General features: G+C 44.2%; 1 protein-coding gene across 3 annotated transcripts; it reads left to right on the plus strand.

Annotated features, from left to right (window-relative positions):
- Positions 1 to 16,721: 16,721 nt before the first annotated feature.
- Positions 16,722 to 25,007, plus strand: TBXT (T-box transcription factor T). Of its 3 annotated transcripts, none has more exons than XM_059941854.1 (8): positions 16,722 to 16,927; positions 17,410 to 17,674; positions 18,431 to 18,565; positions 19,405 to 19,466; positions 19,583 to 19,644; positions 21,457 to 21,633; positions 22,706 to 22,835; positions 24,734 to 25,007. In XM_059941854.1, the coding sequence occupies exons 1-8, from the start codon at positions 16,722 to 16,724 to the stop codon at positions 25,005 to 25,007; spliced, it is 1,311 nt and encodes a 436-aa protein (XP_059797837.1). The 3 variants fall into 3 exon arrangements, with proteins under 3 accessions (XP_059797837.1, XP_059797838.1, XP_059797839.1); XM_059941855.1 differs by having other exon boundaries at positions 21,460 to 21,633; XM_059941856.1 differs by lacking the exon at positions 21,457 to 21,633.
- Positions 25,008 to 72,089: the final 47,082 nt, after the last annotated feature.

Genomic DNA, 72,089 nt, shown 5'->3' on the forward strand with positions numbered 1-72,089 from the left:
TGTGGTCTGATTTTCCTACCACTTTTCTCCATGGACTTGCACGGCCCAGCAAATCTGCCCCTTGGTAGGCGATCACAGACGAGATGAACCCTGACGTGAATGGTATTTCTTAGCAATAAGGTACTATCTTCTAAAATATCAAATAGCATATAATGAAAATTTGAAATATGAATAAATAAATACACATTTTAGTGATCGTTGTTAGTCCAACTTTACCAAATTCTGTTTTAAAAATTATTTCTCACATTTTGAATGTAATGAAAACAATAACCACAGAAATCATGTTTGCTTCCGAAAGCTGGGTCCTGTGTTCCCCAGGGCACACAGGCAGCGTGGGGTGCGGCCCCCAGGGAGGTGGCCAGAGGGCTCCCGTCCGGCTGGTCACCAGCCCAAAGCACGGCCTCCCCTCAGCTTCCTGGCCTTCCCACAGCCCAGCCAGTGGGAAAAAAGATTCCAATCAGAAAACAAGAAGACACCAAGCGGCCCTGGGTGGCACGTGAGTAGTCTAGAAAAACACCAGAAATGAGAAATATTTGAAAAAAACAAAAAACAGAACCAAAAAACCCTGCTGTTTTTGAGAAGAATTTGGCAGTGAGAGGGGAAGGGAATTGAGAGATTCTGGTTTGATGTGGCTCCTCCTTTATGTTATTTTATTTTTATTTTTAATTTTGGCTGTGCCACTCGGCATGCAGGATCTTAGTTCCCCCCCAGCGATCAAGCCCGGGCCCACAGCAGTGAAAGCTTGGAGTCCTAACCACTGGACCGCCAGGGACGTCCCTGTGTGGCTCCTCCTTTCGATCTCAACCCAAGTATCACTTCCTCCAGGAACCCTTCTGGGATGCCATAGGGCAGCAGGGCACACACACTGCCCTCCACGGCCCGCACCCTTCCCATCTGGTGTTTTCCTCCTCTCATCACCGTGGAGTGAGGGATGCTGGCTTGTCCATCTACTCCCCTCCTTTCTCCCTCCCCCACCCCACCCCATGTTGGCAACCCAGCGAGGCGGCAAGGGCTGTCTTGGTCCCTGCAGGGTCTCCTGCTTCTGGAACAGTAACTGGCCCACAGAGGAAATCAATTAATTTTTCCTAACTGAATGAGTAAATGAGCTCCTTCTGGCTCAGTTTTCCACCTATAAAATCTGTGTAATGCCCACACCCCCACTTCTCGCTCGGAGGCAGGATGGCGCCGCAGGCCGGCAGGACACGCCTGGTTCAGCTCCTGCCTGACCCTTTCTACCCATGTGACCTTAGTGAGGCCCGGCCTTGGTGTCCTGGTTTCGTGCGGTGGGTACAAGGATACCTACTCCAGGGTTGCTGTGAGGATGAACTCAGCAATGTAGTTAAGGTGCTTACATAACGTCCGGCTCACGGTACAAGCTCTTTGACTGTCCAGTACTTTGTATAAGATGGGTTGCATCCATTCAGGTGGTGGTGGTGGTGTTTCTAGTGTACGATGGAGCACGTCCTCCATGCCAGGTACAACCTTCCCCAACAGCCTCATAAATAACCGGAAGGGGAGGCTTGGGCTGCCCGCTGGGGCCCCGTGGGTGAGCCAGCCTCCGACTAGAAGAAGCCCAATTGCAGCCTGGTCGCTGACGGTGGCCGATTACATCTGTGAGTTCAGATCGACGTTAGTCCAGTTTGACGTGGCAGGCATGGGAAAGCCTTCAAGACAAGACCCTGGGATTCAGTCTCTTACTACTTTGCTCTCTGGTCAACTCCGCTTGTCTTTTGGGGGTCCTTATCAGACGGAGTGAAATGAACAGAGTTCATGTTTTTGTTTTTTTTTTAATAAATTTATTTATTTATTATTTTTGACTGTGTTGGGTCTTCGTCTCTGTGCGAGGGCTTTCTCTAGTTGCGGCGAGTGGGGGCCACTCTTCATCGCGGTGCGCGGGCCTCTCACTATCGCGGCCTCTCTTGTTGCGGAGCACAGGCTCCAGACGCGCAGGCTCAGTAATTGTGGCTCACGGGCCCAGTCGCTCCGCGGCATGTGGGATCCTCCCAAACCAGGGCTCGAACCCGTGTCCCCCGCACCAGCAGGCAGACTCTCAACCACTGCACCACCAGGGAAGCCCAGAGTTCATGTTTTAATTAAGGCACCTTGCACTGTAAAGAGCCCCCATCAGTCAGAGGCCGAGGCCTTGCAGAGAGGTCGGGAAAGCCAGGATTCTGGGGGCGCCTGAGAAAGCCGGCCCGCTGCTGGTGAGGAGTCGGAAGTTCCCCTCCAGTGCAGACCGAGCCTGCCTCTGCCCTCCGAAAATGTCACAGATGCCTGGCTTCTGGGCACGCAGGTGCAGACCCATCCCTGAAGACGGGACAGGGTCATCTGATACCAATTGTCCTCTAGGCTCTGTCTGCTGGGGAAGCCTTCAAATTCTGTCCATTTATAGGGGTTTTACAGATATTAACTTCAAGTCAACACATAAACAGCAGATTTGGATTCATCAGTCATTAGTTTCTTTGGATGTTCATGCAAGTTGCGGTAGAGATGATTTTTTTTCCTACACACACAGACACACAGACACACAGACACATACACACCCTTATTAGTAACCATTTGTTTTTATTTCTCTGATAATTGATTTTGGTGAAGATTGATTAATTTGTCTTGCTAGAAACAGATGTTCTTTTATTTATTTAGCCAGTACCTGTGGTTCTCAAATCATCTTCCCAAGCAGGATTGTTGAGTATGAAATGCTAATCCAAATTTTACATGCTTTTTCCCCAAGATTTTGGAGAACATTTCCATAATTTCCCCAGTGGTCAAAATTTCCAATTTGAGATATGAGAGCCTTGTGAATTTACATGATCAGGAAAGAAAGTAGGACTATTGGTAAGGGTGGATAGATACACAATGAGAAAATTTACAGGTAAAACAGTCTTGAGAGAACCACTGAATTGGTGAATCTATTGTCAGACTTAGAGTAGACCAGGGTGCTTAACATAAAACTCAGAAACTTTGGGGGTGTAAACCCCTTAAAATATGTTGTATATGATTATGTACATATGATTTTCTTGGAGACAGGATTCATAGTGTGTGTGTGTTTTAAATTAAGTTTCTAAGGAGGTCTGTGATCCAAAAAAAGTTAAATGTCATGAAGTTTTATCCAACGAAGTGGATAAAACCTTTTATTTGCAGAAAAAATTATACATTGGTATAGTAACCATTGTTAATATTGGTATTGCCACCATTTAAAGAGTTTATGTATAGAAAAAATGATGTAAATACAATTTCTCTTCCAGTTTTATTGAGAAATAATTGACATGTTTCACTGTATAGGTTTAAGGTGTACAGAATGCTGGTTTGATTTACATATATTGTGAAATGTTTACCACAATAGGTTTAGTTAACATTCATCATCTGATATAATTACAATAAAAAGAAAAGAAAAAAATTCTCTTGTTACGAGAACTCTTATGATTTACTCTCTTAACAATTTTCCTAAGTATCACTACAACTTTCTTATATACCACACACAGCAGTGTTAGCTATAGTCATCATGTTATACATTACATTCCTAGTACTTATTTATCTTATAACTGGGAGTTTGTAACTTTTGATCAATTTCTTCTAATTCTCCCTTTCCCGAAGTCTTGCCTCTGATTCCACATATAAGTGAGATCACACAGTATCTGTCTCTCTGTCGGACTTACTTCACTTAGCATCATGCCTTCGAGGTGCATCCATGTTAAGATTTTTTTCTACATTTTTTTCTAGGAGTTTCATGGTTTCAGATCTTACATGTAAGTCTTTAATCCATTTCAATTTGATTTTTGTGAGTGATGTAAGAGAGATATCAAGTTTTATTCTTTAAATGTGAATATCCAATTTTTCCCAGCACCATTTATTGAAGAGACTGTTTTTCCATTGAGTATTCTTGGCTTCGTTGTCAAATATTAGTTGTCCGTATATGCTTGGGTTTATTTCTGGATTCTTGGTTCTGTTCCATTGGTCTATTTATCTGTTTTTAATGTCAGTACCATACTGTTTTCATCACTATAGCTTTACAGTATAGCTTGAAACCAGCAAGTTTTATGCCTCCTTCTTTGTTCTTCTTTCTCAGAATTTCTTTGGCTATTTTGGGTCTTTTGTGTTTCCATATAAATTTTAGGAGTTTTTTTTCTACTTCTGCAAAAAATGCCATTGGAATCTTGATAGGGATTATGTTGAATCTATAGATGACCTTTGGTAATATTAACACTTTAACAATATTAATTCTTTCAGTCCATGAACATGGGATACCTTTGCATTTATTTGTGTCTTCTAAGTTTTCTTTCATTAACGTCTTATAGTTTGCAGAGTAGATATCTTTCATCTTCTTGGTTAAATTTATTCCTAAGTACTTAATTGTTTTTGATGTTATTGTAAATGGGATTGATTTCTTTTTCACAAGATTCATTGTTAGTAAATACAATCTTTAAGAGAAGGCTCTGTCTCTTTCCTTTAAGATTAACCTCCCAGAACACACGAGGGGTGAGCCTGCTTCTCTGGGGATGACCACAGTACCCAGGACCACAGTACCCTTGACCCTGGAACAAGCAATTCAGATACACCATGTTGTGGTTGGCTCCTGTCTTTTCTCTGCCCAGAGACTTAGAGGATGTAGTTCCCCAGGAGATCAAAGAACAAGTTAGAGAGGGATTAAAAGCAGGAGATGACAGAGGATGGGAGACTGTGGTTGAAGCAGGACACTGAGCTTAAGATTTGAGTCTGCGCAGCTCTGGTCAATGCCTGAAGGCAAGAGTGTGAGCTCCTGCCCTTGGCGGAGTGGGGGTGAAGGTCACTGAGATTTCAGGGATGCTGAATTAGATGGGTCAGCAGCCTGAAGAGATGGAAAACCCAGGATAATGGCAGGACGAAAGTGAAGGGACATGAATTTTTTCCCAATTCCTTGGTGAATAAGAGCAAATAGCCAAGAATTACAGTAGGGGTGGCCCATCTCCAAGGCACTTTGCCTTCAGAGTTTATACATGTAGTTTTTTCCCTTTTTTGATTCTAGGAGGCTAAGACAGCAAGTCAATATTGGACTAAGTATGCGGATTGAGAATGAGACTGTAGTATCCTACCTAGATGAAAAGGATGAAGAAATGTTGAAACTCCCAAAGAAATAATTAAATGGCAGATTTCTTTTTCTTTAATTCAAAGTTATGAAAAGCAATGATGGCACCATCAAGTAAATAATAATATATTTATTATAAATGTGACATTTTCATGGAGAAACCCAGAACTATGAATAAGAACAAGTAGAAATAAGAATCAGCAGAATTAGATTCACAAAAAAATCAAGATAATGGAAGTTATCAGATGTGGGAAGTATAATAAGTATGATTGATAAAGTTAAATAAATTTTTTAAAATTTATTTATTTTATTTATTTATTTATTTTTAGCTGTGTTGGGTCTTTGTTTCTGTGCGAGGGCTTTCTCTAGTTGCGGCGAGCGGGGGCCACTCTTCATCGCGGTGCGCGGGCTTCTCACTATCGCGGCCCCTCTTGTTGCGGAGCACAGGCTCCAGACGCGCAGGCTCACTAGTTGTGGCTCATGGGCCTAGTTGCTCCGCGGCATGTGGGATCTTCCCAGACCAGGGCTCGAACCCGTGTCCCCTGCATCGGCAGGCAGATTCTCAACCACTGCGCCACCAGGGAAGCCCTAAATAAATTTTACAAACAAATTTTAAATTATGAGTAAAGAGTAGGAGACTATGAAAATGAATCAGTTTGTTTGAAAAAGGAAGAAATAGAATTTTTAAAGTGGAAAAAATAATAAATAAAATTATTTAACAAGTGGGTTAAATAGTAGATTAGACAAATATATGAAGGTAGAATTAGTGAATTATGTACATCAACAGAAATTATCCAAAATACAGCACAGAGAAACAAAGTGGTGGTAGAACATAGAGAGGTTAAGGGACATACAGGCCAGAGTAAGAAAGTCTAACATACGTTTCATCACAGTTCCGGTGGAAGTAATCAAGAGGATGGGGAAGAAGCAATATCTGAAGAAAAAATTCTAAAATTCCAGAATTGACAAAAGACACCAATCCTCAGATTTAAGGATTCCAAAGAACCACAAGAGCAATAGGTAAAAAAACAACAACAACAAAACACCAAATGTAAAGTGAAGTTCTTTAAAGAAGCCAGAGAGAAAGGACAGATCGCTCACAAAGAAATGACAATTAGAAATACAAACGACATCTCAATAGCAACAGTGGACAAATTATTTTAGTAAGAAGAAATAGAAAAATCCAAATAGTCCTACAATTATTAAATAAATTGAATCCATAATTTTTTTAAAAAAATTATTTATTTATTTATTATTTTTGGCTGTGTTGGGTCTTCGTTTCTGTGCGAGGGCTTTCTCTATTTGCGGCAAGCGGGGACCACTCTTCATCGCGGTGCGTGGGCCTCTCACTGTCGCGGCCTCTCTTGTTGCGGAGCACAGGCTCCAGACGCGCAGGCTCAATAGTTGTGGCTCATGGGTCCAGTTGCTCCGCGGCATGTGGGATCTTCCCAGACCAGGGCTCGAACCCGTGTCCCCTGCATTGGCAGGCAGATTCTCAACCACTGCGCCACCAGGGAAGCCCTGAATACGTAATTTGAAAACCCTCCCACAAAGAAAATAAGAAAATTCTAGGCCCATATGGTTTCACTAGTGAATTTCATCCAAATATTTAGAGGAAAAATAATGTCATCTTTTATAAGTAAACTCTCCAGAAAATGGAAAAAGAGGGCGCATCCTCCATTTCTTTTTGTGATACCTGCATAACCTAGAAGGAAAAAAACAGGCTAATCTCACTCAAGAATGTAGTTGCAAAAATTTTAAACAAAATATTACCAAATTGAGCCCAGTAATATATTGTTTATTTCAGTAATTTCTACTCATGATGAAAATGATAGCAAATTATAAATAAGAGGGAAATTCCTTAATCTGTTAGTATATTTTTTAAAAAATTGTAAATAAATAATGTACTTAATGGTGAAATGTTGAAACTGTTCCTTTTGAATTTGGGAACGATAGAAAGATGCCTATTTATTCCTATTTCTCTTCAAGCTTGGACTGGAAGTTTGACCAGTATAATAAGAAAGAAAAAAAAAGCCATAAAATTCATAAAAGATATAAAACTGTATTTTTTAATAGAAAAATACCAACAGAGAAAAGCAAGAAAGTAATTATTATAATTTTCCAGAAAATGTTTAACTTTAAAGGGTAGGTTGAGGCTTGTGATTGGGAAGCGAACCCTCTGGGGTGCTGGGAATGGGCTCTTTCTTGATCTGAGTGGGGATTACTAAGTGTTTGTGTTATATGAGATTCTGTAATGAGATAAAAGTGTTTACATAAATATTATTTAAAATGTGTGATTTTATAAAATAATTTTAAAATATTCCATTTACAATAGCAGTAAAAATTAATTATCTAAGGTTAAATTTGGGGGAAAAAATGTGTAAACCCTTTATGAAAAAAATTATAAAACATTACTGAGAGACATTTAAAAAGACCTAAATAAAAGGAGTGTCATGCTCATGGAGAGAAATACTGTATATTTCAAAGATGTCAGTTCTCCCCAATCTGATCTTTAGATTTAATGTGATTTCAATAATTTTTCATGGAATTTGACAAGCTAATTCTTACGTTTATGTAGAAGAGCAGCCAGTTGTAACAGACAAGACACACTGGAAACTGAAAATAGTAAGGGCTGGGGCTTATCCTACATGTCAGGCCCTAACTTAAAGCCATAGAACAATTAAAATAGTGCTTCATTGGCACTAGCATAGATAAAACCATCCATCAATGAATTAGAATAGGGAGCCCAGAATCCGAGGGCCCAGAATCAGATGCAGAACAGAAACTAAGGCAGACTTATTGCCGATCTTTAGTGAAACAATGGATGATTTAATAGGCGGTGCTTAGGCAATTGATTTTCCACATTGAAAGGGGATCTCTCTCATCTTATGCACAGAAGTCAGTTCTGAGTAGTTTAAAGTTCTCAATGTAAAAAGGCAGAGCTATACAACTTTGCAAATATGAGAGACTATCTTGGGAGTTGGAATGGCTCTCTCAAACAAAGGCACAAAAACCATAGAGTGGAAAGGAAAAGTGTGATACCTTTGACCATATTAAAATTGAGAATTCCTGTTGGCAAAAGGATATCATCAAGGACATGAAAGACTAGCCATTAAGGGAGAGAATGTTTTACTATTTATAAAATCGACAAATGATTAGTATTAGCATTACAAAAAAACCTCCCGTAATTGAATTTTAAAAAAAGATTCAATGGACAAATTCCATATGATATCACTTATATGCTATCTAAAATATGACACAAATGAACTTATTTACAAAACAGAAACAGACTCACAGACAAAGAAAACAAACTTATGGTTACCAAAGCGGAAAGGGGGTGGGGGAGGGATAAATTAGGAGTTTGGGATTAGCAGGTACAAACTACTATATATAAAATAGATAAACAACAAGGACCTACTCTATAGCACAGGGAACTATCTTCAATGTCCTATAATAAACCTTAATGGAAAAGAATATGAAAAAGTTATATATATGTATAACTGAATCACTTTGCTGTATACCAGAAACTAACTCAACATTGTAAATCACCTATAATTCAATTAAAAGAAAAGAAAAAGATTCAATAGGATGCTCAAAAATCCTTAGTAATCTGGGAAATGCCATTTGAAACCACGACATTCTTTTTTATACCCTTCAGATTGGAAAAATTGTAAAATTTGACAATATCAAGTGTTGGCCAGGATGCAAAGAAAGAAGGACCTTACTCGCTGCAGGTGGCGCATAAAACTGGTGCAACATCTTCTGGAAAACAATTCAGCAAATTCTATAAATACCGAAGGTGGACCTTACCCAGAAATTCCCTTTCTAGGCTAACAGCTCATCTATGGGAACTCTTACTCACGGGCATCACAAGGTGTATAAATTTATAGCCTGTATTCAAACCTCAGCAGATAACACTGTACAAGTTCCCACAACGTTCCAGGTTTTTCTTTCAGTGCCTTTATTTATTTATTTATTTGGCTGCGCGTCATGTGGGATCTTAGTTCCCTGACCAGGGATCGAACCCCGGCCCCCTGCATTCGAGACATGAAGTCTTAACCACTGGACCGCCGGGGAAGTCCCTCTCTCAGTGCCTTTCACCTCACCAATTCCTCTAGCACCCAAAGGAAGTAGCTACAATAGTAGAATGGTCTTTTTTTAAAAGCCAGCCTCTGAGGTTAATGATGATCTTTGAAAGTTATACAAGTGGATAAAAAATGAATCAGGCAAAGACCAAGAACACAATTTGAGTCTTCCTACTTACTTCTGTTCTGGAATTACTGTAGTCCACTAGTATAACTTGGAGTGACAGCTCCACATGAACTCTGTGACCCTGGGGAGACTTCTTTACCTCTCTGATCTGCATTTTATTTTATTATGAAAATTTTTAAAAGAAGGAGGATAATAATCCTGACTTACATAGGGTGCTTTGGAAGCACAATTAGGATGATGTATTCAGCCTTAAGCACTATTTGGCCTTTGCTTTTCTCTCTGATCAGCATCTCCGACTGGATTGCGAGTTGTTTGAGGATGAGATTTTTTCCTCCTCCAGTTCCTACTATATTGTCATCCTTCGTATTACGAAACTTTTTTTTCAGATTTTTCAAAGTATTTAAGCCAACCAGTTCCCCTCGCCAAACAACACACACACACACATCCACACACACACGCCACATTCCATTTATAAATAGTTTTTTGAATGTGGTGGGTAGGAGAGAGATAAACCCATTTGTTTCCGCTTTCCATATATTTAACCTAGTTTGGTGGAAACAAGATGAGTTTAAAGTAAGACAAATCAGACATCCAGCTGCTCTCCATTTTTCCCTCTCTCTGGAGCCTTAGTTTCCTGAATATAAAAGAGGAGCTCTCACCACCTTGCAAAGCTGATGTCTGGCTGATAACATATGCAGGACTCCTCGCATATAATAGACCGCGGTGAATGTTACTTCCTCCTGCCTGTGTTCTCGGGCTGGGACACGCTGGACCCGGGAAGCTGTGTGAGTTGAGGCTGTAGAACGTGCGAATCCTAATTTCCAAATGGGTTTTCCTCCTCAGTGGCTTCTTTTCAGCTGGCAAAGTCCCCGTGGTGGGAACCATTGACTGGGGCTCTTTTCTCACAGACATGCCAAGCCCTCCCCTTTGTCCCGTTTTTTACTATCAGTCTGGTGCTTGATATGGAGGGAGGATGCATTTTAGCCCCTCCTTCTTGCCTTCCCAGCGCCCGGCTCTCCCTCGGGGCGCTCCCCATGTCACCCTCCAGCTCTCTGTTCTCACCCCAGCTGCAGCCGCCGGCCCTCCAAATGCTCTTGCAGATTTCTGCTCCGGGCTCCATCTGTCTTCCCCTCTTTCCCCCTCTCCCAGATAGGCCTTCCCCAAATAGCCTTACAATATCTCTCATTCTCCCTTGTTTTCGTCTTTGTCTGTGGTATACATGGGAATTTCTACAAGAAGTCTCTAAAAGTGCCCCCACAGTTTCTAGGATACAGTGCAGACCTTTCTAGAGTTCTTCCTATCTAGTCCATGAAGATCCCAGAATCCCACCGTCTCAAAAGCCTGCCCAGTGCCCCACCCCCATACCTGCCTGCTGACCTCTGCCCTCCGGCAGCGTCCTCTTCCCAAACCACGCGGGCACCTAGCACACCGGCCTCACCGTAAGCTTTCCCGCCAGACTTGGCCCTCCTGTCTTAACGTCCCCTTTGTTCTTTTTTTTTTTTTTTAAAGAAATCTCCATTTTAATTTTTATAAATTTATTTATTTATTTTTGGCTGTGTTGGGTCTTCGTTTCTGTGCGAGGGCTTTCTCTAGTTGTGGCAAGCGGGGGCCACTCTTCATCGCGGTGCGCGGGCCTCTCACTATCGCGGCCTCTCTTGTTGCGGAGCACAGGCTCCAGACGCGCAGGCTCAGTAGTTGTGGCTCACGGGCCTAGTTGCTCCGTGGCATGTGGGATCCTCCCAGACCAGGGCTCGAACCCGTGTCCCCTGCATTGGCAGGCGGATTCTCAACCACTGCGCCACCAGGGAAGCCCCCCTTTGTTCTTATTAAATAGGTGATTGGGTCTGTGGAGTCTCCACTGTCAGTAAAAGTCCAGTCTTAAGTCGTCCTCAGCTTTGCTCCGGAATCAAGGCACTAAAACCCCACTGCATGCAGCCGCCCTCAGGTCTCTGCCTGCGCTCCAATTCAACATCTGGCCACACTGCATACTGTTTTTTCCATAGAAAGAGCAGTCTCCCTCCCACTCCTGGGCCTGGAACCCTGCCCTCTCCCTACTGCTTCCTCTAGGAAGGGTCAGGCTCCTGAATCTCTGGGCTCAGAGCCTGCTGTACCAACCCCTCTCACAGCAGCAATCACAACCTGGCCTCATTTGGGACGTAATGTCGGCCTTTCCTGCTGAATAGTTACACTGGGAACCTCAGAGCTGGTCCAGCATAAGCAGTGTATACCAGTCACTCCCAAATCCGTTTGTTTCCAGCGTTCTTTCCTATAAGAGAATTGGTTTGGGACTTCAGATTTAATTCAGTGCCAAAGTAGGATTTTCTAAACTAAGGTATAGAGAAAGGAGACATGCCATTTCATAAGGTCACCGATTAAATGATTGGGTAGAGCTCCCGGGCGTGATTTCTTGAGTAACTTTATACCCGCAATGATGCTCCCACTGCTTCACCCTCATCGCTTCCCTTGGAAGAGCTAATTTCTTTTCATTCTTGGGTCTCATTTTGTACACAGCTCCACAGGGGACCCTTGCTTTACTGTCTTCAGGACGATGGGCGATTCAAGTCAATGAGTAGTGACTCAAGAAAGGCCGCTCTGGATTCTGTGGCTCTTGCATTTTCGTGAATGTTAAGGGCTAATGTTTCGCCCACATCATTGTTAAAATGCTCCCTAGCAGGTCTCCAGGGGGATCTTGAGCTCCTGCTTCTCCTTAAATGCACATATGCTGGCGGCATCCCAATTTTGCCAATGCAGGCGCTCAACAGCAGGAGTCAAGTGCTGGTTCGAGTGAGTAAGACAGACCCTGCACCTCGCCTGCCTCACAGTGTGGTTGTGAGGGGTCCTTGGAGCAGCCGGCAGGCTGGGGACACCGCCCCAAGGGAGGAGGTGTAGGTGGGGAAAGAAAATAGCAGGGAGCCAAGTGTTATGGGTGAGGGGCAATGGGGTTACTCCTAAAACTCAGAGGAGAAGCAGCCTCTGGAAATAATAAATGGCAGGAACCAAAAGATGAATTCAGAAAACTGGTCGGTCTTTTCAGTGAGACACAAAACCATGGCTTCTAAGAAACAGAGCCTCAAGGAGCGAGGAGATTGTGATGCAAGGCAGGGGCGAGGGACTGTCAGAAAACCAAGGCGACAGCAGAAAAAGAAACTCTTCACTGGAGGCAGTAAAAACCAAAAGTGACAGAGAAAAGCAAACTGACAGAGTGGTGTGGGAAAAGCATTTCACAAGCCACTTAATACATGCAGAAAAGGCTAAGGGATGAAACAGTGGAGAAGCTGAGAACAGGCAAGAAATCTGATTTGGAAGCACAGATAAGGTGGAAACAGAAGGACCGAAATTGTTACCACAACACAGGCCAGAGCTGAAGAGATGGTTGAAAGGGCTCTCCCGGCCTTCCTGGAAAAACCGGGAAAAAGACATTCCACCCTGAAGACAAACTATGAACTACGAGGCCTGAGAAACTCAAGAACCCAGGAGAACAAGCTACCCGCCACAGAAGGGACCACAATCCAGCCACCTACAGATTTCTCCTCTGCTGCCTGGGATTCCAGGACGGAGGCAACTGCGTTGGAGTCTTACGGGGAAAAGTCACAGTCCCAGGCGTTCAGCCTCACCAGACTTGTTTGTTTGTTTTTAGTGTGTGAACGCCCATCAGGAAACCGTACACTGCCATCTGTGACAAAGCTTTGTGGCTGAGAACGTATAGCCAGGATGGAATTGGTCTTGAAGCACTTCCTTGGGCTAATAATCCAACTCCACACCTGCCAAGGCCACACCCTCCCCTGCACTTCCGGAGAGAGGTCTGGAAGCTCAAAATGATAGCCCGACTGCCCTCTTCCTGGGGCTGCAGTGATGGGTCAGCCAGGTCCAGGGCTGAGACACGACTGAGAAAGACTTTGAGAAACAAGTCTTTGCTCTCCTCCACAAACCAGAGATGCCCCAGACAACCCAATGGCCTTTGAAGACTTTCAATGCTAAGGAGTCTAAAGAATTATATTGTGCAACTTTAAAAACCATAACAAAATTCATTGGGTTTCTTTCAGTGGCATAGACAGAAAAACCACGAGTGACAGAAAAGATTTGCTATCAAGCGCCCTTTATATTTGTCTTAAATTTAGGATGCAAATGCTTTTGTTAAGTCTGCTTAACCAGTGTGGAAGAAGGGCTCACCAGAAGAACAGAATGGAAAAAAAAAAGTTGAGGAAAACACACCCACATATGCAGTGATTAACGCTTGAGGTTTGCATTTTCATACGTGCGCGCACACACACACGAGCACACGCACATGATGTACATAAAGATATGTACATCCATCATGTGTATAGTATAGTCTACAGTGAGCACAAATTATAGAATCAAAAATCAATTTATTTTTTAAGGAAGAAGAAAAAATAAAAGAAGGAAACTGGAGGGCATGGCGGGGGTCCCACAACGCTGTCCCTGCCCTGATTGCCCTTGAGCCTGTTATGGCACCATTGATACCCGCTCCCACAAGACAAATGGTTTTGTTGCTTGAGAGGGAGGTGGGTCTGGGGAAAACCGCGTCTCTGGGATATGAGCGGTGTGTGTGTGTATGTGCTTTTTTGTAAAGTGTTTCCTAAGTTATTGGTGGACCCTAAGGCCCAGCCGTAAGGCCTTCACTTATTTTTCTGGGCCGGCTGGCTAGACTTCCCAACGGGAGAAAGATCTTGGGAAAGAAACATCTGGGGAGCCCTGGCCCCTCCTCCCCCCAAGGAAGCACCTTGTTATTAACTGGGAATTCTTTATAGCTGGGCGGGAGGAAGTTTCTGGCTGTAAACTGTCATGCACGGTAGCCTTCATTGAAAGGGCCCGGAGAGTGGAGACGCTTATCCTGAGAACCAAGGAACAAAGATCCAGAAAATCAGGCACAGAGAAGAAAGGAAAAATACGAGGCGGTGACAGTCGGGAGACCTCCGCAGCTACGGCGCAGCCCCTAAGGCCCGGCGTCTCGCCCAGCTGCGCGCTGAGCTTTCCACGCGCCGCTCTGGAAGCCTGGACCTTCCTTCTGGAGGGAAGAAATGTCGCTGCTCACGTTTGAGAGCTAACATTCTTTTCTGCCGGGGCTTCCTTCTTATTTGTCCGTGCCCCCTCCCGCTTGTGAAGCCGAATTGAAATCGGAACCACAGTTACTGGAGCGACCTGGTAAACCCGCGGGTCCTCATCCGCGCTTCCAGCCTTTGGGAAAGTCGACCCCGAAGCATCAGCGCCAAGAGAGCTCCCGCCTTAGGTGTCAAGGAGTGTCCTAAACTTGGCTCCCGGCCGGGGGTTTTAGAGATCCCCCACTGCCTGGTACCCACGCTTCTTCCCCCTCCACCTCACACCCACCCCCCTTTATTCTAAGTGCGCAGGCTCGGGAGGTCTCAACCGCACAGATGACCTTTAGACATTTTTAATTTCTCCGGAAAGCCCCCCAAAGCCTATGGCCCGAAGGGCCGGGTGGAAGGCGACTCAGCAGGGTCTGGGTCCCGGGAGCAAATGAGGTCCTTTTGGTGCCTCTTTCCAGAAGGAAACTCTCCCCCTCGGGTCAGCTCCCTGGGCATTTCCTTGCATCCTAGACAACAAAAGAAACTGAGAAATGCGACAGTGACGGGGTGCGCCGGGCCTCGCGACTCCGCAGGCCCCATCTGGAGGGGGGCGGAAAGGCAGCCAGCCGGCGAGCGCGCTCACCCCTCCCCAGGGGGCTGCAGGCGCGCGGTCCCTCCCGCGGTCCCCCGGCGTCCTCGACCCCGGAGCGAGCCCGGCCCCGCGCGGGGCAGGGCACGGTGAGCGCGGGGCGCAGATTCCACGACCTCCCCGCAGAGCCAGACCCCTGGCGAAGGCGCAGGGTTGTTCGCAATGGGTGCCCCGCCGATGGCGTGGCTTTTCCCAGAGGGCGTGAGGTGGGGTGAGCGCCGAGCAGACGCGGGGCACCGAGGCTGGGACCACGCGCCCTCTTTAGCGAGCGATTCCGAGGCGCGCAGACCGCGTCCCGACGCCGAGCATCTGCTGCCGTCCCCCTTCCTGGGGTCCCGTTTTAGGAGGAATGTTATTGTCTGAAGAGGTCCTATTGAACTATTTCCTGCTCATTGTCACCTTTCCTTCGCTCTCCTCGCGGAGGTTCTCCCCGAAAGGTAATAAACCACTCGAGCCCCGCACGGCCGGGCGCTGCGGCCGGCCGGGTGGGGAGACGCACCTGGAACCCGGCTCGCCGGGAAAGCCCGGCCCGCCCCCTCCCACTCCCACCTTCCGCGAAAGCAGAGACCAAACCCCACAGAAGTGGAGCCAGCTCTCGGGTTACACTCAGTGCACGCACAGACCTCGTCCTCAAAGTCCTGCTTGGATAAGGGGGGAGCGAGAAAACATCCCCAGAGGGGTCGTTGGTTGATTTCGGCCTATCTCGCTCTCGGGGCGCTGGATGGGCCCGCGGGCAGACGCTCCGAGCGTGGGCCCTCCCTTTCCAGACACGCGAGGGTTGCGGAGAACAGGGGACGCCGGGTGGGCTGATCCATGGTCGCGGGTGTTAGCGGAGTCACCTGAAGCGCCGCGGGCCGAGGGACGTGTCGGGACGGGACCGGGCTCGGCGGCGGGCTGGGCCTTCGGAGGAGCGGAGACCAGCCCGACCCGGGCTAGGCACAGGGCGCGCCCTTAAGCGGGGCTGTGCGCGATGGTCGCTGGCGCGGGACGGACGCCGGCTCGGGCGCAGGTGAGAGCCGCGGTGCCACTCCAGGCTGGCACACCTGCGGGGTCCCGGGTGCGCTTCGAGAGAGAGAGGAGGGCCCCGCGCGCGAGAGCTGGGGAGCTTCGCGGGCAGCTGGGCAACTCCTCGGCGAGGTGCGTGCCGGGGCGAGCTCGGGAGCCCTGCCCGTCCATCCCCACCCCGTCCGTCCCCCATCCCCTCCCGGCCTTCGGGGCCAGCCCGGCCGCTTTGATGGAGGTGCAAACATTTGGAGGAGGGCGGAGGTGTAGGCGCTGGGCCGGGGCTCGCGGGGCCTGGCTCCGGATTTACAGAAAGCAGGCGCGGGAGCCCATTGTTGGCCCCCCGCCTCCGCGGCGCGCCCGGCTCCGTCTGATATGGCCGCTCGCGGCCAATGGGCAGCGGCCCTGGCACTTCAAAGGGCGCGCGGCCCAATCCGCCGCGCCCCCCTCGGCGGCTCTCGAGGCTCTATTTATGCCGAGGGGCGATTTTCTCTCCCCGGAGACCTCCTCCAGTAGCTCCTTGCGGGAGTTCAAGTGGAATAACCTTCCCCCCACCCCTTTCCCCCGCCCCTCCCCCCCGGATCTCTATCCTCGCCCTCCTCCCAGGTCTGTGCTGGCACCCGGGCGCCGTCGCAGGTCTGGGCCCGAGCGGCCCCTCTTCCTGGCAGAGCGGCCGCCTACTGGGGCGAAGGTGGCTCTCGGGTAGCAAGTCGGGGCTTCGGGGGGCGGTGGGGAGGGGGCGGGCGGGAGGATGAGCTCCCCCGGCGCCGAGGGCGCGGGGAAGAGCCTGCAGTACCGCGTGGACCACCTGCTGAGCGCCGTGGAGAGCGAGTTGCAGGCGGGCAGCGAGAAGGGCGACCCCACGGAACGCGAGCTGCGCGTGGGCCTGGAGGAGAGCGAGCTGTGGCTGCGCTTCAAGGAGCTCACCAACGAGATGATCGTGACCAAGAACGGCAGGTAGGCGCGCGCCAAGCCGGCGTGTGCCACGCGCTCGGGCGGGCCGGGCAGCCGGGCTGGAGAGTTCCTTACCTTCCAACACTTTCTCCCGGTCTTCTTGCTCGTTTCCGCTCAGACTGGGGAACAGACCCTTGTGGCCCCTAATTGTCCCTCTGGGACTTCTTCGCGTTATCCTCACTCTTCTGGGCAGGAGGGACTCCCGGGGGACTCCCCCGAGCCGCGCCTCGCCCACGCTCACCCCGCGGGCTGGACCCGGCTGCTGCAACCCTCTGCCAGGTCCTCTCCCGCCCCGCCTCTGGAGGCCGGGGGGTAGTGAGGAGGGCGCCTGTGGATCTAGGAGAGTCCGGGGAAGGGGGGAGCTCGGGCGTCCCCTTTGTAAGGTCCCAAGGGGGCTCCTCTTTGCTCCAAATGCAGATGCCCCTGCCTTCTTCGTTCTAACGGGTCAGAGCCGGGGTCCTCCAGCTGCGCTCCTTCCTTTCCAGGAGGATGTTCCCGGTGCTGAAGGTGAACGTGTCTGGCCTGGACCCCAACGCCATGTACTCCTTCCTGCTGGACTTTGTGGCGGCCGACAACCACCGCTGGAAGTACGTGAACGGGGAGTGGGTGCCAGGGGGCAAGCCTGAGCCGCAGGCGCCCAGCTGCGTCTACATCCATCCCGACTCGCCCAACTTCGGGGCGCACTGGATGAAGGCGCCGGTCTCCTTCAGCAAAGTCAAGCTCACCAACAAGCTCAACGGAGGGGGCCAGGTAGGTGTGAGGGGGTGCGGGGACGGGGTGGCGGACGACGCGAGGAGGGGCCCCGAGACTCTGCACCTTGTCCCCGGGGAGCCTTGGAAGGGCGCTGCGTGCACGGAGGTGACATCTGCCTTCCTCAGTTCAGCCTGCAGTGTTGTTTATAGTAAACTGACGACGGTAACACCAAGGCCTGGAGAGCGGGGAGAGGGCGCAAAGCCTCCCCTTTGAGCACTCAGGCGGATCTCAAGTTTTGGGGAACTTTTGCGTCCTAGCCCTCAACTTTCCTAAGGGTAGAGAAAATATCAGTCTTGGTAGTCAACGGTCGCTTTAGAGCTGAATATGTCCACATATTTACTGCGTGGAGTCTGAACAAACTTGTAAATCTGTCCTTTTCTACAGAACGTCTTTACCTGGGGATTGATACTGGGAGACCCGGTGTTCCCGTAAGCTGCGATCTCGCTCAGGCATTTAAAGCTGTCTGCAGCTGCCCTGGAAGCCTTAGAACTTTACCAGGTCAAAGCATTTCGTGATGGGCATTCATTGCCTTTAATGGTGTGCAGCATCCCACGTTCCTTTTTCCAAACTAGTCGTGAGAGCAGCACCTAATGGGAAACCTACCAACCTGAACAGTAAAGACATTTTCCTGTGGGCTGCAGGATTTTCTGCATCTTGGATGTATTTTTCTCCTCCTCAGCAGGACATATGGATGTTTTGTTGTCTTAACGGTAGGACTTTGATGATCACCGTTCCCGTGTTTATGTGTCTCAGATCATGTTGAACTCCTTACATAAGTATGAGCCTCGAATCCACATCGTGAGAGTTGGGGGTCCGCAGCGTATGATCACCAGCCACTGCTTCCCGGAGACCCAGTTCATAGCGGTGACCGCTTATCAGAATGAAGAGGTGAGGGGGGCGCGGGCAGCCATCGGTCTGGATGATTCTGGATGCGGGAGATTCCCCGCGAATGCCAAGAGCCTGTGTGATTATTGTACTTTTAGGCTGATAATTAATGCCTTTTCAAGTAATTTACCGTAACTATAAAATTGGGACAGCGGGAGAAAAGTTTTAAAATAAGTACTCATTCAAGCACTTTCCCCTTTAGTTTTCCACAAAAGCATCCAAAACTCGAAGCATCCACTAAAGGCTCAAAATGAAAAGGTGAATAAAACATTTAGGTTAAAGGACTGTAAGAATTTAAGAACGGGACTTCAGAGAAAGGGGGGCCTCTCCTTACTCTGCGAATCTTCCTAAAAGGGTTGGGGGCATCCCTCCAAATCTGTGGTGTGAAGAGTCAACTAGATACAGAATACAGTTTAGTGCCTGTAAATCCATATCTAAGTCTGACCCCAAAGTACAGGCGGTTTGTGATTAGCTGGTCAAGTTGTCAGTGTTGACTGCCAACTAGAACTAGCAGTCACTATTCCTAAGCAGACCCGGGTTATGTTTTGAGCCCTGTTTGTTTGGTTGATGCACACAGAATATTGTCAGCAGTAGGTTAAACTCATTGTGAATTCCACTCGGAAAATCAGCACTTAGAAGCTTTTCATAATTGTGCTCTTCTTTATAAAATATGACGATTACTCGGCTACTTCAGATCCAAATAGAAAAATGTACCTGGAAATAGATCTGATTATATTTGAATATTTAAAGGGGAGTGCTGGTGGTTCCTGATTTCTTGGTGCCAAATTAAATCCTGTGGCGAATGAGCAACATACTAGTAAACGCAACTTCTTGTTTTTCAGATCACAGCTCTTAAAATTAAATACAATCCATTTGCAAAAGCTTTCCTTGATGCAAAGGAAAGGTGAGAGAATTCTAACTATACCCTTTGAGCAAAGAAGTGTGCAGAAAGATGAACTATTGCTGCAAATACTATGTTCTGAATGTCCTCCTTGACAATTCGCTGCACTTCTTTGGCAGAAGCGATCACAAGGACATGATGGAAGAACCTGGAGACAGCCAGCAATCTGGGCACTCCCCATGTACGGTTTGTTGCGCTCTGGCCAGATGCGCCTTGTTTCGGGGGCTAGCCTGCTGGGAGCTGGAAGCTGGGGATGGAGCAGACAGGGCTTCTGGGTGCACGTGGGGAGCATGGTGCCCTTTGCTGTGCAGGGCACCTGGCCCTCAGCCCCTGCTCCATCTGGGGCTTGCGGATGCCCCCCCAGCCCACAGGGCTCCTGACAGAGAAGCCTGGGGAGAATTTACTGGGGTTCTTTTGCTGTGCTTCAAGGCAGCTCCAACCATGGCCTGGATGGATGGCTGACACCTTGATGGGTGTTTACACCCTGCTGTGTTGGGCAAGAGGAGAGCCCGGCTCTTATATCCACTTTGAGATGGTTTCTCTTTTTGTTAATGACTGAAAACTGAAGGGCCATGTTTGGAACGATGCTTATGATCACGTGTGGTTTTCCCCTTAGCCTGCTTCGGTTCTGGGAAGGGCCCATCAGCTCATGCTGGAAACAGTGGAGCGTAGGATGGGAAAGTCTGCTTTAAGTCTAGCTTCCTTTAGGAGTTCCATGAGCCAGCGAAGTGATGCAGGTCTGCAACAGAGTCTGTTAGGAGGAAGGGCTGTGTCTAGCCCTCCTCTCCACGCAGGGAGGGGACCCTGAGAGAGGAAAGTTAGTGTTGGCTGCTCACTTCAGGGGTCTGGAGGGACCGGCAGAGCCGCCTCCTCAAACTGTGTGTATTTCTTTCTTTTTCTATTTCTTTTTCTTTCTTCCTCCCTCCCTCCCTGTCTCCCTCCCTCCCTCCCTCCCTTCCTTCCTTCCTTCCTTCCTCCCTTTCTTCCTTCTTCCTTCCCTCCTTCTTGTCATCTTATGGACTAATTTAACAAACAGCTCTCCTAAGTGGCTCATGGGCTGCCACGTCATAGAGCAGAATATGAACAACTGCTCTGGCAAGTGATGGAGCCCAAACTTTGCGGCCACATCTGGACCTTCCCCTCATTTGGATGTTGTCTGAAGAATTGTTTGTAGTTTGGGAATTGGAGCCAGAGTGGTTGTCCTCTAGTGGTTGTTTTTCTGATTTTTTTTAAAAGTTAAAAAGGAAACGGAGAAGAAAGTGGAGTTTTAAAGGAGGGCAGGGCAATGTTGGAACAATTTTCTGATTGATGTGTAAGGCGGGGAGAGTGAGGGCCTAAAGCAGAAGAAAGGTGAGCAGAACATGGGTGCCCCTCCAGCCAGGCCAGGAGCCCCTCCGTGTGACAGTGTGGGGTGGGAGGAGGGGCACGGAGGGGCACGGAGGGGCTCCGCTGCAGGGTTCGCCCCGTGTGTCCTGAATGCGCCTGGCTCTGAATCTGAATTCTGTCTCTTTTTACATTATATTCAAGCTCAGCAGTTAGGCCCTGAAAGCTAACCTGCCTGGGGGAACGGAACATCCCGTAAGAGGCCGGGAGGATTCCGGGGGCGTTGAGGAGGCCTCAGGGCTGGCTGAGGTCGGGGGTCAGTCTCCCAGGGTTTCGGCTGTTCTGTGGGTTTCGAAACCTCGGCCAGCCTGTGGCACCTGAAGACTCCCCTGGGTCCTCGGTGTTCACGAATCCTGAGCAAAAGATCCACCACTTCCTGGCCTCTGCCCTCCTGCCTTTTAGTAGTTTTTGTTTGCTTGTGTGTTTTGGGGTTTTCTGGGGGCCATGCCGCTCAGCTTGTGGGATCTTAGTTCCCTGACCAGGGTGAACCCGGGTCCTCGGCAGTGAGGGTGCGGAGCCCTAACCGCTGGACCTCTGGGGGCTTCCCCCCCTGCCCTTTACATAATGGAAGTGATGCAAAAGTCAGGTACTCAGCCTTCTTCTCTCACAGCAGGGGGGTGGTTGATTCCTGGAACCAGCACCCTGTGTCCACCTGCCACCCCTCACCCTCAGTTTGGAGGCCCCCTCTCTCTTCCCTCCACGCACGGCTGTGAAAGGTACCCGGCCCTGAGGAACCACCGCCCAGCCCCCTACCCCAGCCCTTACGCGCATCGGAACAATTCTCCAAGTAAGTCCTGAGCGGAAGTAGGCCCGGGCTTTGCGGGTGGCCGGAAGACCTCTGGAAGGGGCAAGGCAGTCTGCAGGGCTCCTGAGAGCAGGCCCTTTATCGGCTCAAGAGGGACCTTCTTTTCATGTCCACGTTACTGCTGGCTCGACCACAGAGATGTCCAGTCCAGGGCGCCTTTAGGGCTGAATGTGACCGTTATTGCTCGAGCATCCTTACTCCAGGACTAGGGGCCCATGTCTAGGCGCCCAGGTTTGGATATTTTATGAACCCTTCGAAAGTGATGATGTCGGGCCAGCTAGGCACTCGAGCTACTAGCTTGACTGACGCACGTGTGTTTCTCCAAGTGTGGTACCCGGGTCAGCAGCCCCAGTATCATCTGAAAAGCCCCCAGACTTACAGAATCAGAAGCTCTAGGGGTGGGCCCAGCCCTTGGTGGTTTAACAAGCCCCCAGGCGACCCTGGTGCAGGCTTGAGTCTTGTGATCAGCGGGCCAGACCATGAAGATCCCTGGACCTAATTCTCTCTAACACCATGGTTGCCCAGACTTCATTTTGTCTGGCTCCAAAAGGAGGGAAAAAGCTAATGAACACCATAAAACAATGAAGCAATTAAAGCTGATTTGAAATGAAAGGAGCTTATTTGGGAAGGAAATAGTTGTCCAACCAGAGGCTAGAAGATCATATTTTAGATTTTGCCTGGTTTCTAAAGCCTGGTTTTTAATTCTTAAGAAATAATCCTTTGGGGAAAAGGCAGGTTAAAATTACATTGATTTTATTTTTAAAGATAATTAATCCTCGATCATGTGATTGTAGGATTCCATTTCTACAGGGCAGCTATTGATCTAATGATAAAGAAAAAGCCTGGGTACTGGAATATATTCAAATATATACATTTGACAATAAGTATTAGCCTTTGATGACCAATTTAGCAGGCTAGTGGACTGTTTTCTCTACTTAATATCGCACACATTTTGTTTTCAGTGTTGGGTAGCTCCAGCTATTGGTAGTATTTCAATGCATTTTGTCACTCTTGGAAGATCCCATCAGTAATGACACTTTCTTACGTCCCGTAGCCTATTCTGACAATTCATCTGCATGTTTGTCCATGCTCCCATCCCACGACAATTGGTCCAGCCTTGGAATGCCTGCCCACACCAGCATGCTCCCCATGAGTCCGAATACTGGTCCTCCTACGGGCTCTAGGTAATGTATGTCTGGGGAATGATACAAACTGTCCTGGGAACTCTGAGTGCCTATGACTTCATGCCATCTCACTCACTGGCCTCTATTCTGCCCTTCACTTATGGGTGTTGGGTTTTTGTTTATAACTTGACCATTTAGCCAGGTGTGTCCGGGGACCCCAGGTTACATGACTGCTGTGAGTTCCTGCTTCAGCCTGTTCTCTGGGAAGACCAGTTGCTCCCTCAGGCTGGATGGGAGCTGGGCTGTAATGGAAGGGAACCAGGGACCCTATCCTGGCTTGGCTATTTACTAGTTCTTGTGATGGACAAGTCTCTTGAGCCTTGTTTCTTCAAGAAAAGGGCACTAAATAACCCCAGCCTCAGCCTGTCTTTATAGGGTTATTGGGGTCAGTAGGTGAATTTTGCAGAAATGTTTCCAGAACCTTTTTTGACAGGCAGATTTAAATTAAGGAAATAACTTTGTTGGATTTCTGTGGATATAGAATCAATGTTCTTAACATATATGCTGGGTAACTTGTAAAGAATGATGACTATTTTCTTAACTTGAAAATTATATAGAGGGAGATTGGCTTAAAGAAATCAAGCCGGTCGGTAAATGTATTGCATTTCTTCATAGGATTATTATAATAGAGAACTAAAATAACAAAGCTAGAGGTCAGTCCACATTTTCTAATGAGGAAATGGGCTCAAAGATATTAAATGATTGGACAAGTTGGCTTACAGCAGACTGAGTCTGTAGACAAGGCATCTTGACCCCAAAAGCAACGCAGTTTCTGTGTACAAAATATCGCTATTTGCCTAAGATCTTAATTCTTTATTTTTAGGAAACAATTCCTTTAAAATAAGAATCTAATTGTCTACTGTTAAAAATAAAGCAAGCAATACATAATCAGCAAGCTTTTCCAGGGCTCTGAAGACACCTAGAAAACTGCTGTAAATTGGATGATCTGTAGGTTACAAAGGGGCCCCCCCCCGAGGATGTTAGAGGATGTCAGTGCATCTTGGAACCTTGTTTCTTTGCATCTGTAAAATGGGGATGGTAACCTACCTCACTTAACTCAGGCCTGTTTGCACGTTCAAGTGCATCTGAAGTGCAGGGCATGGCTTGGTAAACTGTATAGCCCACGACAGCGTACGGTCTCATTATTCATTTATAAAAGGATTCTACTATAAGAGAGAGACATTTTCCTGAAACAAAATTGTAGCCTAGTGTAATGCTATTCAAGCCTGTGTTCCCAGACTGGGGGGTTTAATACCCATTTCCAATTCCTTCTTTCAGAGATGGGGAAACAGAGCCTCAGAGGTGGTCGCAGAACAAGGCTAACGTGATAAAGCTAATTAATTGGGGTTTGCTTCCGGGTCTCACTGCTGGTGCACTTCTTTCTGCCGTGGGTCAGGCTAACTAACGCGTGCTGAGATGTGGTGCCCATCCGGCAGCCCCTGGATGCTCACCCCCCACCACTCGGTGTTTGAGAAGCCTGTCGTCTCCCTCGAAGGAATCACTGCGGCGGGGGGGGGGGGGGGACATGCTAGTTAACAGACGCTTAAGTACATCCTCTGAAACATCTGATTCAGTATATCTGAGAATTTTGGATTCTGAACATGAGCGCAAAGCTGGAGTATTTTGCTCTGCCAGGAGTTATGTCTACGTCAGCAGCCTTTTTAGCTATTGATTCTGTCTCAATGATTTTGTTCATTGTTAATGCATGAGACAATAACTTCGATGCACGTCAGAGTGTGGTTTAATAACACAGAGGAAGTGGCCCGTTTGAAAGAAAGCTGCCATATGACCCACTTATCAGGAGTGGGATTTGGGGGGTTTGTTTTCCCCTCCTGCAGCTGATCTGGAGCCCCTTCCCAGGTCTCTGACTCGTCTGTTTCTCCGTTTTTCCATTTCAGTCAGTACCCCAGCCTGTGGTCCGTGAGCAACGGCACCATCACCCCCGGTGCCCAGACGGCAGGGATGTCCAACGGGCTGGGAGCCCAGTTCTTTCGAGGCTCTTCTGCCCACTCTGCCTCTCTCGCCCACCCAGTCTCGGCTCCCTCCTCCTCGGGATCCCCACTGTACGAAGGGGCCTCCACGGCCACAGATATTGCCGACAGCCAGTACGATGCCTCGGCCCAAGCCCGCCTCCTAGCCTCGTGGACGCCCGTGTCACCTCCGTCCATGTGAGCCGGAGCCTGTGTCTTAAAGATGCAATGACTTTCTCGTGGCAGCAAGTCTTGATTTGATTGGTAGGCTCATGGGGCGGGGGAAGGGAATAAGGCCTATTAACCTCACTTTAAATAAGAGGAGAATACACGTTCTGTTATTTATCGAGAGCCCCACTGACACCACCTTTGTTCATCCTCGGTGGTGGCAGTGCCGTCTTGGGTCCTCGTGTGCTGCAGGTGAATTCAAGTGTGGAAGCAATGCAGTTGGCCTAACTCGCCGTGATTCACAGTAAAAATGACTTGCTAGCATGCAGAAACTTTGTTTCTCGTACCGAACGTAGGTGACTCTGGTACATCAATATGTAAACTCCACTGGTCCTACTCTAGTGAGATAAAAAGCACACTTTTAATTCTCTTCCTTGTTGCTTTCAAGTAGCCTTCAGGTCCCCTTTGTGGCAGGGGTCACATTTGGAGCTGAGCTGTGAAAGACAGAATTAAATCATAGTTGAGGACAGCAGATTGTAGTTAAAATGGAAATGTCCAGCTCTGCCCACTAGAATGTGTTTATTTTACGCATAGGTAGCTAATCTCTTGTACTGTTAAACCTACAACTGTTTATATTTTTCTTCTGACAATGTAGCCAAAGACAATCAGCAGAAAGCATTTTCTGCAAAATAAAGGCAATGTGCAAAATTTGGTTGGTCTAGTTATTATTCAAACTTCTCCTCTTTTGGAATGAGACTTTGCTGTTCCTTATAGCTGGTGGTTAAGACTGTCCTGGAGAAGCTTTTCAATCTGTTCCAGACTTTAGTATTTTACCTAATCAGTTGCAGGACTGGAAGTGAAATTTGCATATATTTATTTACTCAATGCTAATTGCCACAAAATGCAAACAATGTTAAAAGATTTTCAAGAGAGTTAAATAGTCAGCACTGAATCATGAATATGGTAATGACAGAATGTAGAACATACAGATGCCATAAAGATTAATATGGGATGTCTACCCCGTTCAAGCAAAAATACATAAAATGAATTGACAAAATGTTACAGTTTATAAATGTAAGGTGTAGTTGCCACAGTCATTTAAACAATATGGCACTTGTAAATATCTTTCCTGCAGCTAAGACTTCCCAGCAGTGAGCCAGAACCACGCTTGTGCTAGACGGGGGCAATTTCTCCATCTAGTGGCAGAATCCTTACTTTAATCCTACTGGTTCAAGCTTGATATTCTGAACCTCTGCTTTCTAAAAGAGTGTAAACTTAGAATGTAAGTGTAAAGGGCTGTATTTTTAGTGTGTCTGTGCCTGCTTTCCAAGTGGGACGTGCTTCTTGTAAACTATTTGCCACTTAAAGTTTTTCTGGGTTTTATTCCTACTAGGTTTTATTGCAACTCATGTAGAAATACCCCAGATCAGAAGATTTCTGGATATAAAAGTATTGGAAGAATATTTTTTAAAAAACCACTGCCCAAGTAGGACTGGGAAGTAAACTGGCCTCAGTGGTTTGGCTCCAGGCGTGAGGCCTACTGGAGAAGGGTGAGGGGCCTTAGGGAAGGAGGTGAGGGGTGGATGGTACACGCTGCAATCCCGGGATCCCATAGTGCAGGTGTTTCCCAGGAAGCTTGTCTGTCTCCTGCATCACCCTGACTGCTCTCTGAAGGCTGGGACTATATTCCGAGGACCTTCCCCAGCGCCCGTCCCTTCCCAGGCCTTACAGAGCGCTAATGAGCAATGACTGACCTGTAGACGAAGAGGGGCCTGGGTCCACTGAGACTCGGACGCTGGGGCTTATTGAGGAGTTGCTCCCAGGGGCACCGCCGGGGGACGTGGCCCTGCCCCACGCTGGGGGCTGCGGGGAGACGGAGTCACACAGTCCTGACCCCAGGGACCGTCTACTTAGGGCTTTGACATGGTTGAGTTTCTAAAGGTGACCCAGAGTTCAAATTCAAGGAGTTCATATTTTAATATACCAAATAGCATCTTTTCAGCTATGCAGTGGGGCAGTGGCAACCGCATAGCACAAGGAGCCTGCAACTTGGTACAAAAGGCCTGGATATGAGTGTCCATTTGCCTCCCTTGCTGTGGGACCCCAGGAAAGTTAGTTACCTCTCCAGAAGTTCAAGTTCCTTATCTGTCAAGGTGGAGAAAGAAAAAACTGGATGGTGTTAAAATGGATCTGTTTTATCCTGAGCACACATCAGGGCCTCAGTTTGTCCTATCAGCCAGTTGAAAAATGCTGTGAAATCTATCAAGAAGAAGAAACTTAACCTATGAGACACCAGGAATTTTCATCGACAGCATACAAAGGAAAAAGATTGTGTCACACAAGAGGAGGGAAAGAGGCCACCAGGGAAAGGAGAAGTAGAAGTTATTGGAATGACAGCATCTGAAGAGGATTTCACATTGTTGGGAGGGGCACTGCGTCTGAGCCTGGGTGACAGTAGAGACAGCAGAAGATGGCCACAAACAGATAGAGAACAGCTTACCCCCCTCTTATCCTTCCCTGCATTTTAACCTGTAATTACTGTCTACCACGGACGGACAGAAGATGTGTGTTAGCAAACATTATTCTTCTTAAAATAAAACTTGGCTTTAAAAACAAGAAAGGGGGCTTCCCTTGTGGCGCAGTGGTTAAGAATCCGCCTGCCAATGCAGGGGACACGGGTTCGATCCCTGCTCGGGGAAGATACCACATGCCACGGAGCAACTAAGCCCGTGCGCCACAACTACTGAGCCTGCGCTCTAGAGTCCGCGAGCCACAACTGAGCCGGTGTGCCACAACTACTGAAGCCCATGCGCCACAACTACTGAAGCCCATGCACTTAGAGCCTGTGCTCCACAACAAGAGAAGCCCCTGTTCACCGCAACTAGAGAAAGCCCGTGCGCAGCAACAAAGACCCAATGCAGCCAAAAATAAATAAAATAAATAAATTTATTAAAAAAATAAAAATAAAAACAAGAAAGCACTGTAATTACAAAGACATTTATTAATGGGAATAGCAAAATCCCTTAGAAAACCAAAAATACAAGTAAAGCAAAACAAAACCTACAGCTGGACGCTTGCATGTGAGAAGGTGCAACGTCCCGTAGGTGAACGCAGGGGAAGGGGGCCTGTAAGACGTCCGATCCATGGTGTAAGGGGGGCAAAGGAGCATCCACACCTGTCTTCTCTGCAGAGCGTCTTTCTCTGGTGAAAGTTTGAATGGACACATTTTCCCAGATCCTCAATCCCATGTTTCCTCTTTCCTAAAGCTGGTCTGCTTGAGAAGGGCCTTGAGGTGGAGGGTCCCGCTTCCCAACCTTTCACTACTGCCCTTTTTCCACTTAGAAGAAGGGTTTACGGCTGACTCACCAGGATCTTCATTGACTTAGGTGTAAAAACCTCCGGACATCAAACGAAAAGACAATTGTTCAATTCTAAGGCCTCATAAAGGTTCCCAAACTTCCCTCCCCAATAGATCCCACTAAAAATCCACATGGTAGAGAATGCTCGCTTCCCGCACCCAAACACACATCACTTAGTTCCAGCCAGCCCAGAGAAAGCTCTCCGATCTGGCTCCCAGTTTTAAATTCCTGGGAGAGGATAACAGCTATCCTTTTGGGTGCTTACTACGTGCCTATCACTGTTCTAAGTACATTGCTTGTGTCACTTTGACCTCCTAAGAAACCTCTCCTCTTTTTTACAGAAAAGCAGGTGGAGGTACAGAGAAGTATAGTATCTTGTCCAAGGTCACACAGCCAGCGAGTGGAGGGATAAGAGATGCTCCCGGGAAATCTGAGTGTGGAGCCCCTGCTTGCTCCCGTGTGCTTGGCCCAGCAAAGCAAGTCAGGCGCGCTCCCCTGGTCTAATCACATGGGACCACGGGGGGTCTCGCAGGAAGCACAGAGGTGCCTGCCATGGTACCAGGAGAAAGGTCTGGTGAGCTGTTAGAGTCCCAAGGGGCATCTGATACCTTGATGACGGCGTGCAGCGGAGACATGGCTTACCCTGCCTTACAAGGACCTGAGGCTGGATGCTGAGGTGGGAGCTGGGGATAGGGCGCAGCAACCGAGATGCTGAGCTGTGACTGGACCGTGAAAGAGCAAGAGCTGCTCATGGGCCTGCAGAACATCCACAGCGAGTTAGTGGGTCACCCCAAACCTCCACGCGCTGCTGTTGCCAAGCACCTCCCACCCCGGCCCTCCCTCCCTCCCTTCACAAGTCTGTGCTGAATACACCTTATGTGCCAGGCCTGGGGATGGGTGTCGGAGGTGGTGAGGGAGTTTGTTACTTAACCCCAAATTGTGAAGATATTCTCTAAGTTTTCTAGAATTTTTGTGGTTCTTAGTTTTATACTTAGGTTTGCTCTGTACCATACATTTTTTTTTCTAAGTATGGAATCAGGTAGGGGGTTACTTTTCATTTTTTTTCCATGGAGATGTCTAGTTGTTCCACTTATGGTTGTTAAAAAAAAATGTTCCTTTCTACATTGGTTGACAATTAATTGGCCATACAGGTATGGGTCTATGCTTGACTTTCTATTCTGTTCCATTGATCTGTTTTCCTATCTTTATGCCAGTGTTTCACTGTCTTGCTTTTTAATTAATTAATTAATTAATTTTTGGCTGCATTGGGTCTTTGTTGCTGTGCATGGGTTTTCTCTAGTTGCAGCAAGCGGGGGCTACTCTTCGTTGTGGTGCGCGGGCTTCTCATTGCAGGGGCTTCGTTTGTTGTAGAGCACAGGCTCTAGGCTCACGGGCTTCAGTAGTTGTGGCATGTGGGCTCAGTAGTTATGGCGCACGAGCTCTAGAGCACAGGCTCAGTAGTTGTGGGTAAGGGGTTAGTTGCTCCGTGGCATGTGGGATCTTCCCGGACCAGGGCTTGAACCCATGTCCTCTGCATTGGCAGGTGGATTCTTAACCACTGCGCCACCAGGGAAGCCCCTCACTGCCTTGCTTTATAATAATTCTTGAACTTAAGGAGTGTAAGCTCTCCAACTTTATTCTTCTTTATCACTTTATAATATATATATATCTCTCTCACAAATGCTTATTATTTTTGGTTTAAACCATCAATGTATGATGTAATATTTACCCTTTCTGGTAATCTTCACCTTTTCCTTCAGATCTGGAGTTCCGTCTTGGAAAGTTCTATTAGCATTTCTCATAGGATGGGTTTGCTGGAGAGGAATCCTTTCAGTTTTGGTCAGTGACTATCTTTATTTCACTTTCAATTTTGAATAATATTTTTACCAAGTATAGAATTCCAGTTTTTTTGTTTGTTTATATACTGTGGGTGTTTTTTGGTCATTCCCTTGTCTTCTGGCCTCCATTCTTTCTGGTGAGAAGCTGGACGTCATTCACATCACTATTATATATTGTGCTATACCTATATCATTTTACACTACTTTTTTCTCTGATGCTTTTAAGATCTGTTATTTATCTTTTGTTTTCAGCAGTTTTACTATGATGTTCCTAGGTTTATTTTTCTTTGCATTAATCCTGCTTAGGGTTTGCTGAGGATTTTGTATCTACGAGTTAGTGTTTTTCACCAATTTGGGGAAGTTCTTAGCTATTGTCCCTTGATAGGTTTCCTCTGTTGCATTCTCTCTCTCCTCTTCCTCTGGGACTCCAATTATTTGCATGTTTGATGTTGTCCCACAAATATTGTTTGCTCCTGCCTGATTTTCCTCTACTTTTTTTTCTTTTTATTCAGTTAGGATTCTTCTCATTGACCTGTCTTCGATTCACTGATTCTTTCCTTTGCAGCATCCAATCTACTATTAAACTTATCTAATGAATTCTTTATTATTAATTGTTTTGTTTCTAACATCTAGCATTCTAGAAACTGGTTCTAATTTCTAGTGTTCATGTGTCTGCTGAGTTTAGCTGTCTCTTATACATGCTATCTTTTTCCACTGGATACCTTAGCATTTTTAACATAGCCATTTTAAAGTCTCTGACTCTTAAAAACTCTTTAAAACTTCTGAGTTTATTGACAATTTCCTTTTTTTAAAAACACGGGTCTCTTTTCCTTACTTTTTCATGTGTCTTGTGATTTTCCATTTTCTGCTGGATATTTTTGTAGAAAAGAATAGTAGAGACTAAAGTAAATAATATTTACTTCCAGACAGAGGCAAGATCTTATTTGGTCAGGCTGAAGTGAGGGGATAAGCCAGTCTGATCTGTAATTCAGTGCAGTGTGGGTTTTGTTGCTGTTTCACTTTGATTCAGTTCACTACTGGCTTACATATTTTGATGGATGGGTCAGCAGAGCCTGGGATTTGAACACTGGCGTGGTTCCAGGGGCTATCTCAGCTGTTTCACATCTGAGCTGTTGCCCTGCAACCTTGAAAGTCTCAGGACACCTAGGAAGGGATGCTTGCAGCTGTCTTGTGCACCTCTGGCCTTCTGAAAGTGATTCCCTGTCCCTGGGTGAGACCCAGCACACCTGACTGGGCTCACTCTCAGCTCTCATTCCCTGATCAGCTTTTGCTCTCAGCACCCAGTGAAGTGCTCAGTGGAGGCCTATGGAGAATGGCTGGCAGTTGGGAGCAGAATTGATTCAAGACTCTGGCTACTCAGGATTCTATCTAGCCCATCCAGCTCACATGCAGGTGTAAAAAATTTGGCTATTTCTTCTTACCCTCATCCATGGTAGATTCATCCTAGTCTTGCCGTTCTGTCATGGGTGCGAGCATTCTTGGGTGTCTTCCCTTCTGTGAATGGCTTGTCACTTTCTAGACCTCTAGTTCATTTGCATATCTTTGTGTCCTCAGAAATCTGAACAAATTTTGTGATTTTGTAGCTTATCTCCTTTCTCATTAAGTTAAAATCAATGGTCTCAGGCAACTTGTTTTTTATTCAAAACAGAAACAAAAACTCCTCTGATGTGTTAATGTGTTATTCACCTATCAAATACTTTCCTTTTTCTTTCCTCTGATTTTTTTTTTTTTTTGAGATTTAAATGTTTAGGTATTGAGCTGGTTACTTTTGCATTGCTCATCTTTACATAAAATGAGATTTTTTCCTGGCCAGCTATTGAAAGGAAAGTGTAAGACCGTGCTTTACACTAGCAGGAATTTCCCTTGTTCCCCAGATGTGTGTGTGTACATGTGTGTGTGTGTGTGTATGTGTGTGTGTGACCATGCATGTCTCTAATGGAGACAGGTGAAAAAATGTACTGTGCTTATGATGTGGTGTCACTCTTCTGTCTCTATGACACACTTATTCCTTCCAATATAACCTGTCTGTGGATGTCCTCACTTCCAATTTAACTTCTTGATTTTTAAATTCCTAATGATCATAATTTAAGTCTGAAGTTCTTGAGCACTTCTTTTTGAAACATATAATTTAGCATGTAATTAAATGTATAGTAATTTGTATTGCAGTCTGACTTTCATGGGTTACGTTAACCACGTAATCTGAGTTTCTGGGGCTTCATCAGAGTAATAACCCAGCTACTATTGACTCTCATTCTCAGGCACTGAAGTAGTGTTCTGGATTCCTCAAAATTTCCCTCTCGTAATTTTGCAAGTCCTTGGGACAGTGTTCTTTCTCCACTGAATGGTGTCTCCAGAGCTGGCTTTAGCCCATATGGGATCCTTGTCATATCAGAGTGAAGACCTGCTCTGGACTGATGCAGCCATGTTGGGTGGGCAGCATGGGGTGCCAGCGGGCTTTCGGCCACAACTCTTCTCTCCCTGGTGCACTCAGACAGACACATCCTGCACTATTATATACAGTACCTGCCTCACCTGGAGACTCCTGTATTTTTAAAAATCTGGGTGTGCTGCCGTTTGTCAAGTGTTACATCTCTGGCTGAACACCGAAGGCTTTCACTGAAGCTGTCCTTGCCTGGGGGCCACCAGGTTTGCCTCGGAACCCTTGCAGTGCCAAAGGTAAAAGATGACTGGCATATTTGGGGAAAGCGTGCCCCTCTCACTTTTGTATTTCACTCTGTAAGAGGAGCTCCAAAAATTTTTTGTTTGTCCCTTAGGGATTAATAGAATTTTTAGTGAAATGTTTTCTTTTTTTTCTAATTCGAAAAACCCTTACAACTGTCTTCTGCCTAAGGTAGAGACATTGGGATGGAAAGAGACATTCACTACAGCACACAAAATGACAGTTAACACCTTGTTCCTGGGTCAAGCCCATCACACCCGGCTCTTCAGCCGTCATAGAAATCAGCTTCTACCAGATCCTTGGCGAAACAGGTGCAGGTATGTGTGCATGCAATTAGGTACAACTTAGTGCCTCAGCACTGGGCCCTGCAGCAGTATTGCTCCAAAATCCACTGAAAGCAGGTTGCATGTAGGGGGCATACCTACATGCCTTTCACTCTTGATTCTTCCTTGCAGCCCACCAAAATTCTAAGTCCACACGGCTCAACGAATATTTTTACTTGATTTAATGTATATGGGATCTGAGGCTCTGATTAGAATTTATTTATACCCAAGAGGGGTATGAGTTTTGCAAAAACCACGTGGCCCCAAACAGTCCTGGGTGAAGTTGGACCTTCTTTTTGCATCACATAGTGAGAAACTGGCGAGGGGTAGTCCAGGATTTACGATAAGGCTTCACGTTGCTAACGGGAGGCCAGATTCTTTTCTCTGCTCCACAGTCTTTGCCACGTTGAATTTAACGCTTATGTTTTCACCTTGTCGGGGGGCTGCTACATTTCCAGGCCTCCAGTGCGGGAGGCTGAAAAAAGCTCTACAGACAGCTTTTATAATCTCTGTGGTAACAACAAACAAGGTAAAAGAGGGCTGAGTAAGCTAAGAAAATGTGCAGATTACTGAAGCTTCTCTAGGAAATGGAGCTTCCAATATGACATGGATGTTGAAATGTTGACAAGTGATGGTGGTGGCCAAGGGAGTATCTTTCGGGTCCTTCGCGAATGATACCACCATCTATATAACCTTTTGTCCAGCTCCTTCTCAGATGGTACTACATATTGTGGCTTCATCCTCATCCTTTTTCATTGCTTTGAATTTATCCCTAATTTTCTAGAAGCAAGAATTCTGCCTTATTTTCTGCTTAGTAATGTTGCTTAATAATATACTAGAAGACAGACCAAAAATGGTTTGAAAAATTACATGACGTGTAGAACAGATTTCTTTCATGACCTTGCTCTTCAAATCATCTCCTCCAGCCCAGATAGGGCTTCCAGAGTATTTCTGACTATATCATGTTCTTTTAGGCAACTTCCCGCAGAACGTGGACATACCATTTCTACGGCAATATTTGGACAAGCTATTTTCCTGTCAAAGACCAAGATTTTGTTAAAATCATTTTTGTTGATTCATTTTACAGAGACAAGGAAGCACTCCCCCGACACAGAGCTACGCCGTCTCTCTGGTAGGAATCGGGGCTGCCCTGAGGCCAGCACACACGGGGACAGGGGGTGCGTGGCTCCGATCCCACTCAGGCTGTGCCTCCATCCAAGTTTTGTGTGTGTGCTCTGCTCTTAGAGGCCTAGTGTGTAAATGAATGCCATTCCTCACCTATGTAGGAGAATTTTCTCATCAGGAAAAACACATAGTTCAGACAGCGTTGAGGAAAATTCCTTGGGTTTGAGTGATTGATGGAAGGTGGGCTGAGAACCAGGAGGTGATGCGTATTCCAGTTAAATGGTACATGTTTCTGAAGAAAGTGGCACATCTTCAGAGTGTCTAAAAGGCTTGTTTTTGACACAGATAACTAGCTGTGGTTGAACCATGACTTATATCTGACTTTTTAAATAAAGTGTCTCATAAAAACAATTGGCATTCGTGTGACTTGTTTTTAACACATATTTTCATATTAGGGAAAATGAATACCCTGAAGAACATACCCAAAGAACAGTATTTTGTGAACTAAGAATGTTTCTGAGATGGTTTTATATTGTTATTCGATATATTGAGATGAGATTAAAGAAAGAGCACACAAATTATTTTAGAATTAGAAATAACCTAGTTTTGTTGTTTTCAAAAGAATGCTACTATGTTGAGAGTATTCAAAAGCAAGAAAGGATTGCATTTTTAAGAATCTTGTATTAGAAACATTGTAAGCACTCATGAAATATGAATTATTTGTTTGCAATTTTTAGTTTACTGTGCTACCAGAAATAAACTATTTTGTTGTGTTACTTAATTCTGGGCTTCAATTTTTGGTTTTGAAAATGTGTCCACTATATCTGTGTAAGTTTTGCAAGAAATAGATTAGCATAATGGCCTTAATCTTTTTAAATTTATTTATTTATTTATTTATGGCTGTGTTGGGTCTTCGTTTCTGTGCGAGGGCTTTCTCTAGTTGCAGCGAGCGGGGGCCCCTCTTCATCGCGGTGCGCGGGCCTCTCACTATCGCGGCCTCTCTTGTTGCGGAGCACAGGCTCCAGACACGCAGGCTCAGTAGTTGTGGCTCACGGGCCTAGTTGCTCCGCGGCATGTGGGATCTTCCCAGACCAGGGCTCGAACCCGTGTCCCCTGCACTGGCAGGTGGATTCTCAACCACTGCACCACCAGGGAAGCCCATGGCCTTAGTCTTAATGAATAGTTTCTTGTATCTTGTTTCATTTCTGCATGAACATCGTTATGGAGAAGAACACTGAGTATAGTAAGATAAATTCTATTTTTGAATAGTTATTCCCCTCATGTCTTCTACCTTGGTCAGAATTAGTTGCTTTCCATAACATGGATAGTTTTTCCCTCTGTTCTTCCCTTGGTACCTTCTCACCTTCTGTTCCTTTCATAGCATCTCTTCCACATTTTCATTTTCTGTTTCTATTACAGATATTGACCTTTCAAAAAGTCAGACAGAACCTTGAAAAAGCCTGGTCACCATAGCTCACAGACTCACTCACTCTGCAGACTCACTTACTCTGTGCCAGGAATTATACCTAATAATGTGTTCTTATCTTCTCTCCACACTAACCCATTGGGGCAAGCGCCGTTCCTATATGCAGTTTATACGCCAGAGCCCTGGGACCTCAGAATACAGCACATTCCCAAATTTGGATGTGAACTACAGAAAACCAGAGGAGGACAAAGGGAAATCAGCATGTCAGCCTTATGCTGGACAGTGAAATGCCCTGCCATAGCTATCTGTCACCACAACAACTTTGATGGGGTAGGGGTTACATAACTACTTTTATAATCTTACTGCATCTTGGAGTTTTCAGACGCTTGGCCAAGCTTACTTACTTAATGGGTCGCTGAAAGTGAAACCCAGGTCTATGTCTGTCTCTAAAGCCCGTGACCTTTCCACTACTTCCTGCCCAGGATGCTTGCAGGGACAAGATAGTTACCATGGGACGTGGTCCCTCTCACCTAATGTAACTAAATTAAACTTAGATTGTTGGATTAGTCATTTTAAAAGTCATTCTACATAACTCTTTAAAGTATGACAGTGTATGCTTCAAACGGGATGACACTTGGCTCAATTGCTCAAAATTTCTTACCGTCTAAGTTTAAAGTATTATTGTGAAAACTCTTTAGTTCTTTTCTTTATCGTGGTAAATTAATGCCATGGATAATGCATTTGAAAACAGTTTCCAGTGGATAACACTGAACGTCACAGAAAAGATTTAAAAAACCCTGAAGATGTGATGGAACCATGTTTACTGAGATGGTTTTCTAGCTTCGTGTAGGTAAAGCCACAGGGATTTTTTACCCCTGGTGTCCATGTGTTCTCGGGCGAGGTGATCAGCACAGCAGAGTGAGTGCACATCCCAGAGTGGTGGCTGGGTTACCTTCCGTGGATGACGAGGTGGCCAGGGTGCCTAATTGTTGCTTTCTGTACAGCTAACTGAAAGTTGGGTGGGCATAGGATTCTCCCAGGGCGAATCTGGCACTGGTGTGGATATTTTCTTCATGTCATGGTGACGACTCATGAAAAAGTTTCTGATGGAATTTTTAGGAAGAGAACATGTTGAGTTAGAATTCTTTTTTTTTTAATTTTTTAAATTTTATTTTATTTATATTTTTTATACAGCAGGTTCTCATTAGTTACCTATTTGAGTTAGAATTCTTTAAGATGGATTTCTCATTTGTTTCCAAAACACCTTTTAGGTCCCATAACTTTTAATTAGATGTGGTTGGTGGTGTAGAGTCGTCCTTCTGGGTGTGGGCGGGGTGGCAGTGGATCAAAAATGTCAAGGGGAGGAGGGTGATATACGACTCTGCTTACTGCAGTCCTGACTGTGAGAACATTCCCTCCAGATGAGGCAGACAGAACCCATGTGTGTTCTTGAACGCGTGGTTATTCAGGAGGGTAAACAGGTCTGACTGCAGGGCTCCTAAGGCTGGTTGAGTGACTTGCAAAGGTAACTGTGCACAAGTTAATAGTGGGCCCTTGTTCTGGATGCTTTACTAGGTTGAAGGAAAGTCTTACAGTTCTGAATCCAAGGACAGTGGGGGCAGAGACGCAGTGGGAGGGAGATGAGCTGGGGCCTGGGGCGTGGAGAGAGGATGCCCGCCAGCACCCGGGGCTGAGACCTGGCCTTTGCCTGACTTTTGGTCCTAAGGATAAACGTTGCGATATGTAGTATTGCCCTCAATATTTCACGTATCTTACTGTACTTGGCCGAAGCCAAATAGCATAGCTGTTGTGAATGTGGGTAGTAATTGGTTGGGATTGAATCCACGCTCATCCAGCTCCAAAGCTGGTGATTTTCTGTGACTCCAGGTGGTCTCTCTTTCAAGTACAAAGCACAGGGGCAGATAAAGAAGTAATAATATGAAGCTCACGGTGCCATGGGATAGACATGAATTGAACTTCAGTGACTACACGCTGAGCTTCTCTGCTCACCGCCCTCCACACAGCCCACCACTGCTAACGCCTGACCTGCTCTGCTCGGTCCTGCTGGCTCTCCCACAAGCCCCGCACAGACTGGCCCCTTCGGAACTCTCTCCCGCCCCCCATCACTCCAACAGTAATTTGACTTCCTTACTTTACCTCCTAGGCAAAGACTTTTTTTTCCTTTGAATAAAACTGTCAGGATCAGAGACTCTTACCCTGTGTGTCTGACCTGCAGAAACATTTCGTTTGGTCACCTAGTTTTAAAAATAATTTGAATTTAAATGCCTTTTCCAGGTAGGTCCCATCAATGCCTGTTATTCTGTTCTGCTTTTTTAACTAATTAACTGTATCTTCCCGGTTCTTGCAAGCACTGAATTGAGACCCTTTTATATACAGTTGTCATCTGTGGAAAAGAAAAAGTCATTGTCTCACGGTGGTCCCATTTCTCAGGCGAGACCATTACCAGCTTCTCACTCAGTTGTACTTCGTTTTCGGTGGTTTTATTTTTTATTTTAAATTGTTTTCAGTATTGCATATGTTAGGTTTTGCCTTTTGATTCGATTTGAGAGTCTGTATTTTACAAATGAGATTAGTTCAATTGCATTGATTATTACGGAGGATGCTTTTAGTATTTTGTCATGATTTTTACGTTACATTTACTATTTTTATTGCTTATTTAAAACATGTTTTCCACTAAATTGATCTGTGTTTGTTTTTGTGGTTGTTTTGTTTTACTTGTATACTTCTAGTAAGCTGGACATTTGTATTTTGTTCTAGCAGTTACTTTTATTACTATCCATTTATACTTCCTGTTCTATCCTTTTATATTTAAGTGACAATTTGGCTTGGTAGAAAATTTATCGGTCACATGCTTTCTTAGAAAACCTGTAGATATTTTTCCACAGATGGATGGAACGTTTTTAGGAATTATTCTGGAGCCAGTCTGATATTTTTCTCTGACAGGTGACTTAGTCTTTTTTGTCTGGATGTTTAAAGGTTTCTTCTTTACCTTGCTTTTCAGTAACTCGTGAAATGTTCGGTGTCTGTTTTTCAGTGGCTGCTGTGGACTTTTCAACCTAAAGAATATATTTTAAAAATTTCTTCTAACTTGTTGCGTATTTCTGTATAATTTATAGCTTGACACTTGTCCTGTTCTTTTGGTTCCCTGTTTTGGCGGTATCTGTTATACATTTGTCATGCATTATATGCATGTCATTTGCACTCATCACTTTTACCTTTACTCCTTTGAATCATTATTCATTCCCACTCTATTCCGTTTGCTTCTGAATTGTGTCCTAAACCTCACTACTGTGTCTTAAGCAGTTTTCCTTCCGTTGCCATCCCCATCTGAATTTCTGTGTGTATTACAGACACACTGACTGTAGTTCCAGCAGTCTCTTTGACCTTAGGTGGGAGCCTTGTGACAACGATGAGAGAGAAGAAATCTAGAAGGACCTGGGCCTCTAAGACATCATGGACCTTCAGTACAAGCCTTGAATTGCCTCCTTCGAGATTTATACGTTAGAGAAAATTAAACTTCAGTCTTTTCAATCTATTATAATTTAAGTTTTCTATTTTATCTAGTAAAACTTGTCTCTTACCTGATATAACATGGATGCATTACAAATTACCTAATTATGGACATTTCTCTTATCTGTAATATCTTGCTGCAAAACATTGCTGAGAAAAATAAAAGAAGATCTAGGTAAATGGAGAGATACACTATGTTAACGGATTAGATTAGAAGATGATATTGTTAAGATGCTGGTTCTCCTTAAATTGATCTATAGATTCAAGGCAATTTCAATTAAATCCCAGCAGGCCTTTTTTGTTAGGTGTTGAAAAGCTAATTGTAAATTTTAAATGGAAATGAAAATGACCTAATATAGTCAAAGTAACATTGAAAAAGGACAAAATCCTAAATGATTTCAAGACATATCATAAAACTACATTAATCAAAGCTGTGTGTTACTGGCATAAAGATAAAAAAGATAAATTAAATAAAATAAATAAAAACTATAAAATAGATCCACATATCTATAATCAATTGACAAAGGTGCAACGGCAATTCAAGGAGAATCTCCTCAACAAATGGTCCTGGGGCAATTGGTAGCCATATAAAAACAAAAACAAAAGTGTAAACACCTACTTCTCATCATTTAAAGCATCAACTTGAAATAGGCCCCAGGCCCAAATGCAACAGATAAAACCATAAAACTTCTAGAAGAAAACAGAGTAGACAAGCTTGTGACCTCAAGTGACCTCAACTCAAGTGACCTTGAGTTTGGCAAAAATTTAAAGAAATTTAAACCCCAATGTCACAAATTATAAAAGACAAAAAAATCAATAAGTTTTGACTTCCTCAAAGTGAAAATGTTTGCTGTTTAAAATACCAATACATGGTTATGAAAATGAAAAAGCAAGTCACAGCCTGGGAGAAAATATATATCCAGCAAAGGACTTGTACATATACAGACCTCTTACTGATAAATTATATGAAAACAAACAACGCATTTTAAATGGACAGAAGATTTGGACAGACACTTCACAAAATAAGATATATACATAAAAAATAAAAATGAAAATACACTGTATATAATTATTATGGAAATGCAAATTGAAACTACAATGAGAAACCACCACACACCTGCTATCATGGCTAAAATTTAAAAGACTGATTGTAATAAATATTGACAAAGATTTGGGAACTCTCACACACTGGTGGTAGCAATGTAAAAGTGTACATCTACTCTGGAAAATGTTTGGTAGCTTCTTTAAAAATTAAAGACATATCTATATGTGGTCCAGCTTTTCCACTCCTAGATATTTGTCCAAGAGAAATGGAAATTTTGTTCCACAGAAATACTGGTGTACAGTGCTTACAGAAGCTTTATTTGTACTACCTAGCAACTGAAAACAGCCCGAACGTCCATCAGCAGGTGAATGGATAAGCATATTTTGGGTGTATCCACACAATGGAATACTACTTAGTAATAGCAAAGAATAAACTATTTATACATGAAATAACACTGAAGAATCTAAATATAATTATGTTGCATACAGACAACAAAAAGGACATAGTGTATTATTCCATTTATATAAAATTATATAAAATACAGTTACAGAGAACACATCTGTGGTTGCTGCAGGGTGGAAGTTGGGAGGGAGAGATGGGTCACAAAGAGGTATGAGAAATGTTTGGGTGTAATGGACATGCTCATGACCTTGATCGTGGTGATGACCTCACAGGAGCAGACACATGTCAAAACTCATCAAACTGCACAAATTGAACACGTACAGCTTATTATATGTTACTTATATACCAGTAAAGCTGTACAAATTTGAAACAAAAAGAGCTTTCAGATGTGCGGTGGAAGGGTTTGGGAGTGCACGGAGCAGAGGAGAGGGTCTGGGTGAGGACGATCTGGGTGACAGAGCGACTTGGTGTGACAATCTCTTGGAAGAGTCAGCTCAAGCTGGACGGTCCTGGGGATACTGGCCACACCTTTGTCCTGCAGAGGCTAGTGTGGCCCCCCCAGGATGCAGGAGGGCAAAGCCTCTGCAGGGCACTGCTCTCAGGCAGGAAGGGGGCTCTGGGACCTGGGGTGGTGTGGGTGCAGGCGGGAGGCTTGGCCTACCTGGGGCAGGGGTTAAGGAGATGATCATGTGATGGTCACTTTACATACCACATACATACTCATATACATATATACGTATTCATTTAGGCATACACACACATAGCCATATCCATACACATAGGTACATATTCATATAGGCTCACATGCACACATATATATTCATATAATGTACATATACTTATCTTATACATATACATAATGTACATATTAATACACATATACATATTCATAAACACATATACATATCCACACACACATATATTTTAATTTTTATTTTATTTTGCTTTTCCCCAACCGAAAGCTTTATTTCGGCAAGGGTGAAATTAAAAGGAAAATAGCGATAAATGTCCTTTAACTGTGAATAGTGTATACAAGTGCACAAAGAATAACACAAAGAATAAAATGTTTCTTGCTATTTTAAAAGTTCACCTGTCAGGAAAACCCAGTCAGGAAAAACTTAATCATTGCATTTTTAATCTTTATTACAATTTATGAGGTTGCTCTTCTCCTCATTCTGCCAGTGAGCAAAATACATTTCAGAGATAGGAGGGAATTTGCACAGTACAATTCATAATTACTACTACGTAATTAATGATGAACACATGCAGTCCTGATGGCCCCCTTGCCTGAGTCTGGAAGGGGAAGCACTTCCTCAGCAGCAGTCCTGTGAGCCTGGCCCCGTGCCCTTGATCCTTGATCCTGTGTGGCCAGCCTGGCCCGGCCCGAGGCTGACGGAGGCCCACTGCCCACAAAGGACCCTTCTTAGCGGGCTGAGCGCTCCCCCGCTCCCGGCACGCCCATTGTCCCCACGCCTCCAGACGGCCCGTCCCCTCCACTGCAGACTTGGCATCTGTCACGTCCACCGTCCTCCGAGCCGTGACTCAGCTTCTGCACGTGCCCCACGGTGCCCCTTGGAATTCGGGGGTGACACCTTGCCAGTGTATCCCGCGCGCTCTCACTGCAGCGCTGCTCAGATCGACGGGACAAGGAGCTTATGTGTCTGAGAAGCAGGTTGGCTTCATGGAGACGTGCACAAACAAACTGCTATGTGTGGTTTCTAAGTTGTTTGCCCTCCTCCAGGCCTACGAGACCTTGGGGTGATGGGAGGGGACGTCGGCTGTTTCAGGAACTTGCTGATTTTCACACAGCTGTCATACTCTGGGAACACTTTTTACCTGGGGGAGGGGGCAGAAAGTTGATCCCAGTAACTGGAAAAACGACGCATCACCGTCTCCCAGCGTTTCCCAGGTGCAGCCTCGCAGCAGCAGGGACAGAGCAGTGCTGGGTGGGTGACACTCCCAAGCCTCCCACCTGCTGCAGGAATCCTGGCTCCCCTGCTCCCGTATTCCCTCACCTCCAAGGAAGCGCCGTGGAGGGAAGTCTCAGCCCAGTGTGCCCCCTGCCCCGGCCCCGGACAGTCATCACCTGTCACTCCTCTGGCCCTGGGACTGAGTACTGTCACCACCGTCACTGCACTCTGTCCTCCAGAAAGTGATGCTGGTGGAAACGCAGCGGGTGTCAGAAGGGATGTTGCCTCCCCTGCTGCCCCAAGGCACTTGCACTCCAGCCCCAAGAGGGAGACTTCCCTGGAAGAGTGAACAAGATTCGATGCAGCTGAGGCGCCAGGGGCAGGGGGGTAAGCGTGGTCAGTTTGCTCCACATGCAGCAAAACCAACACTGAGATGCAGAGGTTTGCTGCGGAAAAAGGGTTGAAACTCGAGGCAACCACACGAGACGATGGGAGAACAAATCTCAAATCACTTTCCCCCTAGCTCCCCGGGCCTCAGACCACCCTTTTTCTTTTTCCCATAAATATCCGGAGCCCTTTGCCTTCAGGAGGAATATTTGAGATTTGCCCAGATGCAACCGCGCTACAGACTTCTTCACGGGATGCGTGCTTAGAAAATGGCAGCGTTAGCCAGCTCTGAGGGTGGATTTTCTGGCTCTCTGACATCAAATGGTCACCTGTCGGACACTCGCACACGCCCAGTTGGAGGGTCGATGGGTCCCAACCAGTCTTAACCAGCTTGAACTGGAACTGGACACAGCTGACTCCAAGTTCCAGAAAAATAACTCAAGCAAACATCTTAATGTTTAGGCTACATGCCTCTTGGAGGACATACAAGTTTTTGTGAAAACAAAAAGAGCTCAATCAGTGAAGGCAGGTTCATTATTTATTAAGCCAATTACAGTTTAATGGATCTAATTGATGACTACCCTCACTTTCAAGAGTGACACCCAGGTCAGTTACGAGGGAGAAGGGAGATGATGGCAGGAGTAGCGGAGCTAGTGGACACTGGGGGAGAGCACGTCAGGTGGGAAACAGACGAGTGTAGACATACCGTTTGATGCAGCTGTGAGATTTTCACATGGATTCGTCAAATACCATTTTAGGAAGTCTGAGCTGGGTATAAAAATCTGGGAGTTGCTGTGCACGGGTTGATCATGAAGTCAAAGAATGGATGAGGTTTCTTAGCAGACTTTGAGGTGAGGCACAGAAGAGGGTTCTGCATGGAAATTGGAGGGACTTCTTTTTGTTGTTGTTGACCAAACCGTGTGGCTTGCAGGATCTTAGTTCCCTGAACAGGGATTGAACCCTGGCCACGCCAGTGAGAACGCCGAGTCCTAACCCCTGAACTGCCAGCGAATTCCTCAAGGAGGGACTGTCATTTACAGATCAGAAAGGGCAAGGAGCTGGCAAAGACCACAGGATGGTGACATGGAAGGACTAAAATAGCACTGAAGGACTGCCAGATGAGGGGAGAGAACGTCAGCGGGGATGTAAGCCCTGCCCAGTACGATGAGGACTGAAATGTGGAAGCAAATCCTAAGAACCAGCTTTAAAAGAAGAATTGCTAGAAAAACAGCTCAGTTTTCCTCCTGTTTATTCTTATCCGTCTGCAAATCTGCCGTGGCTATTCACCTTGGTTCTCTGCAGTGTTTTATTGGATGTTCAATAGCAGCATCCAGAATCAGGAAGCCATATGAACCTTGTGTGTCTGGTCCAGGGTCCATCCCGCCCCGGAGGCCAAGAAGCAGTTAGTAAAAGCCAAGAGGAAGCTGAGATGACTTCTCGTAGTTGTCCCTCAGGGTTGAAAGAAGTACGAAAGCAGTCTGGTGGTTTGAGGGATTTGGGTTCACAACTGTTTCTTTCCTCTTGTTTTGGCTTAATCCACATCCACTCCTGCCGATAAGAAAGCAGAAAAGCTGTGAAGATTTTGCTTGTGTCACACAAAGATTAAAGCAAGAAGAAAACAATGGTCTCCATAGGAATCTAGAGAAGTAGGAAATGTCTGGGGAAAAATGGTGCATGGTTGCTAGGGACTGACTACTGTTCTCTGTTGAAGCTATGAGTTATCAATACTGACAAAAATAGTTCACAGGAGCCTGCTGAGCCCGGGCAGAGAGTCTCACTGCACCCTCCTGAATGGGCAGATGGCATCTCTCTGTGAACACAAGACAGCTCTAGGCACGGAAATCATGGTTTTTGAAGGATTTTCCCTCCTTCTCCATCTGATTCCCCTTTCTTCCATCGCAGGGACACAGGGCATCCCACAGAAACACTCTTTTCCTTGGAGGCAACCCGCAGTGGAGAAAAAAGTAGCACCGCAAAGCAAACGTATTTGCTGACCCTGTCAAGTTTTTCAAACCAGAAGCTTGAATCCTGGATCCTGTGGGAAGTTCCCAGGACATTTGTGGACTCACGACGTTGATTGCAACCATTTTTGTGTTGTCTTTTTTCTGTGCACTTTCTTTTTCTTTTTTTAATTTTTGTTGGAGTACAGTTGCTTTACAATGTTGTGTTAGTTTCTACTGTCCAGCAAAGTGAATCAGCTATACGTATACATATATCCCCTCTTTCTTGGATTTTCTTCCCATTTAGGTCACCACAGAACACTGAGTAGAGTTCCCTGTGCTATACAGCAGGTTCTCATTAGTTGTCTATTTTATACATAGTATCAATAGTGTATATATGTCAATCCCGATCTCCCAATTCATCCCACCCCACCCCTTTCCCTCTTGGTATCCATATGTTTGTTCTCTGCCTCTGCGTCTCTAAGTAAGATCGTCTATACCAATTTTTGTGCACTTTGCTTTCAATAATTTGTTATAAAAACATATACAAAAATTTCAAAGAATAATGGAATTAGCACCTTAATATCTATCATGCAAAATAAAGTCACCTCTCTAAACATCTTTCTGATTGTATTCTCCACAATCCTGACTACAGAGAACTGTTCTGAATTGTGTTCATTTCCAAACAAACACCTATATTTTGACAGCAGACATATTTATTCTAAAACTGTATGTGGTAAAATTTTTATTGTACAATAATTTTAGACTTATAAAAATGTTGCAAAAAGGGTACAGAGAGCTCCCATAAACTTCACCCAGTTTACCCTGATAATTGAAAACTTATTTAACCATTACATAACTATCAAAATCAGGAAATTAACATTGGTACAATACTATTAACTAAACCACAGATTTTTTCAAAGTTCATCAGTCCGAAAGCATATCTTATAGATCATTCTGCATTAACATACATAGAACTACCAAATCTGTTGTGTACAAATATGAATTTACTAATAGAACATTTTCCTAGAATTGGAAATTCTGGGTCAAAGGATATATGCATATTAAAGAGTGATAGAAACTACAAAATTGCTCACCAAAGTTGTACCAATTTACATGACTGCCGTCAGCCTTACAGACTAACTACTCACCCACACCCTTTTGAACACCACATGTTACCAAAGTTTTAGACATTGCCATTGATAGATGACAATGCTACTTCATTTTTAAATAGCAACTTTATTGAGATAAAATTCATATACCAGTAAATTCACCCTTTTAAAATACAACTTAGTGGCTTTAGTATATTCAAGATTGTGCAACTAGCATGGCTAATGTTAGGATATTTTCATCACCCCATACCCATCAGCTCCACTTTCCTTCCTCCCCATCTCCTGGAAACCACTGATCTGTTTTCTGTCTCTATGGATTTGCCAGTTCTGGACATTTCATGTAAATGGAATCATATAATATGTGGTCTTCTGTCATGGCTTCTTTCACTTAGCATCGTATTTTCAAGATTCATCTATGTTACAGCATGTATCAGTATTTCATTCTTTTTAGGGATGAATAATATTCCACTGTATAGACAGACCACATTTTGTTTATCCATTCATTCTCTGACGGGCATTTGGGTTGTTTCTGCTTTTTGGCTATTATGAATAATCCTACTATAAACATTTATATATGTTTTGTGTAGACATGTGTTTTCATTTCTCTTGAGTATATTCCTAGGAGTAGAATTGCTGGGCCATACGGTCACACTATATTTAATGTTTATTTAATTGAAATATAGTTGATATTATGTTATAAGTGTACTACATATTGCTTTGACATTTGCATATGTTAAGAAATGATTACCAAGTCTAGTAACCATCTGTCCCCAACCAAGTTATTACAATATTATTGACCATCTTCCTTATGCTGTATATTACATTCCTGCGGCTTATTTATTTTAGTTTATTATTATTTTTTAAATTTTTATTTATTTTGGCTGTGTTGGGTCTTTGTTGCTGTGTGCAGGTTTTCTCTAGTTGCGGTGAGCGGGGGCTGCTCTTTGTTGCGGTGCTCAGGCTTCTCATTGCAGTGGCTTCTCTTGTTGCAGAGCACGGGCTCTAGGTGCGCGGGCTCAGTAGTTATGGCGCACGGACTTAGTTGCTCCGCGGCATGTGGGATCTTCCCGGACCAGGGCTCAAACCCGTGTCCCCTACATTGGCAGGCTGATAATTAACCACTGCACCACCAGGGAAGCCCCAGCTTATTTATTTTAAAGCTGGAGGTTTGAACATCTTAATCCCCTTTACCTATTTTGCCCAACACCACCACCCCTCCCAGCAACCCACTGTTTGTCTTCTATTTCTAGTCATCTGTTTTCACTTTGTTTGTTTGCTTGCTTTGGTTTTTGAGTTCCACATATAAGCGAGATCATGTGGTATTTGCTAGAACATATGACAGTTTGTTATTTGTTGTCTTTTTGTTGATAATCATTCTGACAGGTGTGAGGTGGTATCTCATTGTGGTTTTGATTTGCGTTCCCCTGATGATTATTGATGTTGAGTATCTTTTCATGTGTCTGTTGGCCATCTGTATGTCTTTTTTGGAACAATGTCTATTTAGGTCCTCCACCCATTTTTAATTTTTTTTTTTGATGTGCAGTTGTAAGAATTCTTTGTATATTTTGTAAATTAACCATTATTAGATATATCATTTGCAAATATCTTCTCCCATTCAGTAGGCTGTCTTGTTTTGTTGCTACTTTCCTTCACTGTGCAAAAGATTTTTAGTTTTAGTCACATTTGTTTATTTTTGCTTTTGTTTCTCTTGCCTGAGGAGGCAAGTGCAAAATATATTACTAAGACCAATGTGACAGAGTATATTGCTTATGTTTTCCTTTAGAAGTTTTATGGTTTCATGTAAGTCTTTAATGGTCTTACATTTAAGTCTTTAATCCATTTTGACTTTATTTTAGTATATGGTGTGAGAAAGTAGTCCAGTTTGATTCTTTTGCATGTAGCTGTCCAGTTTCCCAGCACCGTATTGAAGAAGCTGTCTTTTCCCCATTGTATATTCTTATCTCCTTTGTCATAAATTAATTGACCATATAAGTGTGGGTTTATTTCTGGGCTCTATATTCTTTTCCATGGATCTGTGTGTGTGTTTTTGTGCCAGTATCATACTGTTTTGATTATTGTACCTTTGTAGTATAGTCTGAAGTCAGGGAGCATGATTCCTCCAACTCTGTTTGTCTCTCTCAAGATTGTTTTGGCTATTCAGGGTCTTCTGTGTTTCCATACAAATTTTAAAATTATATGTTTTAGTTCTGAGAAAAATGTCATTGGTGTTTTGATAGTGATTGCATTGAATCTGTGGATTGCCCTGGGTAGTATGGTAATTTGAGCAATATTAATTCTTTCAACTCATGAGCATGGTATATCTTCCCGTTTGTTTGTATCATCTTGAATTTCATTCATCAGTGTCTTATAGTTTTCTGAGTACAAGTTTTTTACCTCCGTGGTTAGATTTACTCTTAGGTATTTTATTGTTTTTGATGAAACTGTAAATGGGAATGTTTTCTTTTCTTTTGTTTTCTTTTTTTCTTTTTGGCTGTGCTGTGCGGCTTGTGGGATCTTTAGTTCCCTGACCAGGGATTGAACCCAGGCCCTCAGCAGTGAAAATGCAGAGTCCCAACCACCGGACCACCAGGGAATTCCAAATGGGATTGTTTTCTTAATTTCTCTTTCTTATAGTTCATTGTGAGTGCATAGAAATGCAACAGATTTCTGTGTATTAATTTTGTATCCTGCAACTTTGCTGATTCATTTATTAGTTCTAATAGTTTTCTGGTGACATCTTTAGGATTTTCTCTATATAGAATCATGTCATCTGCAAACAGTGACAGTTTTATTTCTTCCTTTCCAATTTAGATTTCTTTTATTTCTTTTTCTTCTCTGATTGCTGTGGTTAGGGATTCCAATACTATGTTGAATAAAAGTAGTAAGAGTGGACATCTTTGTCTTATTCCTGATCTTAGAGGAAATGCTTTCAGCTTTTAACCATTGAGTATGATGTTAGCTGTGTGTTTGTTATATATGGTCTTTATTGAGGTATGCGCCCTATATACCTACATTGTTGAGAGTTTTATTGTAAATAAATGTTGAGTTTTGTCAAAATCTTTTTCTGCATCTACTGGGATGATATAATTTTTATTCTTCAATTTGTTACTGTGGTGTATCATGTTGATGGATTTGTGGATATTGAACCATCCTTGGGATAAATCCCATTTGATCACGGTGTATGATCCTTTTAATGTATAGTTGGATTCAGTTTGCTGATATTTTGTTGTGGAATTTTGTACCTATGCTCATCAGTGATATTGGCCTGTAATATTTTTTGTACTGTCTTTTTCTGGTTTTGGTATCAAGATGATGCTGGTCTCAAAGAATGAGTTTGGAAGTGTTCCTTTGCAACTTTTTGGAATAGTTCATGAAGGATATACTAACTCTTATTTAAATATTCGGTATAATTCACGTTTGAAGCCATCTGCTCCTGGACTTTTGTTTGTTAGTAATTTTTAAAATTACTGATTCAATTTTGTTACTGGTAATTTGTTCATATTTTCTATTCTTCCTGATTCAGTCTTGTGAGATTGTATATTTCTAATAATTTACCCATTTCTTCTAGGTTGTCCATTTTATTGACATATAATTTTTCATGGTAATCTTTTATGATCTTTTGCATTTCAGTTGTGTTGGTTGTAACTTCTCCTCTTTCATTTCTGATTTTATTTATTTGAGACCTCTTTTTTTCTTGATGAGTCTGGCTAAAGGTTTATCAATTTTGTTTATCTTTTTAAAAAAGAGTTCTTAGCTTTGTTGATCTTTTCTACTGGTTTTCTACTCTTTATTTCATTTATTTCTGCTCTGATACTTTTTATTTTAGGCTTAGTTTGTTCTTCTTTTTCTAGTTTTTTTTTTTTTAGATGTAAGGTTACATTGTTTATTTAAGATTGTTCTTGTTTCCTGTGGCAGACTTGTATCGCTATAAACTTTCCTTTCAGAACTGCTTTTGCTGTGTCCCATAGATTTTGGATCATTGTGTTTCCATTTTCATTTGTCCCCAAGTATTTTCTGATTTCCTCTTAGATTTCTTCAGTGACCCATTTGTTGTTTAGTAGCATATTGTTTAGCTTCCATGTGTTTGTGGGTTTTTTTCTTGTAGTTAACTTCTATTCTCATACTGTTGTGGTCAGAAAAATGCTTGATATTGTTTCAATTTTCTTAAATGTACTGAGGCTTGTTTTGTGGCCTAGCATGTGATCTATCCTGGAGAATGTTCCATGTGCACTTGAAAAGAATGTGTATTCTGCTGCTTTTGGATGGAATGCTCCATATGTTTCTATTAACTCCATCTGGTCTAATGTGTCTAGTGTTTCCTCATGGATTTCCTGTCTGGATGATTTGTCCATTGATGTAAGTGAGGTGTTAAAGTCCCCTACTATTATTGTGTTACTGTCAATTTCTCTCTAATGTCTGTTAGTATTTGCTTTATGTATTTAGGGGTGCTCCTATGTTGAGTGCCTATGTTTACAATTGTTATATCTTCTTCTTGGATTGGTCCCTTGATCATTATGTAATGTCTTTCTTGTCTCTTGTAACAGTCTTTATTTTAAAGTCAATTTTGTCTGATATAAATATTGTTACCCCAGCTTTCTTCTGATTTCCATTTGCATGGAATACCTTTTTCCATCCCCTCACGTTCAGTCTGTTTGTGCTTTTAGATCTGAAGTGAATCTCTTTTAGGCAGCATACAGATGGATTTTGTCTTTAAATCCATTCAGCCACTCTATATCTTTTTTTTTTCTTTTTTAACATCTTTATTGGAGTATAATTGCTTAACAATGTTGTGTGAGTTTCTGCTGTATGACAAAGTGAATCAGCTATACGTATACATATATCCCCATATCCCCTCCCCCTTGCGTCTCCCTCCCACCCCCCCATCCCACCCTCCCTATCCCACCCCTCTAGGTGGTCACAAAGCACCGAGTTGATCTCCCTGTGCTATGCAGCTGCTTCCCACTAGCTATCTATTTTACATTTTGTAGTGTATATATGTCCGTGCCACTCTCTCACTTCGTCCCAGCTTACCCTTCCCCCTCCCTGTGTCCTCAAGTCCATTCTCTATGTCTGCGTCTTTATTCTTGTCCTGCCCCTAGGTTCTTCAGAACCTTTTTTTTTTTTTTTAGATTCCATATATATGTGTTAGCATATGGTATTGGTTTTTCTCTTTCTGACTTACTTCACTTTGTATGGCAGAATCTAGGTCCATCCACCTCACTACAAATAACTCAATTTCATTTCTTTTTATGGCTGAGTAATATTCCATTGTATATATGTACCACATCTTCTTTATCCATTCATCTGTCGATGGACACTTAGGTTGCTTCCACGTCCTGGCTATTGTAAATAGAGCTGCAATGAACACTGTGGTACATGACTCTTTTTGAATTATGGTTTTCTCAGGGTATATGTCCAGTAGTGGGATTGCTGGGTCGTATGGTAGTTCTGTTTTTAGTTTTTTAAGGAACCTCCATACTGTTCTCCATAGTGGCTGTATCAATTTACGTTCCCACCAACGGTGCAAGAGGGTTCCCTTTTCTCCACACCCTCTCCAGCATTTATGGTTTGTGGGTTTTTTGATGATGGCCATTCTGACTGGTGTGAGGTGATACCTCATTGTAGTTTTGATTTTCATTTCTCTAATGATTAGTGATGTTGAGCATCCTTTCATGTGTTTGTTGGCAATCTGTACATCTTCTTTGGAGAAATGTCTATTTAGGTCTTCTGCCCATTTTTGGATTGGGTTGTTTTTTTGATATTGAGCTGCATGAACATTTCTTGTAAAGGCAGTTTAGTGGTGCTGAACTCTTTTAGCTTTTGCTTCTGTAACTCTTTATCTCTCCTTCAAATCTGAATGATAGCTTTGCAGGATGGAGGTATAGAGGGTCCAATAGGTCTGTAAGTCTGTGGGACAATATAACTCTACGTCAAATGTGAAAAATTAGGTATGTATATTTTAATCCATAGAGCAGCCACTATAAACACAAAAGGATATAGCTGAAAAGCCCATAGATAAATTAAAATAAAATAGAAAAAAATCAGATTATCCAAAAGAAAGGAGGATCAGAGGAACAAAACAAGAAAATAATAATAAAATGGAAGACAAGGACCCCACTATTTCAACACTTACATTAAATGTTGATGGTCTAAACATGGTAATTAAAAGCCAGAGATTGTCAGACCAAACTATATGCTGGCGACAAGAGACATACGTTAAATATAAAGACAAAGATAGTTTGAAAGAAATGGAACAAAAAGCATACACCATGAGCAAGAATAAGTACAATATAAGAAAGCTTGAGTGGTTATTGTAATATCAGAGTATTACCAGAGACATTTTATTATCATAATAATAAAAAGTAACCATTCGTCAGGAAGACATAGCAATTAAATATGTATATATGCTTAACAACAGAGCACCAGATACATAAAGCAAAAATGGACAGAATTGGGACATATAGACAATTCTGCAATTATGGCTAAGAGTTATTATGCCTCTTTCTGCAACTGGTAGAACAAACTGACAAAAAATTAGTAAAGACACAGATGATTGAACAATACTATCTACCACCTTTATCTAATTGATGTCTATAGAATACTGCATTGAATAAGTGCAGAATACAAATTCTTTACCAGTGCACATAATACATTCACTAAGATAGGCAATATGTTGGCACATAAAGCAAGTCTCAATAAATTGAAAAGGATCAAAATCTTGCAAAATGTATTTCTGAACACAATGGAATTCAGTTATAAATCACTAACAATAAAATATCTAGAAACCCCCCCCCCCCAAATATCTAAACAATACAGTTCTAAATAATTCATGGGCCAAAGACAAAATCAAGGGGAAATTAGAAACCATTTTGAACTGCATGACAACAAAAGAAAGAAGCTTATATCTGTGAATGCTTAAATGAGGAGTCTGAGCTTGGGGAGTCTGAGGTCAATGGGTGAGATATGGAATTAGCGGTCATTAGCATGCAGGTGTAATGGGCCAACACACACTTCCCAAGGAGAAAGGCAGAGGCCGCACATGGACCTCAGCGAACACTGACTCTAAGGGATGTGCACAGACACAGACAGAAAGGGAGGTAAGAGAGAAGCAGGTGAGCATAGGCGATCTGATTAGCTTCTGACCTAGTTCCACCAGCGCACCGGCCAGCACAACAAGAATTATTCTCATCTGGAAAACAGCTGTGAAAATGCAGTTCCGCTGTAAGTCTTCCGCTGCAATAGCCTAAAAGACCACACGGTGGCGGAACAACATCGGCAGTGCTTCCCAGGGTCCAGTGTCATAAAATGCCTGTGTGTTAGCGCACCCTCTTCTGTTGTGTGACCACACACTCATCCACTTACTACGTCGCTTATTGTTCCGACAAATATTTACGGAGTTGTTGCTATGTGTTAGGTACGAGCCCTACTACTGAGAACAAGACAGTTTACTCCCCACGTGTGGGACTGGGGTGCAGACGAAAAACAGTAAGTCAAACAGGATCATTTCAGAGAGCAGTAGATGTCTGAGAACAATAGAAATCCGCCTTCTGGACGGCAAGTAGCGCTGGTGGAGAAGCAGAGCTGTAGGCGAGACTTGGCTATCACTGTATGGTCAGGACCTGCCGATCACACACTGATGCACGACTGTCCGGGGACAAGCAACACACACACACCTGACCATCTAGGCTCACACTCACACTTACTGCTCTTGTCGTCCTTCAACACTGAAATAAACAGCTTTTATTTTGCCTAGCTGTGGTCTGACTTTCCTTCTGATGTACGAATCCAGTTTACCTGTCTGTCTGTCTATCTATCTATCTATCTACCTACCTATCATCTATCCATCCATCCATCTTCTATCCATCTGTCTGTTCCCATCTGCCCATCCATCCATCCCTCCATCCATCCATTTGGGGCCCCATTCCAGTATCGACACCCCCCCCCCCCACTTTAGATGCCACTTGCATCTTCGTGGGGAGCGTCCCTCTGTGTGCTACACAGATCCTCTCAGGCAAGCAAAATTCAGAGTTTAAATCTATGTAAATTGGGACAGGCTCGGTGACAGGAGAGTGGAGAATAAGAAATCATATCTTGAGTTGCAGTTGAAGAAACTTGGGCTGTTATCTAGAGAGAAGAAATCTCAGAGTTTGGGGGCAAAGTCAGGGCAAGGTGAGAGCCTTCCATATCTGGAGTGATTGTGTGAAGGGCAGGGATGGGGTTTGCCCTTGGTGATCTCAAGTGCAGAAGTGAAAACGGCTGTCAGAAGCCGGTTTTGATGGGATAAATGATAGATCTTTCCACGGTGTTCGCTAGGCAGAGGTGCACTGCCCTGCATGTGGGCATTTAGAGAGGGATATGGGGGGTGGGAGAGGTCAAACAGTGGATGAGAGTTCAACCAGGTAACTTTTGAGATGTCTTATCATCCTGAAATTATCTGATTTTTAAGAGAAAATGAAAAAGTCAGGAGTAACTAGAAAGAGGAGTCAAGAAAAGAAGTCAGACAAGATGACAAAGTTGGAGAAAAGCAAGCAGGTGCAAAACGGGGTCAGGAAGCCAAAGGGAGGGGCTTACATATATGTACTAGTAGCCAGATTGCAAGGGGCCAAAGAGAGGGGTTGACACGAGGGTTAAATAGCAGACAACATTTTATAGACAGGTGCCCTGCAGGGACACGTTAGGCCTGGAGCTGAAGGGAAGGCAGGAAGGAGAAAGGGGTTTTTGTCTCTTGGTTTGTTTGTTTAAGGATTTTGTGAGCAGAGGGGATTTACCAACAGAGAAGATGAACAGGGAACCGCTGAACATAAGTGATCATGGAAATACTCAGTTTACCCAGGAAGAGACCTGTCGGTGTTATGGGGTATTCTTGGCAAAGGCTGGTGCTGTCTGTGAGGTCACCACGGCAAGACATTGTGAGAGAAGCGACCAGGAAACATGGGAAGAGGAAGGACTAGGGATTGAAAACAGAACCAAACCTGGATTTGAACCCTAGCTCAACCGCTTAAAATTGTTGGGATCTTGGGCAAGTCATGTAACTAGAGCAATCTTGGGTTCCCATGAAGTAATATTCAAATGATTGCTATGATTTATTGAATGTTTACTGAGACCCAGGCCTATGCCAAGTGAGTGCTCCCCATGTGTCAGCTCACGGCATTCTTAACACTGCGCATCCGGTAAAATGATTTCCCAAGGTTGCAAAGCTGATCTGGTGCCTCTTCCTCCAAAAATAGGGGATATGGGGCCTCCCTAGCTATCTGCCTCACAGTTGTTCTAAGGGTTAAAAAATCTTGAATATTCAGAGGAGTTGTGATTATTGTGGTGGGATAAATATGCTTTATTGTATATTATTTATTATGTCTTATATTAATATATAGCCCAGTGTTTTTAATAACTAAGTTTCACTGTAAGAATATGATTACTTAAACTTTGGGGACATTTGAACAATTTGGAAAATCTGTGCAACAAGTTTATTGTCACGTATTCAAAAAGGAAAGATAATGAAATTCCTCCTTTGTAGCGTGTGTGGTGCCAGCTCACAGGTCAAGGAAGCCGGGCAAACTGCCCTCAGTTGAAAGAAGTTTTACTGCTGACCTGGAGCTCACCTTCTACTCATTTAAAGAATTTTTGTTTGGTTTTCTTTTAGTCTCGGGGCAATGGAACATCCTTTCCTCAAAGGTTCCTCCCTGAGACTTGACCACTGTGTTTGAGAGCTAACAAAACTTCACCCCTGGCCCTCTCCTCCTTCCTGGCACTCAGAGCAGGGGAATACCTCTGTCTCATTGACTCTTGTTTCTAGAAGCCTCTGTGATTCTGCACAGTGCACACATTATCTCAGATGCTGGAGCCCTGAAATGGGGCCGTTTCTGGGTTTCCAACTCCCTCTCGTGGATTTTCTGTTATATCTTTTTTTTATATATAAATTTATTTATTTTTATTTTTGGCTGCGTTGGGTCTTCGTTGCTGCACGTGGGCTTTCTCTAGTTGCGGCGAGCAGGGGCTACTCTTCGTTGTGGTGCGCAGGCTTCTCATTGTCGTGGCTTCTCTTGCTGCCGAGCATGGGCTCTAGGCGTGCGGGCTTCAGTAGTTGTGGCACGTGGGCTCAGTAGTTGTGGCTTGCGGGGTCTAGAGCTCAGGCTCAGTAGTTGTGGCGCACAGGCTTAGTTGCTCCGTGGCATGTGGGATCTTCCTGGACCAGGGCTCGAAGCCGTGTCCCCTGCATTGGCAGGCGGATTCTTAACCACTGCGCCATCAGGGAAGCCCTGTTATATCTTTCTGAATGACCTTGAAAAGATTCTGCTGCTTGTTAGCAGTTTACCAGCTGGAGCCACACTGACTTGGTCCACACACAAGCAACATGCAAAGTGCTGGGGAAACACAGGGTCTCAAGCTTCCAAATCCAGGGCTTTACCTGTTTTACCTTTTCTCACAGTGAAACATTCTCTTATGGTTCTGGTGTTTCCTCCAGCGTTGTCTTAGAGGGATGGCAATAACTAGGTATCTGTCAAGAAAATAAATAGTGAGTAGTTTATTGCTTTAAAATATGCACCCAAAGCAAAGAGTATAAAATGCAATCTTAAGATGAGTAGGTAACTTAAGATGTGTTTCACAACCTGGTAAGTGCTATAGTTATTAAACAATGTTATGCTACAGTGCTTTTATGCACTTTTTCAAACATATTTTTTGAGCCCATAATGTATGTCAGTGGCCTTGCTACATGACAAGGGTAGAATCATGAGCAGATAAAATGGTGTATGTCTTCATGAAGCCTGAAGTCCAGTGGGGCAGACCATATTGGTCACATAATCAATCAACACAATGTCACGCTTTAACGGTGACAAGTGACATAGAGAAGAATGCCCAGGTCAGTGATGGCTTCAGAGTGAGGTGTGACCTCATCCAGGAGACCAAGTACTCAGGGAACCGGTAAGTGAACTAAAATCTGTTGGATGAGCACAGCTGATCCTTTTAGAAGCTCTGAGCCTCATTTTAGGGCTGATTTCCCTGGTTTATTCCCCACTGGTCTTCTGCAGATTATGATTTGCGATCTTGAAGGAAGGGGAGTAAAAACCAGAATTCATCTAGGTCGTTGAATTTCCCTAAAATTGTCAACCTTCCCTCCAGTTTCCCATAGAACTTGCCCTTCCTCCACACATTTAGAGAGTGCTTTATAAAAATCGTACTGTCTTTTTAACGCAATGTAAGCAACTATATTGCCAATTATATAGATAGCACATCTATATGAAGAAAATTCAAATGAAACAGAAAATTAAAAAGAAAAAATTAAAAATCATTTAAAAACTCATAGCCACTAAGATTTCAGTAAACTTTCTTTCCAGATCTGTCTCTGTACAAGAACAGACATGCTATTTCTTTAAACTTTATTGAAGAAAATTGACAGACACAATTTTATATATTTAGTGTACAATATGATGATTTGATATACATACACAATGTAGAATGAGTACCCAGATCAAGACAATTCATACATCCATCACCTCACATAGTCAACTGTGTGTGTGTGTGAATGCTTAAGATCTACTCCCAGCCACTGTCAAATCTGTAATACAGAATTATTAACCATAGTCACTAGGCTGTACATTGGATCCTCAGAACTTATTCTTCTTGTAACTGAACAATTATATCCTTTGAGCTACATCACCCAATTTCCCCTCCCCCAACCCCTGCTAACCACCATTCTATTCTGTTTCTATGAAATTTTATTTTTTTAGTTTCCACATATAACTGATACCACCCAGTATTTGCCTTTCTCTGTCTGGCTTATTTCACCGAGCATAATGTCCTCCAGATTCATCCATGTTGTTGGAAATGGCAGAATTTCCTTTTTATTTTTTTATTCCAGTGTGTGTGTGTGTGTGTGTGTGTGTGTGTGTGTGTGTGTGTGTGTGTAAATATATTGCATTTTCTTTATGCAGTCATCCATTGAAAGACATTTAGATTGCTTCTGTGTCTTGCCTATTGTGAATAATGCTGCAATAAACATGGGATTACAGATGTATCTTTGAGATCCTGATTTCACTTCTTTCAGATTTATACCCAGAAGTGGAAATGCTGGATCATATGATAATTCTATTTTTCATTTTTTGAGGGCCCTCCATACTGTTTTCCATAGTGGCTGCACCAGTGTACATTCCCAACAGTCGTGCACATGAGTGTTCCCTTTTCCAGCACTCGTTATCACCAGCACTTGTTATCTCTTGTCTTTTCGATGATGGCCATTTTAACAGGTGTGAGGTGATACCTCACTGTGGTTCTGATTTGCGCTTCCCTGGTGGTTAGTGGGGTTACGCACCTTCTCATGTACTTGCCGGCCGTCCGCACGTCTTCTTTGGAAATGTAGGCGTGGACGTGTTGATATCAATTGCGGCTCCTCGCTGGGCAGCCTTCTTCGTGGTACGACACGCCAGGTCGGTGTCACAGATGGGTGTCACTCTCTCCACGGCTGTGTCGTGGTCCACGGGCAGGGAGCCAGTCCCACACTGAGGACATGGATTCACTGACCCTTTGCCGCATACGAGGGCTGCATTTCTCAAGATACCTTCTCACCCTCCGGAAGGTTAAAAATCTGGTGCTCTGGGATCTTCTTATTTCTGGGAACTCACTTTTCTTGTCCTTTCTCTCTCTAAGGTACTGCAGATAAAGAATTTCACTGAGAGGAATCCTGGGAGAAAAAGAGGAGACTTGGGCGAGGACATCCCAGCAGGATGAGGACGGCGCTGGTAGGAATCCCGCAGGCTGGCCGGCTTCCCTCACTGGAGCACACAGCAGCCCTGGGGCCCCACATAGAACACGAAAGCCCGCACTATCCCTGCCTTTCACTGCAACATAGAATTGGTAAGTTGGATCTTTCCACTGCAGTAAAATGGTTTGTTTCGTAGAAAGGCGTTGCACGGGTAATTCGGTTTTAAGAGAAAGTGGGTGAAGACGGACGGGGTTTGCTGGCTTGTACTCTGTTAGCCTGTGGGACGTGCCTTCACGTGTGAGAAGTCACATTCCCTTTGCTTTAGGAGGAAGCTCTTAGCCAGGGTTTTTTAACAGGATCGCATCCAGGTTCCAGCGCTACCTCTGCAGCACACTTGGTCAGAATAAAATGGGGTATTTCCCTCCCACTCATGGGTTACTGGTTAAGAGCAGTCCTATAGCTGTCATTAGTTTGGTTTCTTTTTTTAAAAATTTTTATGTTATATTGGAGTATAGTTGATTCACAATGCTGTGTTAGTTTCAGGTGTACAGCAAAGTGATTCAGTTATATATATACATGTATCTATTATTTTTCAGATTCTTTTTCCATATAGGTTATTACAGAGTATTGAGTGTAGATCCCTGTGCTATACATTCGGTCCTTGTTGATTATCTATCTTATATATAGTAGTGTGTATATGTTAATCCCAACCTCCTAATTTATCCCTGCCCCCCCTTTCCCCTTTGGTAACCATAAGTTTGTTTTCCAAGTCTGTGAGTCTGTTTCTGTTTTGCAAATAAGTTCATTTGTGTCGTATTTTAGATTCCACATATAAGTGATATCATATGGTATTTGTCTTTCTGTGTCTGACTTACTGCACTTAGATTAGTTTGGTTTCTGATTTATAGAAAACTTGCCTTCTGGGGAGTGAACATGTGTTTTCTGTTTATCCTCTTAATCTCTCCTGAGAGACATTCGGTGATTTCCAGCGCGGGGAGGTAAGCTCCAAGTCCAAGGTCCCAGTGACGCACCGCACCATCTGTGGCACCACTTGGAGTTAGTTGATAACAGGAGTCACATAAAGCCTCCCAGGTTTGGAACTCTTTGGTCTTTTTTTTAAACTTTTATTTTATTAAAAAGTTTGCATACAGTAAAATTCACCTGTTTTTTGGGGGTACAGTCCTATGGGTTTTCACACATAATGATGTTTGTAACCACGACACAAACAGGATACAGAGCAATTCTCACACCCATGAATTCTCTCCTGCTGCCCCTAATCGCTGGCAATCCCTGACTTGTTCTCTGACCCTAGGGTTTTGCCTTTTCCCGAGAGAGTCATATAAATGGAAGGGTGGGGTGTGTGTGGCACGGCTCCTTCTGTTCTCAGCAGAACACACTTGAGGCAGGCCCGTGCCATTCTCTGTATCAACAGCTCATTCATTTTTACCACTGAGTGGTGTCCTTGGTGTGGACGGACCACAGTGTGTTCACCCATTCACCCACTGAAGGCCGTTTGCGTTGCTTCCAGTTTTTGGTGATTATGAATAGTATTGCTATAATTATTCATGTATAAGTTTTAGGTTTTTGATAAGGTTTTTGTTTCTCCAGGAGGGATTCCTAGGCCTGGGCCACGTGCAAGCTGGGCCACGGGGTCAGCAAGTACTCACCTCCGTGGGAGACGGGCCTTTCTAGCCACTGTCCGTTCCGCATCTGTGCCTTCCTTGGGTGACCTCGTTCATTCCATCTACACACGAGAAGGCTCAGATCATGTCTCCATCTTTTGAAATGCAGGTCTGATTATTCCATTGTCTTATTCATGTCTCTTCTTGACCACTCGAACGTGACCTCTCCACATGGAACTCTCCTGTCTTCCTCCCAAACTGTGTACTCCCCACCTCAGTAAACAGCACTGCCATCACCCAGTTCCTCAGACCAGAATGTCACCCTGGACCCCTCCCTTCCCCTCTGCCTCATCCTCTTCGCCAGCTGGCCCTGCTGACTTGATCTTCACAATATCTCTTAAACTACTTACTTTTCTCCATCTCTAATCTACCTTCCTGTCCACACCACCATCGTCTGGAGCTGGATTATCACAACAGCTTCCTGATAAGTTTACCTGTTTCCATTCTTGCTTTGCTCACCAATCCAGGCTCCAAACATCAGCCGGAATGAATTTTTAAAGGTATAAATCAACCACACTATGAGATGCCCCAGCTTAAAGCTCCCAGTGGCCTCCAGGGCAATATTAGGCTCCTGCCCTCCTGTCTGCCTGCAGCTCCTAGTATCTCTGTTCCCCTCACTGAGCCCAGCACTCTGGACTCTGTCAGGTTCTAGAACCGCTCCGTTCCTGCAGCAGGGCATGGCGAGGGGTGGGACCCCGTCTCATTGCATGGCTTGCCTTAGTCATCCTTCAGGCCTTCCATAGCCACCCCTGACTACACTCCCAGCAAAGATCGCCCTGCCATTCTCTATTGGAACCTACTTATTTACTTCTCTGGACTGAAAACAATCTGTCACTACTCGATTCTCTTCATTTTTGTTTGTTAGAATCGCTAGACTCTGGGCTCTGTAATGTGCATTTACTTCTGAGGGTATTCAATTCTACTGTAAAAGATGAATAAGTTCGTGAACCATAGGTAAAAACTTTTAAGATATTTTAAGAATGGAAAAGGAGCTAGTTAAGGAAAAAGTTTGTATACATGGGCAGAGTTCATAGGTTGTGCTAAATATAGATAAGTAGTTAGTAGCATGAGAGTGTTAAATAACAAATAGACAGCTAATATTCATGAGTAGCCTGGGTACTGAATATTCATAATACATCAAACATACAAAGGTCTTAAATATTCATAATATCCTGAACCATTATATGCAGAATATGCATGATGCTGAATGCCTACGTCACTAAATATTCAAGAAACACTAAATATACATGAACACTTAATATTAATGAGCCCATGTATCAGTGACCCCATGTGCCCTCTTCCTAAGAAGCACAAATAAAACCCATAGTTGTTCCTTAGGCTAATTGGTAAAGCACAGCCAGGCATACTTGCCCCTGAACTTACCTAATAGAACAACTGTGTGTTATTGGCCTGAGGCACCTTCTTAGTGTGGGCTTCCTTGCTCAAAATTCAGCTCTGGTCCTTATAATGGCATCATCAGTGGGAAAGTCTGATGCAGCAGAGTGGGGGGAAGGGAGAGAGAGAGAGAGAGATGTATAGAAATACAGATGATAGATAGACAGATAGATAGATAGATAGATAAACTGGACGGAGGGAGAGAGGAGATAGACAGAGAGATGTATAGATATATAGATGATAGATAAATGGGATGGGGGGGAGAGAGAGACAGACAGACAGACAGATAGATAAACAGGAGAGAGAGAGACACCACGTACCCAGGTTTCAGGTGGTGTGACACACCTGCTTGCACCTTATCCTAACTAATGCTAACTTACCCCATCTCTTTCCATTTACTTCTTGCCCTGTGTTTGTAACTGATGTTAGTAACCTGTGTGACTTGAGCATTTTATTCTGCCTGTGACCTCCGGTATAGCTTACCCAGTAGTGTGCCTGGAGGCTGCCGTTGCGTCCAGGTGATTTCCTACATGACCTGCTCTCTGGGGGTGGGGAGGTCAGCTGTCGTCCTCTCTGTTGCATCCCTAGCAGAGTTGTAATGGTCTTTGTGGTTGAATCCCCAACAGCCATTCTCCCCCCAAATACTGAGCATGTGCCGGTGATGGCAGTCTCGTGCTCTTTACGGAAGGGCTGTCGCCCCAACGAGATGGGAGTCTGCTCGATTGCTTTGGGAAAGGTATCTTTGTTCTCAAGAAAGACACATGCTCCTTTGCTTTCCAGGGTTGCCGTGGCCAGATCTGACCCATGGAACTGCTTTAGTCATTTTGTGACCAAGCTAAGAAGAAAGCCAATAGCAAGGTGTAATAGAAAAATTTTGCACCGGACACTTGTTAAAAACAGCAAGACAGATTTTATTTGAGCTCCTGACTTTAGTACAGAACTGAGCTCAACTCCGAATGCAGCAAAGACAACTGGGGACTGATAGCCTAAGAGCAGAGTGAGGGGCTCCGTGGATGGGAATTTACTAAGAGGAGCTTGACTAGACATCAGGGTGGGGATTCTCAGTAAACTGACATAGCAGGAGTCTTTGATAAAATTGGGTTCAGCAGGCCAAGGGCAGGAAGGCCATGGTCAAGGTGGTCAAGACGAGAGCTCAGAGGAGACTGACCGCAACTGGTCGAGGAGAGGGTCTTTGTCAAAGGACAGCAGACTGGAAAGATCTTTCCATCCGGGACCTTGGGTCTCAGATGACATCCCTAAGAGATTGTGGGCTAATCCTGGTGTACAATTGACCTCTGGTGTTCTTGTCATATGAGATTATAAATTCCTTATATTTTAAGTCAGCTTGAGTCATGTTGTTGTTATTATTACTTTGGTTATAGTTTTGTTTGTTACTTGTAGCCAGAAACATCCTAACTGATAAAACACGGCTTGCCACAGAGTAGGCTGTTAAATATAATTTGGGGTGAATAAAAGAATTCTCCCACATAAATGGCGTGGGTTTTAAAAATTAATTTGCTGAAGAGAATTTTTAAAAATCCGCATGTGTATTCTTGTAAAAAATTTCAATGGCTTTTATTATTATGGGATTAGGCATCTTATATATTAAAATTTTACCAGTATATAGGCATAGAAGGTAAAGACCTAATATACTTACTTAAATTGTTTTACAAAGTATTTTCCAATAACATGGTTTAATTTGATTTGCCTGCTCCTGAAGTATGCAGCATGAGTTTTATTATTAAAGATAATGATTTTCACTCACTCTTCAAATATTTATTAAGTGCTTGCTGTGCATGAATGTGTTGTGCTGGGTGCTGGGACGGAAGGTTGAATTGGACAGTCTGACCCAACGCTCATGGCATGTGCTCTAGAGCAAACAGACATGGTTCTGATAATGGTATGTGTGGGTGGGGGTCGTGGAATAACTTCACGTGGTGTGCTATTTCGTTAAGACATAAAGCATGAGAATGACTAGTCACACAAATAGTTTAGTTACAAGGATTCCAGAGAGAGGAAACACAGTGCAAAGGGCCCTTGAGGAAAAATACAATTTGGCATATTCTAGGAAGTGATGAAATGCCACGTGAGTGAGTGAGAGAGAGAGCAAATCAAGATGAGGGTGGAGAGATGGGTCAGGGCTTATCCAATAGGCAGGGTCTTAAAGGCCATGATAAGCAATTTAGGAAAAAGAGATGGGCTGGTGGGGGAGGGGAGCACAGTGAATGCAGAAGACATGTTAGGGGCGGGCAATCCTCCCTGTGAGAGATGAGAGCCCAAGCTGTAGGGCCTGGAGAGGGATGAGAGGTGGACTGACATTCACTCTGGGAGTTGGTGTGCCTGGGTTTGCTGGGAATTGGGTGTGAACACGAAGAGAAAGGGGTGGGGAACTGAGCTGGAGCACCTCTGCTTCTGTCTTGAGTAACTGGATGAACAGAGGCCCTATTGACTGAGTTGGGGGACTGGGTGTTGGGTGCATATTTTAGGGGAGAAATCAGAAGAGTTTCCTTTCCGACACCTGAGTTTGAGATGCCTGGGATTCCTATGGGATAATAAAGTTTGAAGCTTAGAAGAAAGTGTCGGCTAGAGATGAACTTTTAGAGTCTCCAGCATGAAAATGGTAATTGAATTTCTGGGACAGACGAGAAGAAGGCTTAGAATCAGGCAACATTTAGGGCTCAGGAAGGAGCGCAGAAACCCACCAAGGAGAGAGCGATGGAGTTGCTGTGAAAGTGGGGAGACCCAGGGGAGAACCAGAGGGAAGAGGTCAAGGGAGGAGGCGTTTCTAGGACGTGGTGTCAGCTGGGCAGATGCTCCTCCAGGTAAGATCAGGACAAAAACATAACAAGATGGAAGGTATGGTGAAGGCTGTGAGAACCAGGTCCGGGCATGTTGGGGATGGAAGCTAGACCCAAGGGACAACAAGGGTACATGGCCCAGAGTGTGCAGACAGAGTGTAGACAGAGTGTGTAGACAAATCCATGGAAAGATTGTGCATGAGGAAAACAGAAATGGGGTGTCAAACGAAGCCACAGCATTTAGAATGTGCTGTCCTGGAGAATGACTGTGGCCTGATGGGAATCGTCCGGTGGAAACAGAGAAACTGCTAATGTGGGGCGTCCCTGGGATGTGCCTGTGCCGGGGCCCAGGCCACGGATGCGATGTGCTGGGTCCCTGTTGACAGCCAGCATCATAAGTCTCAAAGCCATGCTGATCGGCCCCTGATAATCCCACCTGCAGGTGAAGAAAACAAACAAAGAGATTAGTGAATTTACCCCAAGTTATGCAGTAGCGGGACTCAGAGCTGGTTTGCTCAGCCTGGTCTTGGCCTTTCCCCTCGTGGTTCCTGCAGTGACAAGTATACTTATGAACAGTCAGCCACAGAGCTTCCCTTGAACCTTCTCAGATGAGAAACCTTCTCTGCCTGCGCCTGGGCCCTGCTCCCCACCAGCCGCAGGCAGACGCGCTGGGTGGGGACACCGCTGCCATCGTGCGAGGCCATCGGGAAGGGGGCAGACCAGGTAAGGAGGTCCCACCCAGACCTCACCTGGGTCACACTGTCCTCCGGACTGTGGAACACAGGAGGTCTGCATATTCTGGGGGGGATCCTGAGGGGAACCAGAAGACCCTGAACGCGAACCTTCGGCAGACTGAAAGTAGTTTTTGTTATTTGAGATCAGAATGTGTGGAATATTCAACTGGAATAAACAAACAAACAAACAAATAAATAAATAATAAATGGAATCCATTTATTCAACTGGAATAGCTTCAAAATATGACCAAAGATCAAAGTGAATGCATTGAAAATTCCCCTTGTAATACTTTTCCAAGCCCACAGCTACTCTGATTTAATTCTAAGGTACTTTATAAGTAAATCCATGATTAGCCTTGTGTGTGTGTGATTTTTGGGGCGGCCTTTGGAAAACAAATCTGGACTCAAGATTCCTTCCTCCCTCCCTCCATCCCTCCCTCCCTCTTTCCCTCCTTTCCTTTCCTCCATTCCTTCTTTCCTCCCTTCCTCCCTCCCTTCCTTCCTTCCCATCCCCGTTTCTCTGGGAAGCTAAAGAGCTACTTGGGAAACTGGACCTTGGAAAGCTGACTCTATAATTTATCTTTTCCATCTCTACCCTTCTCTTGGCCCATCACATTTTTTCTGAGTCTGTGTTTGTCATGATAAGACATTCAAATGAAAAAGGAGGATTCCAGATCGTTGTCAAATAAAAATTGGCAAATTCACACTAAGTCTTATTCTGTGTTCCCTCTCAGTGTTTGGACACGGTGAGGAGGGGTCCCCTAGGCTGGCACTCCTGTGGGTGACAGAGGAACAAAGCTCCAAGCGTAGGCTTTTGGCTGCCAAGTCCTGTCTATTGTATGTCCATCTGGATCAAACCATTTACTAAAATCTTTGGATGTTACCTGAGATTTTCCAAAAGGCAGTTGACTTTTCTCATGTTATGAATTAAATTTCCAAAGTGGGAACGTGTCTCTCCTGCCATTGGCTCAGTTCTTTCAAACTCAAAGAACTAGAATCATTGTTAGTCTGCCCATGTATTTTTTTTTTTAATATTTATTTATTGCCCATGTAATTTTTTATAACAGGGCTTTTATTTCACACACAACCACATGGGCTGAAAACATGATTAGAATCAGCTTCAATTTAAAACTTAAGTAAGAAATGAAGGCCTCTCATCTCAGATGGGGGGCTGGCCTGAGGTCTAGGTGAGGTCACAGACAGTCATTTTTCACTCAAATTTAAACTGGAAATTGTGTCATCTAAGTTGGCATCCGTAGGACGCATTTGCATTAAACTATGAAAAACGCATTTTGGTGTTGTCAACAAATGTTTCCATGTGGCTAGGTTTTCTGTGTTCAGAGTTTGAAAAATAATTGGGCAGAAACCTTGGTGATCTGAGTACGCTGAGTCTAACTTACATTAACTATGACCAGCCCCTTCTGTCCTTCCTGGACACACGTGCACACACACACATGCACACACACATGCCCCTGGGGCAGTCCAGTTAGGCTTGTTTAACAACTACTTCCATGTCCTGAGGAGCAATGCCCTGTATGTTTGGCCCTGGGGTAGAATAGACCTTTGGAATCCTGGCTCCCCCTCTTGGCGAGAAACTTCCAGATCCTTCTTGATTCTTCATGTGTTTAACTACAAACTGGGGATCGTATCTCCTCCCCCTAGACTATTGTGAAGGCTGTTTGATAAGCACCAGGCCCTTCTCCCCTGCTGAACCTCCTCTGAGTTTTGGGGGTGCCCCCCTGCAGGGATGGACTTGGCCACGGTTCCTCAAATATCCACCTCCCCGGGTCGGAGGGGTGGTGCGGGCACATCCCAGAGCTCTTCAGATCTCAACTCTGCTACGTGGTTAGGATTCACTCTCCAAGCCCAGTAAATTTGTCTTCATTCAGACCGATAGGATGGCTAAAAGTCAATTAGGTGGCACCTCGGAGATAACACTCTGTGTTTCCTTTCCTCCTGGTCACACGGCTGGACCAGAGTCGCTGAGTTAAGGAGCCACGTGCCTGAGTTCTCCCCAATGGGTGGGGTGACGTCCCCACTCCAGCCTGGTCCCCACTATGCCAGGCTCCCACTCTTGCCCATCTGTCACCTGAAGGCAGAGGACCCAGGGCCCCTGAGGTTCCAGGGGAGGGAGGAGCCGTGAGCCACCAGATGGAAGACACTGGGCCCTGGAGGGACCACGTGCAGCCCCAGTGCCTCGCCAGCCAGGGCTGGATGTGACGTGGCAGTGACACGGGTCAGACTACCGGGGCCGTATTTTCTGAATCAAAGACGAGGATTTACAATCCCACTGAAAACATGTGCTAAAAGGAACAATGCGGTAAAGCTTTGAAATTAGGACTGTTCTGGGAAATCTGGGAATATGAATAACGTTCCTTTTCTCGGACCTAACTAATTGAATGTCCGCCAGAGGCATGAGCTGGATGGTAGACTGAAAAACTTCCACGGGTCCTCCTTGCCGTCCCATCTTATTTCTAATAAAAGAATCTGATGCAGTTTGACTCTCGATAGTCATTTTGGCATTTGCATGTTTCACCTTAAAATGTATTCACCGTTCTTTCTTCCCATCTGGGAATGGCCCTTGCTGCCCCATCACCCTGCTGTTCACCGGGTGGGCCCCAGATGAACAGAATCAACATCTCCTGGGAGCCGGTGAGAAATTCAGAATCTCTGTTCTCAGCCCAGATATGCCAAATCAGATCCTGCATTTTAACAAGATTCTCAGGTGATTTGCATGCACATTAAATTTAATGGTTTTTTTCTCTCTCTCACAACACTCCATAATGTGGTGGTATCTGGTCACCCATTTTGTGAACTAAGAAACTGAAGCACTTAGAAAATGTATTTCTTCCCAAGAACAAGACCTTATTCCTAGAATCAAAGTAATTTTTTTTTTTAATTAAGAAAACACAGAAGCTGTTTTATTAGATTGTAAGGTCGACATAGATTTAAACCAACCCTCACCATGCATTCAAGTATGAGAGTGATGGACGGACACTATATAAGGCTGACCTACAAGCCCAAGAGTTGGAGGTGCCAAAGGCCTTTGCTTTTTATTCCGGGCCTCACCATCACCTCGCTGTCTTTTCTCTGACTCTCTGTAGCTCCGACCCACCTGGAGCCCAGAATAAGTTGATTTGTGCTTCTTTCCCCGAGAGCGCAGAACAGTCTGGAAGCTGCAAAGCTGGCCACTGATGACCTGAAATGTGGCCACTGTCACAGCCCCTACCTTGCACGCTCCCTGTCTAGTGGCTGCTGGTGCCCACACTTCCCAAGAGCTGGGCCCCAGAGCAGGTTCCCCCTTCCCACCCATGCTGGGGACAGAAATGGCTTTCCTCTGCCTCAGCTCCCCTGGAAAGAAAAGGTGATCAAGTGATTCAAACCAGAGCAGATGTCCACCTCTGCGCTGGCCCTGAAAAGGGATTTGGAGGCTTGTAAGATGACCAGCCATGTGCCATGACTGATTTGAGGGAAGTTGGGTTGTTTATTTTTCCAAGTGGAGGTTCTCCCCACGTTTATGGAAAAACCTAATAGCTGTGTCTCTTAAAACATATGGCCTCTTGCTTCTACACAAAACGGGTGAGTCAGCACTTTACCAACCGTCATAGCTATGGGCAAGCTTTCAAAGCTTTGGAGAGGCATTCGATTTTGTAATATTGATTCCAAAACTCAGATTTTTTTTTTCCTAAGCTGTTTCAACAGTCAACAAAATTGGCCAGAGGAGGCTGCTAGCCGCAATATGCTTAAAGATATTTAAGGGTTTCATCTTCTGTTAAGAAATTCAGATGCTGAAGAGAGAAAAAGGGAAAGATAGAAGATTGGCAAAGACATCATTTGAGGTTCTTAATTTTACGAGAGCATGTAAGAGGAGACTTTGGGTAATAGAAGTTCCGTAACAAACATGACATCACTTATATTTTTACCTCTTTCCAGAACTAACATTTATAATAATACTCCTTGTGTGTGTATATCCCCTAAAAATGCAGAAATTGATCTCTCATTTTAAAGTAATTCTGCAAGTTTGCCTGTCTAATCGGTAAGCAGTAAAGCCTGGATAAGTACTTGTTGTTTTAAAAGTGTATGGTTTTGATAATTCAAAAAGACACATGTATCCCAATGTTCATTGGAGCACTATTTACAATAGCCAGTTCATGGAAACAACCTAAATATCCAGCGACAGATGAATGGATAAAGCAGATGTGGTACATATATACAATGGAATATTACTCAGTCATAAAAAGGAACGAAATTGGGTCATTTGTAGAGAGGTAGATGGACCTAGAGTCTGTCATACAGAGTGAAGTTAAGTCAGAAAGAGAAAAACAAATATTGTGTATTAACATATACATGTGGAATATAGAAAAATGGTATGGATGAACCTATTTTCAGGGCAGGAATAGAGATGTAGACATAGAGAACGGACATGTGGACACAGCGGTGGTGGGGGGATGAATTGGGAGATTGGGATTGACATATATACACTGTCATTGTAAAACAGGTAGCTAGTGGGAACCTGCTATATAGCGCAGGGAGCTCAGCTCAGTGCTCTGTGGTGACCTAGATGAGTGGGATGGGGGGGTGGGAGGGATGTCCAAGAGGGAGGGGATATATGTATACATATAGCTGATTCACTTCGTTGTACAGCAGAAACTAACACAACATTGTAAAGCAATTATACTCCAATAAAAAAAGTGTATGGGCTTCCCTGGTGGCGCAGTGGTTGAGAATCTGCCTGCCAATGCGGGGGACACGGGTTCAAGCCCTGGTCTGGGAAGATCCCACATGCCGCGGAGCAACTGGGCCCGTGAGCCACAACTACTGAGCCTGCGTGTCTGGAGCCTGTGCTCCGCAACAAGAGAGGCCACGACAGTGAGAGGCCCGCGCACCGCGATGAAGAGTGGCCCCCGCTTGCCACAACTAGAGAAAGCCCCCGCACAGAAACGAAGACCCAACACAGCCAAAAAATAAATAAATAAATAGATTAAAAAAAAAAAAGTGTATGATTCTGAAAGATCTATCGCACTCCCCAGTAGCTCAAAAAATGTAAGGGCAGAATACTTTATATGCTTATTAACACTTAGATTTTTAAGTGCTTGATATAGATAAAAACTACCCCTTACTTAAAAAAGAAGAAAGATGGGCGTGTTACTCTATTGCTACTCAGCAGTTTTAAATCTAATTTTCCTTTTCATTAAAGAGAATATGGTACAATTCAAAATAAAATTTTTTATTGATGTTGAAAGTCTGAGGGTAAATCTTTAGTAGAAACAGCAACTCAAGCACTTTTGTATTGATGCAAACAGGAGGGATCTTTGCCATGTTAAAGCTACCAGAATTTAAAATCCTTAGATTAATCTTTATTATTTTGGAGACTAACTTATTCACAATTAAAATGTAATTGCCAGCAGGAGATACAGCTACTTGGTAAAGAACTCCACACATTAGGAACTTGTCTGGTGTATTTGTCAGGGCTTCACCTTCTAGTCAGTGCCTTAAAATCTGCACTGCCCATTACTCTAAATATGTTTGTAAAAGTTTCAGCCAACAGCAAGCATGCGCGTTCACTCATGGGCTGTTTAAAAACCAACAATCCACACCAAGAACTCCACTCATGACAATGGGGTACGATGTTTCCCAAGGGAATTACGTTCAAATATGACTTCTGTGCATTTCAGGACTCAAAATTAATTTTTCTCCTTTTCATGTCTTTACATATTTTTCCCTACTCTTTTCTTGGTGTGTTTTTCTATTTAAACATTTTGATCCTTTTAGGTAACATGTGTCAGTCCCTGCGAAACCGGCCCTGCCATAATTTGGAGGGTTGTGTTTTAAATGTGTTGTTAGGATTCCAGATTATAAAACAGTAATAAGAAACACCCATTTAAAAAAAATTTACATGCTCTTTTAAAAAATTATAAAACCACATTGATGAGTAATATTAATTCATTTATGAATTTAAAATATTTTGCATCTTACCACATGCCAGGAGCTGTTCTAGGGGAGATTGGCCTGAGGACAAATATCCAGTTTACCCTTAAAGATGTCAAATATCCAGAAACGGTGAACATTAAAACCACCAGATAGTAAAATAGTAATTAATAAGAGTTTATTGTTCATGTAAGAACAGTTTGCAAACTGGGAGCTTTCAAACCCCAAACTGATGGGATACTCAGAGGCATGACAATACAGGGTGGCTTATAAAGAGAAAAGGTGGAAGTTGTTTACCCTTTACAGTGACTGGTTACTACAATGGGCAGGGGATTAGTTAAAAGTGATTATCTTATACCATTTAAGAAGATAACCTAAGTTTCTTTTATGAGTATCAGAGACACTCATAAGAAATAACCTAAGTTCAGTTTTGCTTATGTTCATGAAACAAGTTAGATTTAGCTTTGCTTACCTGGCTTACTTGGTTTTGTCTGCTTGGGAGGGTTTTAAGCCTGGGCTCCCTTTTATTTTATTTTAATAGGGTTAATGCTCTATTGGAGAGACAGGCTTGTGAATAAAGTTGATGTCTGTGAACAGTGCTGTGCTGGGGGTGTGGACCAGGTCACGTCTTCTTAGAGCTGACTTGCTTCTTGTGGAGAGAAGACAAAATAGCAAATGCATGTGTGTTTCCCACACATTTTGTCTTTGCACTGTGCCAGGCACTTGAACTTTTACAATCTGATTTTAGTTTGAACAATCTTGGGAGGTGGATACTATTTTCAT

The sequence above is a fragment of the Balaenoptera ricei genome, chromosome 12 (assembly GCF_028023285.1).
Source record: "Balaenoptera ricei isolate mBalRic1 chromosome 12, mBalRic1.hap2, whole genome shotgun sequence".
NCBI lineage: Eukaryota > Metazoa > Chordata > Mammalia > Artiodactyla > Balaenopteridae > Balaenoptera > Balaenoptera ricei.

Coding starts and splice junctions, on each gene's coding strand:
- TBXT (XM_059941854.1), top strand. CDS start 16,722: ATGAGCTCCCCCGGCGCCGAGGGCGCGGGGAAGAGCCTGCAGTACCGC. Junction 19,467..19,582: donor TTCCTTGATGCAAAGGAAAG/GTGAGAGAATTC, acceptor CTTCTTTGGCAG/AAGCGATCACAAGGACATGA. Junction 21,634..22,705: donor GCATCGGAACAATTCTCCAA/GTAAGTCCTGAG, acceptor TACGTCCCGTAG/CCTATTCTGACAATTCATCT.